Here is a 71,676-nt window from a genome sequence, read left to right as displayed (position 1 = left end):
AGAGACTTTTTTGTAGGTCCTGATACACTACATTAGTGTGCCAAATTTTGTGATCCTCAGTCAAAGCATGGCTTGGGGCTGACTGTTTTAATGGTCCTAGGGGGCGGTGTTTCAGAAAATAGGCCACGCCCACAAACTTCAGCTGTCCAATTCTATTAGGGGTCAGAGTAGGATCACTCATCAGAACTTGTGTGGTGATGTCACAATGACTGAAGAAATGAGACAAACGTATTTCCATGGCGTGATGGCAAATTTCGCCATGCTCCCAAAGCCCCGCCTTTATTTGAAACCTGCCAGTACTATAGACCAAGTGACCTCAACTTGTCTGCTGCTATTTGCCAGTGATTGCTGGTGATTGGTTAAAAGGAGTCCAATAGGGAGCTGTGAAAAAAAGAGTGGCGTGGCGACAGGTCAAAGTTTGAGGCTTAGCCACGCCCACATCTTTATACTTATTTAAAATCCGACGGTTGAATTTTTTCATCTATGTCTTAAGAGTGTATAGCAGATGTTTGAAGGTGATTGTTGAAAAGGGTGATGGAGAATCCTTATCCAAACAATGTGTGCGAAAACCACTAAAGCGAGTACTTGGACCAAAATGGCCGACTTCCTGTGCGACTTTGCTCTTGGCTCCAAGAGACTTTTTTGTAGGGCCTGAGACACCACATTAGTGTACCAATTTTCGTACTCCTCAGTCAAAGCATGGCTTGTGGCTGGCAGTTTTATTGGCCCTAGGGGGCGCTATTTCAGAAAATAGGCCACGCCCACAAATTACAGCTGTCCAGTTCTATTGGGGGTCAGACTAGGATCACTCACCAGACATTTTGTGGCAATGGCACGATAATTGAAGAAATGAGAGGCAAACTTATTGCCATGGCGTGATGGCGAATTTCGCCATGCTCCCAAAGCCCCGCCTTTATTCGAAACCTGCCAGGACTAAAGACCAAGTGACCTCAACTTGTCTGCTGCTATTTGCCAGTGATTGCTGGTGATTGGTTAAAAGGAGTCCAATAGGGAGCTGTGAAAAAAAGAGTGGCGTGGCGACAGGTCAAAGTTTGAGGCTTAGCCACGCCCACACCTTTATACTTATTTAAAATCCGACGGTTGAATTTTTTCCTTTATGTCTTAAGAGTGTATAGCAGAAGTTTGAAGGCGATTGGTGAAAAGGGCGATGGAGCATCACTCTCCAAACAACGTGTGCGAAAACCACTAAATCGAGTACTTGGACCAAAATGGCCGACTTCCTGTGCGACTTTGCACTTGGCTCCAAGAGACTTTTTTGTAGGTCCTGAGACACCACATTAGAAAACCAAATTTCGTACTCCTCAGTCAAAGCATGACTTGGGGCTGACAGTTTTAATGGTCCTAGGGGGCGCTATTTCAGAAAATAGGCCATGCCCACCGGATGTTCACATCACATTTTGTGGGGGGCCGAACTAGGATCACTCCCAAGAGGTTTTGTGGCGATATCTCTAGAAATGACGAAATGGGAGGCAAACGTAAGGCCACATCGGTACGCCTGACTTCGTCACACCGCCACAGCCCCGCCTTCTGCAGAAAACTCCCATAAAGTGACGCCAAGCAACCCCAACTTGTCTTCAGTTACCTGCTACAAATTTCGGGTGATTAGTTGAAAGGGCGAATTTTGGAAAATTTCCCAGTAAAACTTGACCTTTTAAGGCCTGAGGGGGCGGGGCTTTTGTGACATCATCAATCGACCATTCATTTGTCTTCGGGGGGCGATGCCGATTGTCCATAGATAATTACTTTAACTGTAATTCTTTCATTTATGAAATTAAAGCAATTTGAATTTTTTTGGCGAGTGCTTGAACTTTGAGGCCTGGCCACGCCCCTTCAGTATTTACGAAAAGTCAATTTTATTGTCTCATTCGAATCGTCCATCGCTTCTGTTCGATCTCGCACTATTTTTGAGACGATGGTGCGAAAAATGACCAAACTGTTCAACCAAATATAGACCCTAGAAATGGCCAAAACGGCTAAAAATCCTCATTTCAACCCAAAATGGCCGACTTCCTGTTTTATATTGACCATGGTTGCAAGAGGCTTTTCTGTACGGACTGTTGAGTATTACCAGTATACCAAATTTCATAACTGTACGATAAACTAAGCTTTATGGAGAGGGGTATTTTTCACTTTCTAGGGGGCACTGTCGAGCCACTTTTTTATGAACTTTCACATCGCCAGTGAAATACGTAAATTTCACGCACTTTCTATATTGAGCCAGAATTTGGTGACTTTTTGGATATGCTAAGACCCCCTAAAGGCCACCCAAAGACGCGGAAGAAAAAAAAATAATTAAAGCTGCAAGCAGCGTCGTTCGGCCCTCGCAGTGAAGCTGCTCGCCCTCTGTCCGCACCCCCTCCGCTCCATCCCCGACGCTCTCCGAACCCAGCTCCGCGCCGCTCCGTCCTGGCCGGCAGCCGGGGGCACCAGGACACGTCTGGCAGAACAGAAACATCAACCACCCCGACACCAGAAACCGTGAACGGCCTCCTCGTCCACACCTCACCCTGACTCAGCATCCCCTCTGAGCCCACCATTACACGTCTCACCAGTAGGAGATACTCTATCTTAACCACACTGGTGATGTGATGTTCAGTCTCGGGCAAATCGGAGGCTGTTTGTGGAAGTTACAGTAAAACGTAAGGTCACAGCGTCACGCCAGAATTCGCCATGGCATCAAAGCCCCTCCCTTTCTGAAAAGCTATCAGATCTGTATGGTCATTACAACATCATGAAGACAGTGCATGACCTTAGTGTCATGTTGACTAAATTAGAGGGGACAAATATGGGCATTTCACCTTAAAACAGTAGACTTCCTGTAGTCAGGAGGCGGGGCTTAGGTGATGTCAGCTGTCCACTTTGTCACTGTCTTCAGATGTGGTCAGTGATCACACAGACAAAGTTTGAAATTGATCTGATCATGCACATGGGAGTTATTAAGTCAAGTAACGTAATGGCGACTTGTCAAAGTTTGAGGCTTAGCCACGCCCACACCTTTATACTTATTTAAAATCCGACGGTTGAATTTTTTCATCTATGTCTTAAGAGTGTATAAAAGATGTTTGAAGGTGATTGGTGAAAAGGGTGTTGGTGCAACACTCTCCAAACAACGTGTGCGAAAACCACTAAATCGAGTACTTGGACCAAAATGGCCGACTTCCTGTGCGACTTTGCACTTGGCTCCAAGAGACTTTTTTGTAGGTCCTGAGACACCACATTAGTGTACCAAATTTCGTACTCCTCAGTCAAAGCATGGCTTGGGGCTGACAGTTTTAATGGTCCTAGGGGGCGCTATTTCAGAAAATAGGCCACGCCCACCAGATGTTGACATCTGATTCTTTTGGGGGCCGGACTAGGATCACTCCCAAGAGGTGTCGTGGCGATATCTCTAGAAATGACGAAATGGGAGGCAAACGTATGTCCACGTCGGTACACCTGACTTTGCCGCACCGCCATAGCCCCGCCTTCTGCAGAAAACTCTCATAAAGTGACGCCAAGCAACCCCAACTTGTCTTCAGTTACCTGCTACAAATCTGAGATGATTATTTGAAAGGGCGAATTTTGGAAAATTTCCCAGTAAAACTTGACCTTTTAAGTCCTGAGGGGGCGGGGCTTATGTGACATCACCAATCGACCATTCATTTGTCTTCGGGGGGCGATGACGATTGTCCTTAGAAATTGTTTTAATTGTAATTCTTTCATTTTTGAAATTATAGCAATTTGAATTTTTTTGGCGAGTGCTCGAACTTTGAGGCCTGGCCCCGCCCCTTCAGTATTTACGAAAAGTCAATTTTATTGTCTCATTCGAATCGTCCATCGCTTCTGTTCGATCTCGCACTATTTTTGAGACGATGGTGCGAAAAATGACCAAACTGTTCAACCAAATATAGACCCTAGAAATGGCCAAAACGGCTAAAAATCCTCATTTCAACCCAAAATGGCCGACTTCCTGTTTTATATTGACCATGGTTGCAAGAGGCTTTTCTGTGCGGACTGTTGAGTATTACCAGTATACCAAATTTCATAACTGTACGATAAACTAAATTTTATGGAGAGGTGTATTTTTCACTTTCTAGGGGGCACTGTCGAGCCACTTTTTTATGAACTTTCACATCGCCAGTGAAATACGTAAATTTCACGCACTTTCTATATTGAGCCAGAATTTGGTGACTTTTTGGATATGCTAAGACCCCCTAAAGGCCACCCAAAGACGCGGAAGAAAAAAAAAATAATTAAAGCTGCAAGCAGCGTCGTTCGGCCCTCGCAGCGAAGCTGCTCGTCCTCCGTCCGCGCCCCCTCTGCTCCATCCCAGATGCTCTCCAAACCCAGCTCCGCCTTTCTCCATCCTGGCCGGCAGCCGGGAGCACCAGGGCACGTCTGGCGGAACAGAAAGTCAACCACCCCGACACCAGAAACCGTGACCGGCCTCTGTCCACACCTCACCCTGACTCAGCATCCCCTCTGAGCCCACCATTACACGTCTCACCACTAGGAGATACTCTATCTTTACCACACTGGTGATGTGATGTTCAGTCTCGGGCAAATCGCAGGCTGTTTGTGGTAGTTACAGTCAAACGTAAGGTCACAGCGTCACGCCAGAAATCGCCATGGCATCAAAGCCCCCCTTTCTGAAAAGCTATCAGATCTGAATGGTCATTACAACATCATGAAGACAGTGCATGACCTTAGTGTCATGTTGACTAAATTAGAGGGGACAAATATGGGCATTTCACCATAAAACAGTAGACTTCCTGTAGTCAGGGGGCGGGGCTTAGGTGATGTCCACATTGTCACTGTCTTCAGCTGTGGTCAGTGATCACACAGACAAAGTTTGAAATTGATCTGATCATGCACGTGGGAGTTATTAAGTCAAGTAACATAATGGTGACTGGTCAAAGTTTGAGGCTTAGCCACACCCACACCTTTATACTTATTTAAAATCCGACGGTTGAATTTTTTCCTCTATGTCTTAAGAGTATATAGCAGGAGTTTGAAGGTGATCGGTGGAAAGGACGACGAGACATCATTCTCCTAATAACGTGTGCGAAAACCACTAAATCGAGTAATTGGTCCAAAATGGCCGACCTCCAGTGCGACATTGCGCTTGGCTCCAAGAGACTTTTTTGTAGGTCCTGAGACACTACATTAGTGTGCCAAATTTCATGATCCTCAGTCAAAGCAAGGCTTGGGGCTGACAGTTTTAATGGTACTAGGGGGCGCTATTTCAGAAAATAGGCCACGCCCACAAACTTCAGCTGTCCATTTCTATTAGGGGTCAGAGTCAGATCACTCATCAGAAATTGTGTGGTGATGTCACAATGATTGAAGAAATGAGAGACAAACGTATTTCCATGGCGTGATGGCGAATTTCGCCATGCTCCCAAAGCCCCGCCTTTATTCGAAACCTGCCAGTACTACAGACCAAGTGACCTCAACTTGTCTGCTGCTATTTGACAGTGATTGCTGGTGATTGGGTAAAAGGAGTCCAATAGGGAGCTGTGAAAAAAAGAGTGGCATGGCGACAGGTCAAAGTTTGAGGCTTAGCCACGCCCACACCTTTATACTTATTTAAAATCAGACGGTTGAATTTTTTCTTCTATGTCTTAAGAGTGTATAGCAGATGTTTGAAGGTGATTGGTGAAAAGGGTGATGGAGCATCCTTCTCCAAACAACGTGTGTGAAAACCACTAAATCGAGTACTTGGACCAAAATGGCCGACTTCCTGTGCGACTTTGCACTTGGCTCCAAGAGACTTTTTTGTAGGTCCTGAGACACCACATTAGTGTACCAAATTTCGTACTCCTCACTCAAAGCATGGCTTGGGGCTGACAGTTTTAATGGTCCTAGGGGGCGCTATTTCAGAAAATAGGCCACGCCCACTGGATGTTCACATCAGATTCTCTTGGGGGCCGGACTATGATCACTCCCAAGAAGTGTCGTGGCGATATCTCTAGAAATGGCTAAATGGAAGGCAAACGTAAGGCCACGTCGGTACGCCTGACTTCGCCGCGCCGCCACAGCCCCGCCTTCTGCAGAAAACTCCCATAAAGTGACGCCAAGCAACCCCAACGTGTCTTCAGTTACCTGCTACAAATTTGGGTTGATTTTTTGAAAGGGCGAATTTTGGAAAATTTCCCAGTAAAACTTAACCTTTTAAGTCCTGAGGGGGCGGGGCTTATGTAACATCATCAATCGACCATTCATTTGTCTTCGGGGGGCGATGACGATTGTCCATAGAAAGTTACTTTAACTGTAATTCTTTCATTTATGAAATTATAGCAATTTGAATTTTTTTGGCGAGTGCTCGAACTTTGAGGCCTGGTCCCGCCCCTTCAGTATTCACGAAAAGTCAATTTTATTGTCTCATTTGAATCGTCTATCGCTTCTGTTCGATCTCGCACTATTTTTGAGATGATCGTGCGAAAAATGACCAAACTGTTCAACCAAATATAGACCCTAGAAATGGCCAAAACGGGGTCAAAATGGCCACTTTACTCCAAAATGGCCGACTTCCTGTTTGATATTGACCATGGATGCAGGAGGCTTTTCTGTGCGTATTGTTGAGTTCTACAAGTGTACCAAATTTCAGCACTCTACTATGAAAAAAGGTCAAAGCGGAGGGGTATTTTAAATTTTCCAGGGGGCACTGTCGAAACATTTTTTTACCAACCGCGCCCCCTCTGCTCCATCCCAGATGCTCTCCAAACCCAGCTCCGCCTTTCTCCATCCTGGCCGGCAGCCGGGAGCACCAGGGCACGTCTGGCGGAACAGAAAGTCAACCACCCCGACACCAGAAACCGTGACCGGCCTCCTGTCCACACCTCACCCTGACTCAGCATCCCCTCTGAGCCCACCATTACACGTCTCACCACTATGAGATACTCTATCTTTACCACACTGGTGATGTGATGTTCAGTCTCGGGCAAATCGCAGGCTGTTTGTGGTAGTTACAGTCAAACGTAAGGTCACAGCGTCACGCCAGAAATCGCCATGGCATCAAAGCCCCCCTTTCTGAAAAGCTATCAGATCTGAATGGTCATTACAACATCATGAAGACAGTGCATGACCTTAGTGTCATGTTGACTAAATTAGAGGGGACAAATATGGGCATTTCACCATAAAACAGTAGACTTCCTGTAGTCAGGGGGCGGGGCTTAGGTGATGTCCACATTGTCACTGTCTTCAGCTGTGGTCAGTGATCACACAGACAAAGTTTGAAATTGATCTGATCATGCACGTGGGAGTTATTAAGTCAAGTAACATAATGGTGACTGGTCAAAGTTTGAGGCTTAGCCACACCCACACCTTTATACTTATTTAAAATCCGACGGTTGAATTTTTTCCTCTATGTCTTAAGAGTATATAGCAGGAGTTTGAAGGTGATCGGTGGAAAGGACGACGAGACATCATTCTCCTAATAACGTGTGCGAAAACCACTAAATCGAGTAATTGGTCCAAAATGGCCGACCTCCAGTGCGACATTGCGCTTGGCTCCAAGAGACTTTTTTGTAGGTCCTGAGACACTACATTAGTGTGCCAAATTTCATGATCCTCAGTCAAAGCAAGGCTTGGGGCTGACAGTTTTAATGGTACTAGGGGGCGCTATTTCAGAAAATAGGCCACGCCCACAAACTTCAGCTGTCCATTTCTATTAGGGGTCAGAGTCAGATCACTCATCAGAAATTGTGTGGTGATGTCACAATGATTGAAGAAATGAGAGACAAACGTATTTCCATGGCGTGATGGCGAATTTCGCCATGCTCCCAAAGCCCCGCCTTTATTCGAAACCTGCCAGTACTACAGACCAAGTGACCTCAACTTGTCTGCTGCTATTTGACAGTGATTGCTGGTGATTGGGTAAAAGGAGTCCAATAGGGAGCTGTGAAAAAAAGAGTGGCATGGCGACAGGTCAAAGTTTGAGGCTTAGCCACGCCCACACCTTTATACTTATTTAAAATCAGACGGTTGAATTTTTTCTTCTATGTCTTAAGAGTGTATAGCAGATGTTTGAAGGTGATTGGTGAAAAGGGTGATGGAGCATCCTTCTCCAAACAACGTGTGTGAAAACCACTAAATCGAGTACTTGGACCAAAATGGCCGACTTCCTGTGCGACTTTGCACTTGGCTCCAAGAGACTTTTTTGTAGGTCCTGAGACACCACATTAGTGTACCAAATTTCGTACTCCTCACTCAAAGCATGGCTTGGGGCTGACAGTTTTAATGGTCCTAGGGGGCGCTATTTCAGAAAATAGGCCACGCCCACTGGATGTTCACATCAGATTCTCTTGGGGGCCGGACTATGATCACTCCCAAGAAGTGTCGTGGCGATATCTCTAGAAATGGCGAAATGGAAGGCAAACGTAAGGCCACGTCGGTACGCCTGACTTCGCCGCGCCGCCACAGCCCCGCCTTCTGCAGAAAACTCCCATAAAGTGACGCCAAGCAACCCCAACGTGTCTTCAGTTACCTGCTACAAATTTGGGTTGATTTTTTGAAAGGGCGAATTTTGGAAAATTTCCCAGTAAAACTTAACCTTTTAAGTCCTGAGGGGGCGGGGCTTATGTAACATCATCAATCGACCATTCATTTGTCTTCGGGGGGCGATGACGATTGTCCATAGAAAGTTACTTTAACTGTAATTCTTTCATTTATGAAATTATAGCAATTTGAATTTTTTTGGCGAGTGCTCGAACTTTGAGGCCTGGTCCCGCCCCTTCAGTATTCACGAAAAGTCAATTTTATTGTCTCATTTGAATCGTCTATCGCTTCTGTTCGATCTCGCACTATTTTTGAGATGATCGTGCGAAAAATGACCAAACTGTTCAACCAAATATAGACCCTAGAAATGGCCAAAACGGGGTCAAAATGGCCACTTTACTCCAAAATGGCCGACTTCCTGTTTGATATTGACCATGGATGCAGGAGGCTTTTCTGTGCGTATTGTTGAGTTCTACAAGTGTACCAAATTTCAGCACTCTACTATGAAAAAAGGTCAAAGCGGAGGGGTATTTTAAATTTTCCAGGGGGCACTGTCGAAACATTTTTTTACCAACCGCGCCCCCTCTGCTCCATCCCAGATGCTCTCCAAACCCAGCTCCGCCTTTCTCCATCCTGGCCGGCAGCCGGGAGCACCAGGGCACGTCTGGCGGAACAGAAAGTCAACCACCCTGACACCAGAAACCGTGACCGGCCTCCTGTCCACACCTCACCCTGACTCAGCATCCCCTCTGAGCCCACCATTACACGTCTCACCACTAGGAGATTCTCTATCTTTACCACACTGGTGATGTGATGTTCAGTCTCGGGCAAATCGCAGGCTGTTTGTGGTAGTTACAGTCAAACGTAAGGTCACAGCGTCACGCCAGAAATCGCCATGGCATCAAAGCCCCCCTTTCTGAAAAGCTATCAGATCTGAATGGTCATTACAACATCATGAAGACAGTGCATGACCTTAGTGTCATGTTGACTAAATTAGAGGGGACAAATATGGGCATTTCACCATAAAACAGTAGACTTCCTGTAGTCAGGGGGCGGGGCTTAGGTGATGTCCACATTGTCACTGTCTTCAGCTGTGGTCAGTGATCACACAGACAAAGTTTGAAATTGATCTGATCATGCACGTGGGAGTTATTAAGTCAAGTAACATAATGGTGACTGGTCAAAGTTTGAGGCTTAGCCACACCCACACCTTTATACTTATTTAAAATCCGACGGTTGAATTTTTTCCTCTATGTCTTAAGAGTATATAGCAGGAGTTTGAAGGTGATCGGTGGAAAGGACGACGAGACATTATTCTCCTAATAACGTGTGCGAAAACCACTAAATCGAGTAATTGGTCCAAAATGGCCGACCTCCAGTGCGACATTGCGCTTGGCTCCAAGAGACTTTTTTGTAGGTCCTGAGACACTACATTAGTGTGCCAAATTTCATGATCCTCAGTCAAAGCAAGGCTTGGGGCTGACAGTTTTAATGGTACTAGGGGGCGCTATTTCAGAAAATAGGCCACGCCCACAAACTTCAGCTGTCCATTTCTATTAGGGGTCAGAGTCAGATCACTCATCAGAAATTGTGTGGTGATGTCACAATGATTGAAGAAATGAGAGACAAACGTATTTCCATGGCGTGATGGCGAATTTCGCCATGCTCCCAAAGCCCCGCCTTTATTCGAAACCTGCCAGTACTACAGACCAAGTGACCTCAACTTGTCTGCTGCTATTTGACAGTGATTGCTGGTGATTGGGTAAAAGGAGTCCAATAGGGAGCTGTGAAAAAAAGAGTGGCATGGCGACAGGTCAAAGTTTGAGGCTTAGCCACGCCCACACCTTTATACTTATTTAAAATCAGACGGTTGAATTTTTTCTTCTATGTCTTAAGAGTGTATAGCAGATGTTTGAAGGTGATTGGTGAAAAGGGTGATGGAGCATCCTTCTCCAAACAACGTGTGTGAAAACCACTAAATCGAGTACTTGGACCAAAATGGCCGACTTCCTGTGCGACTTTGCACTTGGCTCCAAGAGACTTTTTTGTAGGTCCTGAGACACCACATTAGTGTACCAAATTTCGTACTCCTCACTCAAAGCATGGCTTGGGGCTGACAGTTTTAATGGTCCTAGGGGGCGCTATTTCAGAAAATAGGCCACGCCCACTGGATGTTCACATCAGATTCTCTTGGGGGCCGGACTATGATCACTCCCAAGAAGTGTCGTGGCGATATCTCTAGAAATGGCGAAATGGAAGGCAAACGTAAGGCCACGTCGGTACGCCTGACTTCGCCGCGCCGCCACAGCCCCGCCTTCTGCAGAAAACTCCCATAAAGTGACGCCAAGCAACCCCAACGTGTCTTCAGTTACCTGCTACAAATTTGGGTTGATTTTTTGAAAGGGCGAATTTTGGAAAATTTCCCAGTAAAACTTAACCTTTTAAGTCCTGAGGGGGCGGGGCTTATGTAACATCATCAATCGACCATTCATTTGTCTTCGGGGGGCGATGACGATTGTCCATAGAAAGTTACTTTAACTGTAATTCTTTCATTTATGAAATTATAGCAATTTGAATTTTTTTGGCGAGTGCTCGAACTTTGAGGCCTGGTCCCGCCCCTTCAGTATTCACGAAAAGTCAATTTTATTGTCTCATTTGAATCGTCTATCGCTTCTGTTCGATCTCGCACTATTTTTGAGATGATCGTGCGAAAAATGACCAAACTGTTCAACCAAATATAGACCCTAGAAATGGCCAAAACGGGGTCAAAATGGCCACTTTACTCCAAAATGGCCGACTTCCTGTTTGATATTGACCATGGATGCAAGAGGCTTTTCTGTGCGTATTGTTGAGTTCTACAAGTGTACCAAATTTCAGCACTCTACTATGAAAAAAGGTCAAAGCGGAGGGGTATTTTAAATTTTCCAGGGGGCACTGTCGAAACATTTTTTTACCAACCGCGCCCCCTCTGCTCCATCCCAGATGCTCTCCAAACCCAGCTCCGCCTTTCTCCATCCTGGCCGGCAGCCGGGAGCACCAGGGCACGTCTGGCGGAACAGAAAGTCAACCACCCTGACACCAGAAACCGTGACCGGCCTCCTGTCCACACCTCACCCTGACTCAGCATCCCCTCTGAGCCCACCATTACACGTCTCACCACTAGGAGATTCTCTATCTTTACCACACTGGTGATGTGATGTTCAGTCTCGGGCAAATCGCAGGCTGTTTGTGGTAGTTACAGTCAAACGTAAGGTCACAGCGTCACGCCAGAAATCGCCATGGCATCAAAGCCCCCCTTTCTGAAAAGCTATCAGATCTGAATGGTCATTACAACATCATGAAGACAGTGCATGACCTTAGTGTCATGTTGACTAAATTAGAGGGGACAAATATGGGCATTTCACCATAAAACAGTAGACTTCCTGTAGTCAGGGGGCGGGGCTTAGGTGATGTCCACATTGTCACTGTCTTCAGCTGTGGTCAGTGATCACACAGACAAAGTTTGAAATTGATCTGATCATGCACGTGGGAGTTATTAAGTCAAGTAACATAATGGTGACTGGTCAAAGTTTGAGGCTTAGCCACACCCACACCTTTATACTTATTTAAAATCCGACGGTTGAATTTTTTCCTCTATGTCTTAAGAGTATATAGCAGGAGTTTGAAGGTGATCGGTGGAAAGGACGACGAGACATTATTCTCCTAATAACGTGTGCGAAAACCACTAAATCGAGTAATTGGTCCAAAATGGCCGACCTCCAGTGCGACATTGCGCTTGGCTCCAAGAGACTTTTTTGTAGGTCCTGAGACACTACATTAGTGTGCCAAATTTCATGATCCTCAGTCAAAGCAAGGCTTGGGGCTGACAGTTTTAATGGTACTAGGGGGCGCTATTTCAGAAAATAGGCCACGCCCACAAACTTCAGCTGTCCATTTCTATTAGGGGTCAGAGTCAGATCACTCATCAGAAATTGTGTGGTGATGTCACAATGATTGAAGAAATGAGAGACAAACGTATTTCCATGGCGTGATGGCGAATTTCGCCATGCTCCCAAAGCCCCGCCTTTATTCGAAACCTGCCAGTACTACAGACCAAGTGACCTCAACTTGTCTGCTGCTATTTGACAGTGATTGCTGGTGATTGGGTAAAAGGAGTCCAATAGGGAGCTGTGAAAAAAAGAGTGGCATGGCGACAGGTCAAAGTTTGAGGCTTAGCCACGCCCACACCTTTATACTTATTTAAAATCAGACGGTTGAATTTTTTCTTCTATGTCTTAAGAGTGTATAGCAGATGTTTGAAGGTGATTGGTGAAAAGGGTGATGGAGCATCCTTCTCCAAACAACGTGTGTGAAAACCACTAAATCGAGTACTTGGACCAAAATGGCCGACTTCCTGTGCGACTTTGCACTTGGCTCCAAGAGACTTTTTTGTAGGTCCTGAGACACCACATTAGTGTACCAAATTTCGTACTCCTCACTCAAAGCATGGCTTGGGGCTGACAGTTTTAATTGTCCTAGGGGGCGCTATTTCAGAAAATAGGCCACGCCCACTGGATGTTCACATCAGATTCTCTTGGGGGCCGGACTATGATCACTCCCAAGAAGTGTCGTGGCGATATCTCTAGAAATGGCGAAATGGAAGGCAAACGTAAGGCCACGTCGGTACGCCTGACTTCGCCGCGCCGCCACAGCCCCGCCTTCTGCAGAAAACTCCCATAAAGTGACGCCAAGCAACCCCAACGTGTCTTCAGTTACCTGCTACAAATTTGGGTTGATTTTTTGAAAGGGCGAATTTTGGAAAATTTCCCAGTAAAACTTAACCTTTTAAGTCCTGAGGGGGCGGGGCTTATGTAACATCATCAATCGACCATTCATTTGTCTTCGGGGGGCGATGACGATTGTCCATAGAAAGTTACTTTAACTGTAATTCTTTCATTTATGAAATTATAGCAATTTGAATTTTTTTGGCGAGTGCTCGAACTTTGAGGCCTGGTCCCGCCCCTTCAGTATTCACGAAAAGTCAATTTTATTGTCTCATTTGAATCGTCCATCGCTTCTGTTCGATCTCGCACTATTTTTGAGATGATCGTGCGAAAAATGACCAAACTGTTCAACCAAATATAGACCCTAGAAATGGCCAAAACGGGGTCAAAATGGCCACTTTACTCCAAAATGACCGACTTCCTGTTTGATATTGACCATGGATGCAAGAGGCTTTTCTGTGCGTATTGTTGAGTTCTACAAGTGTACCAAATTTCAGCACTCTACTATGAAAAAAGGTCAAAGCGGAGGGGTATTTTAAATTTTCCAGGGGGCACTGTCGAAACATTTTTTTACCAACTTTCACGTTGCCAGTGAAATACGTAAATTTCACGCACTTTCTATATTGGGCCAGAATTTGGTGACTTTTTAGATATGCTAAGACCCCCTAAAGGCCATCCAAAGACGCGGAAGAAAAAAAAAGAAAAAAAAAGAAAGAAAAAAAAAAAAGAATCGGAGCAGATACAATAGGCCTTCGCAGCGCTTCGCTGCTCGGGCCTAATTAAAGCTGCAAGCAGCGTCGTTCGGCCCTCGCAGCTCCGCGCCGCTCCGGCCTGGCCGGCAGCCCGGGGCACCAGGCTACATTTGCGAAACAGAAACGTCGACCACCCCGACACCAGAAACTGCTAACGGCCACCTTGTCCGCACCTCACACTGACTCAGCATCCCCTTTGAGCCCACCATTATATTTTACGTCTCACCACTAGGGAATCCTCTATCTTTACCATACTGGTGGTGTGATGACAGTGACCACCTTTAATGCTATTCTGACCATGTCTTTTAAAGTTATCGAAGGATAACGTTATCTAAGGGGCGCTGTGACCAACTACAGAAAAGTCCCATTGAGGTCAGCTTTGGTAACATTATATAACATTCACCAACAGTTTGTGCCTCATTGGCTAAAGGGCATGATTGTTCATTGCCATGTTCAGTCCCGGGCAAATCGGAGGCCGTTTCTAGAAGTTACAGACAAATGTAAGGTCATGGCGTCACACCAGCATTCACCATGGCATCAAAGCCCCTCCCTTTCTGGAAAGCTATCAGATCTGAATGGTCACTACAACATCATGAAGACAGTGTATGACCTTAGTGTCATGTTCACTAAATTAGAGGGGACAAATATGGGCATTTCATCATAAAACAATAGACTTCCTGTTGTCAGGGGGCGGGGCTTAGGTGATGTCAGCTGTCCACATTGTCGTTGTCTTGAGATGTGGTCAGTGATCAAACAGACAAAGTTTGAAATAGATCTGATCATGCACTTGGGAGTTATTAAGTCATGTAATGTAATGGCGAAAGGTTAAAGTTTGATGCTTAGCCACGCCCACACCTTTCAACTTTTGAAAAATCCGACGGTTGAATTTTTCCCTCTATGTCTTAAGAGTATATAGCAGAAGTTTGAAGGAGATTGGTGCAAAGGACGATGGAGCATCGCTGTCCAAACAATGTGTGCGAAAACCACTAAATCGAGTATTTGGACCAAAATGCCCGACTTCCTGTGCAACTTTGCACTTGGCTCCCAGAGACTTTTTTGTAGTTCCTGAGACACCACATTAGTGTACCAAATTTCGTAATCCTCAGTCAAAGCATGGCTTGGGGCTGACAGTTTTAATGGCTCTAGGGGGCGCTATTTAAGAAAATAGGCCACGCCCACAAATTTGAGCTGTCTATTTCTCTTGGGGGTCAGACTAGGATAACTCACCAGAAGTTCCGTAGCGATATCACGATAACTGAAGAAATGAGAGGCAAACGTATTTCCATGGCGTGATGGCGATTTTCGCCATGCTCCCAAAGCCCCGCCTTTTTTTGAAACCTGCCAGTACTGGACGCCAAGTAACCTCAACTTGTCTACTGCTATTTAACAGAGATTCCTGCTGATTGGGTAAAAGGAGTCCAGTAGGGAGCTGTGAAAAAAAGAGTGGCGTGGCGCCAGGTCAAAGTTTGAGGCTTAGCCACGCCCACACCTTTCAACTTTTGAAAAATCCGACGGTTGAATTTTTTCCCCTATGTCTTAAGAGTATATAGCAGAAGTTTGAAGGGGATTGGTGAAAAGGGCGACGGAGCATCACTCTCCAAACAACGTGTACGAAAACCACTAAATCGCGTGCTTGGACCAAAATGGCCGACTTCCTGTGCGACTTTGCGCCTTGCTCCAAGAGACTTTTTTGTAGGTCCTGAAACACCACATTAGTGTACCAAATTTCGTAGTCCTCGGTGAAAGCATGGCTTGGGGCTATTAGTTTAAATGGTCCTAGGGGGCGCTATTTCAGAAAATAAGCCACGCCCACATATTTCAGCTGTCAATGTCTCTTGGGGGTCAGACTAGGATCACTCACCAGAAGTTCCGTAGCGATATCACGATAACTGAAGAAATGAGAGGCAAACGTATTTCCATGGCGTGATGGCGATTTTCGCCATGCTCCCAAAGCCCCGCCTTTTTTCGAAACCTGCCAGTACTGGAGACCAAGTGACCTCAAGTTAACTACTGCTATTTGCCAGAGATTCCTGGTGATTGGGTAAAAGGAGTCCAGTAGGGAGCTGTGAAAAAAAGAGTGGTGTGGCGACAGGTTAAAGTTTGAGGCTTAGCCACGCCCACACCTTTCAACTTTTGAAAAATCCGACGGTTGAATTTTTTACCCTATGTCTTTAGAGTATATAGCAGAAGTTTGAAGGCGATTGGTGAAAAGGGCGACGGAGCATCACTCTCCAAACAACGTGTGCGAAAACCACTAAATCGCGTACTTGGACCAAAATGGCCGACTTCCTGTGCGACTTTGCACTTGGGTCCAAGAGACTTTTTTGTAGATCCTGAGACACTACATTAGTGTACCAAATTTCGTAATCCTCAGTCAAAGCATGGCTTGGGGCTGACAGTTTTAATTGTCCTAGGGGGCGCTATTTCAGACAATAGGCCACGCCCACCGGATGTTCCCATCAGATCCTTTTGGGGGTCGGACTAGGATCATTCACAAGAAGTTTCGTGATGATATCTTTAGAAATGACGAAATGGGAGGCAAACGTAAGGCCACGGCGGTACGCCTGACTTTGCCGCGCCGCCGCAGCCCCGCCTTCTGCCGAAAACTCCCATAAAGTGACGCCAAGCATCCCCCACTTGTCTTAAACTACCAGCTACAAAGTTGTGGTGATTAAGTTAAATGGGGCAATTTGGGACCTTTCACAGTAAAACTTGACCTTTTTGGTCCTGAGGGGGCGGGGCTTGTGTGATGTCATCAATCGACCATTTAAATTACTTTGTGGGTGGATGACGAATGACCACAGAAAGTGTGGTAACTCTATTTTATACAATTATGAAGTTATAGCAATTAAAAAATTTTTGGCGAGTAGTCAAACTTCGAGGCCTGGCCCTGCCCCTTCAACATATACGAAAACTCAGAATCCTTGTCTCATTTTGTTCGCCCATCTCTTCTGAGCAAATTTACACCAGTTTTGAGACGATCGTGCGAAAAATGATCGAGCAATCCAATCAGAAACGGACCCTAAAAACGGCAAAAAAATCGCCATTTCAACCCAAAATGGCCGACTTCCTGTTTGATATTGACCATGCTTGCAAGAGACTTTTCTGTGCGGACTGTTGAGTACTACAAGTGTACCAAATTTCATAACTGTACGATAAACTAAGCTTTATGGAGAGGGTTTTTTTTCACTTTGTAGGGGGCGCTGTTCAGCCATTTTCTTTGCGATTTTTTTGGGACCTTTAAAATATCAAATTTTTCACCAGGCCTGACATGTCTGCAAAATATTGTGAGTTTTGGGGTATGTTAAGGTCCCCAAAAAGCCGTTCAAAGCGGGCTAAGAATAATAAATAAAAAAGAATAAACAGAGCAAAAATACAAGAGGCCTTCGCAGCGCTTTCGCTGCTCGGGCCTAATAAACGGAGCAGATACAATAGGCCTTCGCAGCTTCACTGCTCGGGCCTAATTAAAGCTGCAAGCAGCGTCGTTCGGCCCTCGCAGCTCCGCGCCGCTCCGGCCTGCCCGGCAGCCCGGGACACCAGGGCACGTCCGCGGAACAGAAACGTCGACCACCCCGACACCAGAAACCGCTAACGGTCACCACGTCCGCACCTCACCCTGACTCAGCATCCCCTCTGAGCCCACCATTGTCTCACCACTAAGGCATACCATCTATCTTTACCTCACTGGTGGTGTGATGACAGTGACCCAATTTTATGCTATTCTGACCACGTTTGTTAAAGTTATCGAAGGTTAAAGTTCACTAGGGGGCGCTGTGAGCAACTACAGAAAAGTCCCATTGAGGTCAGCTTTGGTTGACATAGATGGTTTTCTGTTTACTTGCCATAAATCAGACGTTGTGTGTGTTATCTAAAGCCAGTGAGCTGAAAGGGGCGGAGCTACAGGGGTTTGAACCAACAACCACATCAATGTGTTTGGTGCAGTCACGTGATATCACAAGCCAAGTATAATGCCATTCTGACTTTGTCTTTAGAAGTTAATAAAGTTTGAACCCATCTAGGGGAGGCTGTGACCATTTACAACTAAATGCCATAGAGGTCATCTTTGGTCATCAATGATGGTTTTCTGTCAATTTGGCATCAATCAAACGTTGCATGGGTCATCTAGAGACAAAAAGCTGTAAGTGGGCGGTGTTAAAGTGAATTGAACAAGTGAGCACATACAATGTGTTGATTGCAGTTGTGTGATGACTCTCACCAAGTTTGATATAGGTTGGAGCTTTTTTGCAGAAGTTACAAAGGTTTTTTTGAATCTAGGGGGCATCGTCCAAAATTTAGGAAATATTCCATGAAGAAGTTTGTAGGTTGATAACAGTCATTTGTGTGCAGTTTGGTGTGAATTGCATCATGTGAATTGCATCATGCATGTGTTATTCAGGGCCTAATATCTGTCAGGGGCGGAGCTAAAGTGATATGAACCAATTACTACAGGATTGTGTTGGGTGCCTTTGTGTGATGACAATTAGGACGTTTGGTGCAGTTAGGACCTCGTCTGTAGGAGTTATTACTGTTTTAAAGGTATGTAGGGGGCGCTGTGGTGATATCATACAACATTCACCAACCGTTTTTGCTTCGTTGGCTAAAGGGCATGATTGTTCATTGCCATGTTCAGTCTCGGACAGATCGGAGGCTGTTTGTGGAAGTTGCAGTCAAACGTACGGTCACGGCGTCACGCTAGAATTCGCCATGGCATCAAAGCCCCTCCCTATCTGAAAAGCTATCAGATCTGAATGGTCATTACAGCATCATGAAGACAGTGCATGACCTTAGTGTCATGTTGACTAAATTGGAGGTGACAAATATGGGCATTTCAGCATAAAACAATAGACTTCCTGTATTCAGGGGGCGGGGCTTAGGTGATGTCAGCTTTCCACATTGTCATTGTCTTGAGATGTGGTCAGTGATCACACAGACAAAGTTTGATATAGATCTGATCATGCACATGGGAGTTATTAAGTCAAGTAATGTAATGGCGAAAGGTCAAACTTTGAGGCTTAGCCACGCCCACACCTTTATACTTATTTAAAATCCGACGGTTGAATTTTTTCCTCTATGTCTTAAGAGTATATAGCAGAAGTTTGAAGGCGATTGGTGAAAAGGGCGACGGAGCATCACTCTCCAAACAACGTGTGCGAAAACCACTAAATCGAGTACTCGGACCAAAATGGCCGACTTCCTGTGCGACTTTGCACTTGGCTCCAAGAGACTTTTTTGTAGATCCTGAGACACCACATTAGTGTACCAAATTTCGTAATCCTCATTCAAAGCATGGCTTGGGGCTGAAAGTTTTAGTGGTCCTAGGGGGCGCTATTTAAAAAAATAGGCCACGCCCACAAAAGTCAGCTGTCTATTTCTATCGGGGGTCCGACTACGATCATTCACAACAATTTTCGAGGTGATATAACGATAAATGGAGAAATGAGAGACAAACGTATTTCCATGGCGTGATGGCGAATTTCACCATGCTACCAAAGCCCCGCCTTCTTTCAAAACCTGCCAGTACTGGAGACCAAGTGACCTCAACTAGTCTGCTGCTATTTGCCAGAGATTCCTTGTGATTGAGTAAAAGGAGTCCCATAGGGAGCTGTGAAAAAAAGAGTGGCGTGGCGACAGTTCAAAGTTTGAGGCTTAGCCACGCCCACACCTTTACACTTATTTAAAATCCGACGGTTGAATTTTTTCCTCTATGTCGTAAGAGTATATCGCCGAAGTTTGAAGGCGATTGATGAAAAGGGCGATGGAGCATCACTCTCCAAACAACGTGTGTGAAAACCACTAAATCACGCACTTGGACCAAAATGGCCGACTTCCTGTGCGACTTTGCACTTGGCTCCAAGAGACTTTTTTGTAGGTCCTGTGACACCACATTAGTGTACCAAATTTCGTAATCCTCAGTCAAAGCATGGCTTGGGGCTGACAGTTTTAATGGTCCTAGGGGGCGCTATATCAGACAATAGGCCACGCCCACCGGATGTTCTCGTCAGATTTTTTGGGGGGCTGGGCTAGGATCACTCACAAGAAGTTTCGTGGCGATATCTTTAGAATTGACCAAATGAGAAGCAAACGTAAGGCCACGGCGGTACGCCTGACTTCGCCGCGCCACCGCAGCCCCGCCCTCTGCCGAAAACTCCCATAAAGTGACGCCAAGCAACCTCCACTTGTCGTGAGTTACCAGCTACAGTTTTGTGGTGATTAAGTGAAATGGGACACTTTGGGACCTTTCACAGTAAAACTTGACCTTTTGGCCCTGAGGGGGCGGGGCTTGTGTGATGTCATAATCCGACCATTCAAATTACTTTGTGGGTGGATGATGAATGACCACAGAACGTTTGGTAACTATATTCCAATCAGTTATTAAGTTATAGCAATTTAAATTTTTTTGGCGAGTAGTCAAACTTCGAGGCCTGGCCCCGCCCCTTCAACATATACGAAAACTCAGAATCCTCGTCTCATTTTGTTCGCCCATCCCTTCTGAGCAATTTTACACAATTTTTGAGATGATCGTGCGAAAAATGATCGAGCAATCCAATCAGAAACAGACCCTAAAAACGGCAAAAATGGCTAAAAATCGCCATTTCAACCCAAAATGGCCGACTTCCTGTTTGATATTGACCATGGTTGCAAGAGACTTTTCTGTGCGGTCTGTTGAGTACTACAAGTGTACCAAATTTCATAACTGTACGATAAACTAAGCTTTATGGAGAGGGGTATTTTTCACCTTGTAGGGGGCGCTGTTCAGCCATTTTCTTTGCGATTTTTTGGGACCTTTAAAATATCAAATTTTTCACCAGGCTTGACAAGTTTGCAAAATATTGTGAGTTTTGGGGTATGTTAAGGTCCCCAAAAAGCCGTTCAAAGGGGCACGAGAATAATAAAAAAGAAAGAAAGAATTAAAGCTGCAAGCAGCGTCGTTCGGCCCTCGCAGCTCCGCGCCGCTCCGGCCTGGCCGGCAGCCCGGGGCACCAGGCTACGTCTGCGAAACAGAAACGTCAACCACCCCGACACCAGAAACTGCTAACGGTCACCTCATCCGCACCTCACCCTGACACAGCATCCCCTTTGAGCCCACCATTATATTACACGTCTCACCACTAGGGCATACTCTATCTTTACCACACTGGTGGTGTGATGACAGAGACAAACTTTAATGCTTTTCTGACCAGGTTTTTTAAGTTATTGTAGGTTAAATTTATCTAGAGGGTGTTGTGACCAACCACAGAAAAATCCCGTTGAGGTCAGCTTTGGTTGACAAAGATGGTTTTCTGTTATTTTGACATCAATCAGACACTGTGTGTTCTTTATAGAACCAGTGAGCTGAAAGGGGCAGAGCTACAGGGATTAAAACCAACAACCACATCAATGTGTTTGGTGCAGTCACGTGATATCACAAGCCAAGTATATTGCCATTCTGACTTTGTCTTTAGAAGTTAATAAAGTTTGAACCTATCTTGGGGTGCTGTGACCATTTACAACTAAATCCCATAGAGGTATCTTTGCTCATCAAAGATGGTTTGGCATCAATCAATTGTTGCATGTGTCATCTAGAGACAAAAGGCTGTAAGTGGGCAGAGTTAAAGTGATTTGAACAAGTGAGCACATACATGTGTTCATTGCAGTTGTGTGATGACTCCCATCAAGTTTAATATAGTTTGGAGCTTTTTTACAGAAGTAACAAAGGTTTTATCGTATCTAGGGGGTGCTGTTCCAAATTTAGGAAATATTCCATGAAGAAGTTTGTAGGTTGATAACAGTCATTTGTGTGCCGTTTGGTGTGAATTGCATCATGCATGTGTTATTAAGGGCCTAATATCTGTCAAGGGGCGGAGCTAAAGCTATATCCACCAATTACCACATGATTGTGTTGGGTTCCTTTGTGTGATGACATATGGCAAGTTTGATGCAATTACGACCTCTTCTGTAGGAGTTGTTACAGTTTTAAAGGTATGTAGGTTTCGCTGTGGTGATATTACACAACATTCTCCAACTGTTTGTGCCTCGTTGGCTAAAGGGCATGATTGTTCATTGCCATGTTCAGTCTCGGGCAGATCGGAGGCTGTTTGTGGAAGTTACAGTCAAACGTAAGGTCATGGCGTCACGCCAGAATTCGCCATGGCATCAAAGTCCCTCCCTATCTAGAAAGCTATCAGATCTGAATGGTCATTACAACATCATGAAGACAGTGCATGACCTTAGTGTCATGTTGACTAAATTAAAGGGGACAAATATGGGCATTTCACCATAAAACAATAGACTTCCAATAGTCAGGGGGCGGGGCTTAGGTGATGTCAGCTGTCCACATTATCATTGTCTTCAGATGTGGTCAGTGATCACACAGACAACGTTTGATATACGATCTGATCATGCACATGGGAGTTAAGTCAGGTAATGTAATGGCGAAAGGTCAAAGTTTGAGGCTTAGCCACGCCCACACCTTGATACTTATTTAAAATCCGACGGTTGAATTTTTTCCCCTTTGTCTTAAGAGTACATAGCAGATGTTTGAAGGTGATCGGTGAAAAGGGCGACGGGGCATCAAGGTCCAAACAACATGTGCGAAAACCAACTAAATCAAGTACTTGGACCAAAATGGCCGACCTCCTGAACGACTTTGCACTTGGCTCCAAGAGACTTTTTTGTAGGTCCTAAGACACTACATTAGTGTACCAAATTTCGTGATCCTCAGTTAAAGCTTGGCTTGGGGCTGACAGTTTTAATGGTCCCAGGGGGCGCTATTTCAGAAAATAGGCCACGCCCACAAACTTCAACTGTCCAGTTCTATTGGGGGTCAGACTCGGATCACTCACCAGACATTTTGTGGCGATGTCACGATAATTGAAGAAATGAGAGGCAAACGTATAGCCATGGCGTTATGGCGAATTTTGCCATGCACCCAAAGCCCCGCCTTTTCTCAAAACCTTCCAGTACTGGAGACCAAGTGACCTCAACTTGTCTGCTGCTATTTACCAGAGATTCCTGGTGATTGGGTAAAATGGGTCCAATAGGGAGCTGTGAAAAAAAGAGTGGCGTGGCGAAAGGTCAAAATTTGAGGCTTAGCCACGCCCACACCTTTATACTTATTTAAAATCCGACGGTTGAATTTTTTCCTCTATGTCTTAAGAGTATATAGCAGACATCTGAAGGCGATTGGTGAAAAGGGCGACGGAGCATCACTCTCCAAACAACGTGTGTGAAAACAACTAAATCGCGCACTTGGACCAAAATGGCCGACTTCCTGTGCGACCTTGCACTTGGCTCCAAGAGACTTTTTTGTAGGTCCTAAGACACCACATTAGTGTACCAAATTTCGTAGTCCTCAGTCAAAGCATGGCTTGGGGCTGACAGTTTTAATGGTCCTAGGGGGCGCTAATTCAGACAATAGGCCACGCCCACAAACTTAAGCTGACCATTTCTATTGGGGGTCAGACTAGGATCACTCACAACAAATTTCGAGGTGATATCACGATAAATGAAGAAATGAGAGGCAAACGTATTTTCATGGTGTGATGGCGAATTTCGCCATGCTCCCAAAGCCCCGCCTTTTTTCAAAACCTTCCAGTACTGGAGACCAAGTGACCTCAACTTGCCTGCTGCTATTTACCAGAGATTCCTGGTGATTGGGTAAAAGGAGTCCAATAGGGAGCTGTGAAAAAAAGGGAGGCGTGGCGAAAGGTCAAAGTTTGAGGCTTAGCCACGCCCACACCTTTATACTTATTTAAAATCCGACGGTTGAATTTTTTCCTGTATGACTTAAGAGTATTTAGCAGGAGTTTGAAGGTGATTGGTGAAAAGGGCGATGGAGCATCACTCTCCAAACAAGGTGTGCGAAAACCACTAAATCGAGTACTTGGACCAAAATGGCCGACTTCCTGTACGACTTTGCACTTGGCTCCAAGAGACTTTTTTGTAGGTCCTGAGAAACCACATTAGTGTACCAGATTTCGTAATCCTCAGTCAAAGCATGGCTTGGGGCTGACAGTTTTAATGGTCCTAGGGGGCGCTAATTCAGAAGATAGGCCACGCCCACAAACTTAAGCTGACCATTTCTATTGGGGGTCAGACTAAGATCACTCACAACAAATTTCGAGGTGATATCACGATAAATGAAGAAATGAGAGGCAAACGTATTTCCATGGCGTGATGGCGAATTTCGCCATGCTCCCAAAGCCCCGCCTTTTTTCAAAACCTTCCAGTACTGGAGACCAAGTGACCTCAACTTGCCTGCTGCTATTTCCCAGAGATTCCTGGTGATTGGGTAAAAGGAGTCCAATAGGGAGCTGTGAAAAAAAGGGTGGCGTGGCGAAAGGTCAAAGTTTGAGGCTTAGCCACGCCCACACCTTTATACTTATTTAAAATCCGACGGTTGAATTTTTTCCTCTATGTCTTAAGAGTATATAGCAGAAGTTTGAAGGCGATTGGTGAAAAGGGCGACGGAGCATCACTCTCCAAACAACGTGTGTGAAAACCACTAAATTGCGCACTTGGACCAAAATGGCCGACTTCCTGTGCGACTTTGCACTTGGCTCCAAGAGACTTTTTTGTAGGTCCTGAGACACCACATTAGTGTACCAGATTTCGTAATCCTCAGTCAAAGCATGGCTTGGGGCTGACAGTTTTAATGGTCCTAGGGGGCGCTATTTCAGAAAATAGGCCACGCCCACCGGATGTTCACATCACATCTTTTGGGGGGCCAGACTAGGATCACTCACAAGAAGTTTCGTGACGATATCTTTAGAAATGACGAAATGGGAGGCAAACGTAAGGCCACGGCGGTACGCCTGAATTCGCTGCGCCGCCAAAGCCCCGCCCTCTGCCGAAAACTCCCATAAAGTGACGCCAAGCAACTCCCACTTGTCTTGAGTTACCAGCTACAAATTCGTGGTGATTAAGTGAAATGGGGCAATTTGGGACCTTTCACAGTAAAACTTGATCTTTTTGGTCCTGAGGGGGCGGGGCTTGTGTGATGTCATCATCCGACCATTCAATTTACTTTGTGGGTGGATGACGAATGACCACAGAAAGTTTGGTAACTCTATTCCTTTCAGTTTTGAAGTTATAGCAATTTAAATATTTTTGGCGAGTAGTCAAACTTTGAGGCCTGGCCCCGCCCCTTCAACATATACGAAAACTCAGAATCCTCGTCTCATTTTGTTTGCCCATCCCTTCTGAGCAATTTTACACAATTTTTGAGACGATTGTCCGAAAAATGATCGAGCAATCCAATCAGAAACGGACCCTAAAAACGGCAAAAACGGCTAAAAATCGCCATTTCAACCCAAAATGGCCGACTTCCTGTTTGATATTGACCATGCTTGCAAGAGACTTTTCTGTGCGGACTGTTGAGTACTACAAGTGTACCAAATTTCATAACTGTACGATAAACTAAGCTTTATGGAGAGGGGTATTTTTCACCTTGTAGGGGGCGCTGTTCAGCCATTTTCTTTGCGATTTTTTTGGGGCCTTTAAAATATCAAATTTTTCCCAAGGCCTGACAAGTTTTCAAAATATTGTGAGTTTTGGGGTATGTTAAGGTCCCCAAAAAGCCATTCAAAGCGGGCTAAGAATAATAAAAAAAGAATAATTAAAGCTGCAAGCAGCGTCGTTCGGCCCTCGCAGCTCCGCGCCGCTCCGGCCTGGCCGGCAGCCCGGGGCACCAGGGCACGTCCGCAGAACACAAACGTCGACCACCCCAACACCAGAAACTGCTAACGGCCACCTTGTCCGCAACTCACCCTGACTCAGCATCCCCTTTGAGCCCACCATTATATTTTATGTCTCACCACTAGGGAATCCTCTATCTTTACCACACTGGTGGTGTGATGACAGTGACCAACTTTAATGCTATTCTGACCATGTTTTTTAAAGTTATCGAAGGATAACGTTATCTAGGTGGCGCTGTGACCAACTACAGAAAAGTCCCATTGAGGTCAGCTTTGGTGACATTATATAACATTCACCAACCGTTTGTGCCTCATTGGCTAAAGGGCATGATTGTTCATTGCCATATTCAGTTTCGGGCAAATCGGAGGCCGTTTGTGGAAGTTACAGTCAAATGTAAGGTCATGGCGTCACGCCAGCATTCACCATGACATCAAAGCCCCTCCCTTTCTGGAAAGCTATCAGATCTGAATGGTCTTTAAAACATCATGAAGACACTGTATGACCTGAGTGTCATTTTCATTAAATTAGAGGGGACAAATATGGGCATTTCACCATAAAACAATAGACTTCCTGTTGTCAGGGGGCGGGGCTTAGGTGATGTCAGCTGTCCACATTGTCTTTGTCTTGAGATGTGGTCAGTGATCACACAGACAAAGTTTGAATTAGATCTGATCATGCACATGGGAGTTATTAAGTCAAGTAATGTCATGGCGAAAGGTCAAAGTTTGAGGCTTAGCCACGCCCACACCTTTATACTTATTTAAAATCCGACGGTTGAATTTTTTCCCCTTTGACTTAAAAGTACATAGCATAAGTTTGAAGGTGATCGGTGTAAAGGGCAACGGGCCATCAATGTCCAAACAACGTGTGCGAAAACCACTAAATCGAGTACTTGGACCAAAATGGCCGACCTCCTGTGCGAAATTGCGCTTGGCTCCAAGAGACTTTTTTGTAGGGCCAGAGACCCTACATGAGTGTACCAATTTTCGTAATCCTCAGTCAAACCTTGTCTTGGGGCTGACAGTTTTAATGGTCCTAGGGGGCGCTATTTCAGAATATAGGCCACGCCCACAAATCTCAGATGCCCATTTCTATTGGGGGTCAGACTAGGATCACTCACCAGACATTTTGTGGCGATGTCACGATAATTGAAGAAATGAGAGGCAAACGTATTGCCATGGCGTGATGGCGAATTTCGCCATGCTCCCAAAGCCCCGCCTTTTTTCAAAACCTGCCAGTACTGTAGACCAAGTGACCTCAACTTGTCAGCTGCTATTTACCAGAGATTCCAGGTGATTGGGTAAAAGGAGTCCAATAGGGAGCTGTGAAAAAAAGAGTGGCGTGGCGAAAGGTCAAAGTTTGAGGCTTAGCCACGCCCACACCTTTATACTTATTTAAAATCCGACGGTTGAATTTTTTCCTCTATGTCTTAAGAGTATATAGCAGAAGCTCGAAGGCGATTGGTGAAAAGGGCGACGGAGCATCACTCTCCAAACAACGTGTGTGAAAACCACTAAATCGAGTACTTGGACCAAAATGGCTGACTTCCTGTGCGACTTTGCACTTGGCTCCAAGAGACTTTTTTGTAGGTCCTGAGACACCACATTAGTGTACCAAATTTCGTAATCCTCAGTCAAAGCATGGCTTGGGGCTGACAGTTTTAATGGTCCTAGGGGGCGCTAATACAGAAAATAGGCCACGCCCACAAACTTAAGCTGACCTTTTCTATTGGGGGTCAGACTAGGATCACTCACAACAATGGTCGAGGTGATATCACGATAAATGAAGAAATGAGAGGCAAACGTATTTCCATGGCGTGATGGCGAATTTCGCCATGCTCCCAAAGCCCCGCCTTTTTTCAAAACCTTCCAGTACTGGAGACCAAGTGACCTCAACTTGCCTGCTGCTATTTACCAGAGACTCCTGGTGATTGGGTAAAAGGAGTCCAATAAGGAGCTGTGAAAAAAAGAGTGGCGTGGCGAAAGGTCAAAGTTTGAGGCTTAGCCACGCCCACACCTTTATACTTATTTAAAATCCGACGGTTGAATTTTTTCCTCTATGTCTTAAGACTATATAGCAGAAGTTTGAAAGTGATTGGTGAAAAGGGCGACGGAGTATCACTCTCCAAACAACGTGTGTGAAAACCACTAAATCGCGCACTTGGACCAAAATGGCCGACTTCCTGTGCGACTTTGCACTTGGCTCCAAGAGACTTTTTTGTAGGTCCTGAGACACCACATTAGTGGACCAAATTTCGTAATCCTCAGTCAAAGCATGGCTTGGGGCTGACAGTTTTAATGGTCCTAGGGGGCGCTAATTCAGAAAATAGGCCACGCCCACAAACTTAAACTGACCATTTCTATTGGGGGTCAGACTAGGATCACTCACAACAAATTTTGAGGTGATATCACGATAAATGAAGAAATGAGAGGCAAACGTATTTCCATGGCGTGATGGCGAATTTCGCCATGCTCCCAAATCCCCGCCTTTTTTCAAAACCTTCCAGTACTGGAGACCAAGTGACCTCAACTTGTCTGCTGCTATTTACCAGAGATTACTGGTGATTGGGTAAAAGGAGTCCAATAGGGAGCTGTGAAAAAAAGAGTGGCGTGGCGAAAGGTCAAAGTTTGAGGCTTAGCCACGCCCACACCTTTAAACTTATTTAAAATCCGACGGTTGAATCTTTTCCTCTTTGTCTTAAGAGTATATAGCAGAAGATTGAAGGCGATTGGTGAAAAGGGAGACGGAGCATCACTCTCCAAACAACGTGTGTGAAAACCACTAAATCGCGCACTTGGACCAAAATGGCCGACTTCCTGTGCACCTTTGCACTTGGCTCCAAGAGACTTTTTTGTAGGTCCTGAGACACCACATTAGTGTACCAAATTTCGTAATCCTCAGTCAAAGCATGGCTTGGGGCTGACAGTTTTAATGGTCCTAGGGGGCGCTATTTCAGAAAATAGGCCACGCCCACAAACTTCAGCCATCCATTTCTATTGGGGGTCAGACTAGGATCACTTACAACAAATTTCGAGGTGATATCACGATAAATGAAGAAATGAGAGGCAAACGTATTTCCATGACGTGATGGCGAATTTCGCCATGCTCCCAAAGCCCCGCCTTTTCTCAAAACCTTCCAGTACTGGACACCAAGTGACCTCAACTTGTCTGCTGCTATTTACCAGAGATTCCTGGTGATTGGGTAAAATAGGTCCATTAGGGAGCTGTGAAAATAAGAGTGGCGTGGCGAAAGGTTAAAGTTTGAGGCTTAGCCACGCCCACACCTTTATACTTATTTAAAATCCGACGGTTGAATTTTTTCCTCTATGTCTTAAGAGTATATAGCAGAAGTTTGAAGGCGATTGGTGAAAAGGGCGACGGAGCATCACTCTCCAAACAACGTGTGTGAAAACCACTAAATCGCGCACTTGGACCAAAATGGCTGACTTCCTGTGCGACTTTGCACTTGGCTCCAAGAGACTTTTTTGTAGGTTCTGAGACACCACATTAGTGTACCAAATTTCGTAATCCTCAGTCAAAGCATGGCTTGAGGCTGACAGTTTTAATGGTCCTAGGGGGCGCTATTTCAGAAAATAGGCCACGCCCACCGGATGTTCACATCAGATCTTTTGGGGGGCCGGACTAGGATTACTCACAAGAAGTTTCATGACGATATCTTTAGAAATGACGAAATGGGAGGCAAACGTAAGGCCACGGCGGTACGCCTGACTTCGCCGCGCCGCCACAGCCCCGCCCTCTGCCGAAAACTCCCATAAAGTGATGCTAAGCAACCCCTACATGTCTTGAGTTACCAGCTACAAATTTGTGGTGATTGAGTGAAATGGGGCCATTTGGGACCTTTCACAGTAAAACTTGACCTTTTTGGTCCTGAGGGGGTGGGGCTTGTGTGATGTCATCATCCGACCATTCAATTTACTTTGTGGGTGGATGACGAATGACCACAGAAAGTTTGGTAACTCTATTCCATTCAATTATGAAGTTATAGCAGTTTAAAATTTTTTGGCGAGTAGTCAAACTTCGAGGCCTGGCCCCGCCCCTTCAGCATATACGAAAAGTCAGAATCCTTGTCTCATTTTGTTCGCCCATCCCTTCTGAGCAATTTTACACAATTTTTTAGATGATTGTGCGAAAAATGATCGAGCAATCCAATCAGAAACTGACCCTAAAAACGGCAAAAACGGCAAAAAATCGCCATTTCAACCCAAAATGGCCGACTTCCTGTTTGATATTGATCATGCTTGCAAGAGACTTTTCTGTGCGGACTGTTGAGTACTACAAGTGTACCAAATTTCATAACTGTACGATAAACTAAGCTTTATGGAGAGGGTTTTTTTTCACCTTCTAGGGGGCGCTGTTCAGCCATTTTCTTTGCGATTTTTTTGGGACCTTTAAAATATCAAATTTTTCACCAGGCCTGACAAGTTTGCAAAATATTGTGAGTTTTGGGGTATATTAAGGTCCCAAAAAAGCCATTCGTTTCGCGCACGGAATAATAAATAATAATTAAAGCTGCAAGCAGCGTCGTTCGGCCCTCGCAGCTCCGCGCCGCTCCGGCCTGGCCGGCAGCCCGGGGCACCAGGCTACGTCTGCGAAACAGAAACATCGACCACCCCGACACCCGAAACTGCTAACGGCCACCTCGTCCGCACCTCACCCTGACTCAGCATCCCCTTTGAGCCCACCATTATATTTTATGTCTCACCACTAGGGAATCCTCTATCTTAACCACACTGGTGATGTGATGACAGTGACCAACTTTAATGCTATTCTGACCATGTTTTTTAAAGTTTTTGAAGGATAACGTTATCTAGGGGGCGCTGTGACCAACTACAGAAAAGTCCCATTGAGGTCAGCTTTGGTGACATTATATAACATTCACCAACCGTTTGTGCCTCATTGGCTAAAGGGCATGATTGTTCATTGCCATGTTCAGTCTCGGGCAAATCGGAGGCCGTTTGTGGAAGTTACAGTCAAATATACGGTCATGGCGTCATGCCAGCATTCACCATGGCATCAAATCCCCTCCCTTTCTGGAAAGCTATCAGATCTGAATGGTCATTACAACATCATGAAGACAGTGTATGACCTTAGTGTCATGTTCACTAAATTAGATGGGACAAATATGGGTATTTCACCATAAAACAATATACTTCCTGTTGTCAGGGGGCGTGGCTTAGGTGATGTCAGCTGTCCACATTGTCGTTGTCTTGAGATGTGGTCAGTGATCACACAGACAAAGTTTGAAATAGATCTGTTCATGCACTTGGGAGTTATTAAGTCATGTAATGTAATGGCGAAAGGTTAAAGTTTGAGGCTTAGCCACGCCCACACCTTTCAACTTTTGAAAAATCCGACGGTTGAATTTTTTCCTCTATGTCTTAAGAGTATATAGCAGAAATTTGAAGGAGATTGGTGAAAAGGACGATGGAGCATCACTGTCCATACAATGTGTGAGAAAACCACTAAATCGAGTATTTGGACCAAAATGGCCGACTTCCTGTGCGACTTTGCGCTTGGCTCCAGGAGACTTTTTTGTAGGTCCTGAGACACCACATTAGTGTACCAAATTTCGTAAACCTCAGTCAAAGCTTGGCTTGGGGCTGACAGTTTTAATGGCTCTAGTGGGCGCTATTTGAGAAAATAGGCCACGCCCACAAACACAGCTGTGAATTTCTCTTGGGGGTCAGAATAGGATCACTCACCAGAAGTTTAGTAGCAATATCACGATAACTGAAGAAATGAGAGGCAAACGTATTGCCATGGCGTGATGGCGATTTTCGCCATGCTCCCAAAGCCCCGCCTTTTTTCGAAACCTGCCAGTACTGCATACCAAGTGATCTCAAGTGGTCTACTGCTATTTGCCTGAGATTCCTGGTGATTGGGTAAAAGGAGTCCAATAGGGAGCTGTGAAAATAAGAGTGGCATGGCGAAAGGTCAAAGTTTGAGGCTTAGCCACGCCCACACCTTTCAACTTTTGAAAAATCCGACGGTTGAATTTTTTCCCCTACGTCTTAAGAGTATATAGCAGAAGTTTGAAGGAGATTGGTGAAAAGGGCGACGGAGCATCACTCTCCAAACAACGTGTGCGAAAACCACTAAATCGCGCACTTGGACCAAAATGGCCGACTTCCTGTGCGTTTTTGCCCTTGGCTCCAAGAGACTTTTTTGTAGGTCCTGAGACACCACATTAGTGTACCAAATTTCGTAATCCTCAGTCAAAGCATGGCTTGGGGCTGACAGTTTTAATGGTCCTAGGGGGCGCTATTTCAGACAATTGGCCACGCCCACACATTTTAGCTGTCCATTTCTATTGGGGGTCAGACTAGGATCACTCACAACAAATTTTGAGGTGATATCTCGATAACTTAAGAAATGAGAGGCAAACGTATTTCCATGGCGTGATGGCGATTTTCGCCATGCTCCCAAAGCCCCGCCTTTTTTCGAAACCTGCCAGTACTGGAGACAAAGTAACCTCAACTTGTCTACTGCTGTTTGCCACAGAATCCTGGTGTTTGGGTAAAAGGAGTCCAGTAGGGAGCTGTGAAAAAAGAGTGGCGTGGCGACAGGTCAAAGTTTGAGGCTTAGCCACGCCCACATCTTTCAACTTTTGAAAAATCCGACGGTTGAATTTTTTCCCCTATGTCTTAAGAGTATATAGCAGAAGTTTGAAGGAGATTGGTGAAAAGGGCGACGGAGCATCACTCTCCAAACAACGTGTGCGAAAACCACTAAATCGCGCACTTGGACCAAAATGGCCGACTTCCTGTGCGTTTTTGCCCTTGGCTCCAAGAGACTTTTTTGTAGGTCCTGAGACACCACATTAGTGTACCAAATTTCGTAATCCTCAGTCAAAGCATGGCTTGGGGCTGACAGTTTTAATGGTCCTAGGGGGCGCTATTTCAGAAAATTGGCCACGCCCACAAATTTTAGCTGTCCATTTCTATTGGGGGTCAGACTAGGATCACTCACAACAAATTTCGAGGTGATATCTCGATAACTTAAGAAATGAGAGGCAAACGTATTTCCATGGCGTGATGGCGATTTTCGCCATGCTCCCAAAGCCCCACCTTTTTTCGAAACCTGCCAGTACTGGAGACAATGTAACCTCAACTTGTCTACTGCTGTTTGCCACAGAATCCTGGTGTTTGGGTAAAAGGAGTCCAGTAGGGAGCTGTGAAAAAAAGAGTGGCGTGGCGACAGGTCAAAGTTTGAGGCTTAGCCACGCCCACATCTTTCAACTTTTGAAAAATCCGACGGTTGAATTTTTTCCCCTATGTCTTAAGAGTATATAGCAGAAGTTTGAAGGAGATTGGTGAAAAGGGCGACGGAGCATCACTCTCCAAACAACGTGTGCGAAATCCACTAAATCGCGCACTTGGACCAAAATGGCCGACTTCCTGTGCGACTTTGCACTTGGCTCCAAGAGACTTTTTTGTAGGTCCTGAGACACCGCATTAGTGTACCAAATTTCGTAATCCTCAGTCAAAGCATGGCTTGGGGCTGACAGTTTTAATGGTCCTAGGGGGCGCTATTTCAGAAAATAGGCCACGCCCACCGGATGTTCACATCAGATATTTTGTGGGGGAGGACTAGGATCACTCACAAGAAGTTTCGTGGCGATATCTTTAGAAGTGACGAAATGGGAGGCAAACGTAAGGCCACGGCAGTACGCCTGACTTCGCCGCGCCGCCACAGCCCCGCCCTCTGCCGAAAACTCCCATGAAGTGACACAAAGCAACCCCCACTTGTCTTGAGTTACCAGCTACAAATTTGTGGTGATTGAGTGAAATGGGGCCATTTGGGACCTTTCACAGTAAAACTTGACCTTTTTGGTCCTGAGGGGGCGGGGCTTGTGTGATGTCATCATCCGACTATTCAACTTACTTTGTGGGTGGATGACAAATGACCACAGAAAGTTTGGTAACTCTACTCCATTCAGTTATGAAGTTATAGCAATTTAAATTTTTTTGGCGAGTAGTCAAACTTCGAGGCCTTGCCCCGCCCCTTCAACATATACGAAAAGTCAGAATCCTTGTCTCATTTTGTTCGCCCATCCCTTCTGAGCAATTTTACACAATTTTTGAGTTGATCGTGCGAAAAATGATCGAGCAATCCAATCAGAAACGGACCCTAAAAACGGCAAAAACGGCTAAAAATCGCCATTTCAACCCAAAATGGCCGACTTCCTGTTTGATATTGACCATGCTTGCAAGAGACTTTTCTGTGCGGACTGTTGAGTACTACAAGTGTACCAAATTTCATAACTGTACGATAAACTAAGCTTTATAGAGAGGGGTTTTTTTCACTTTCTAGGGGGCGCTGTTCAGCCATTTTCTTTGCGATTTTTTTGGGACCTTTAAAATATCAAATTTTTCACCAGGCCTGACAAGTTTGCAAAATATTGTGAGTTTTGGGGTATGTTAAGGTCCCCAAAAAGCTGTTCAAAGGGGGCACGGAATAACAAAAAATAATTAAAGCTGCAAGCAGCGTCGTTCGGCCCTCGCAGCGAAGCTGCTCGCCCTCCGTCCGCATCCCCTCCGCTTCATCACGACTCTCTCCAAACCCAGCTCCGCACCGCTCCGTCCTGGCCGGTAGCCAAGGGCATGTCTGTGGAACAGAAACGTTGACCACCTCGACACCAGAAACCGCCAACGGTCACCTCGTCCGCACCTCACCCTGACTCAGCATCCCCTCTGAGGCCACCATTATATTACACGTCTCACCACTAGGGCATACTCAAAGTATCCCTTATCACAGGTGTGGATGTACATGCAACATGTGTGACAAAGGCGCAGCAATCAATTTCTAACTCTTTTACAGAAGATCATTTTGCTGTTCACATGACGTTTCTTCTTAAATTGAAGGCAGACCTACAAGCTTTTCTTCAAGGCTGGAACAACTATCCTCTTAGAACAGAAGGAAACCAAACTCCTGAGCAGCTATGGTACACAGGAATGATGTGTCACCCGACCCAGCAGCCAGAGTAAGTTGAGGTGCATTTCTTTTTAATTCATTCAAAATAAAAAGGAATGAGTCCTAAGTGAACAGCATCAAATGTGAAACAAATTAAAGTATTTGGAATTAATGTTAAAGTTCATTTGCTTAAATGGATCAGCTGGTAAAATAGCTTGAAAAGTTTGGTTATCCACATGAGGTTTAAACAAGTCAATATTGGCTAATAACTGATGCAATAAGGGAATGATAATAATTGTGGTGTTTAAATTTGTTTGGTCCAATTATCAGGATATTCAAGAGCCGGACAATGACTGGGATGTGGCAGCTGAATATGGAGTAGTTGCGGACGTTGTGATTGTGATTCCAGAATTTGACAGTCCACTGAAAGAACAGCAGGTAGCAGCGCTTCAGTTGCTGATTGATGAAAATATTGGACATACGAACACTACAAACTTGGGGTTGTATGAACTAGTCGATTTCACTGCTCTGTAGTGACTTTTCATGTTTGTCATCGAGTAGTCTCTTCCTAAAGACAGCAGGTGACAAGCCCCTGCTCACCGGGAGGTACCGCGCTGTGCCAGAGTGTCGGTATTGACACCCGCGGTAAAACGGACATTGAACCAACATAAACTCCTCAAAACTTTTAAATAAAATGCCTGTGAGACCCTTTGATGTGGACATCATTTTTACAGTACAGAAGCTCTTCCTTTTGTATTTTTTGTGTCCTTGAGTCACCTGTCCACAGATCATGCACACAGGGTTGTTTTGCACCCTGGATTTATTTCCCTCCCCAAAGAAGGAAAGCTCCTGTTTACACTTGTAAAGCGTGTCCCTGGACCATGATGGGGATGGAGACGAGGTAGCAGTGGCCTCAGGAAACACCAGACTGGCAGAAGGCTGGAGCGACGCAGGGCTGGAGCTGGACTGAACAGAGACCGCTTAGGCACAATGGGCCTGACTGTGTGCCAAGGGGTTTCAGATAGCGTAGAGGTGGAAGAGGCTACAACTGTTTCACAACTCACAGGAGTCTGTTTTCTAGGCTGTAGCAGAGACTGAGGTTGAAATTGAGGCTTCACCTGGGGCTGAAGCTGTGGCTGAGTAGCAGCAGGCCGAGAGACTGGCATCGCAAGGTCCGTCCTGTTCCTTAAAACCTTGTCCAGGACAGCAGCAGAAAAGCCAGCAGAGGGACCAGGAGGAGTAGTGGAGCCAGAAGAAGCAGCTATCGGACCAGCAGGGGATGCAGAAGCAGAGGGATCAGCAGGAGCAGGAGAACCAACAGCCGCTGTAGAGCAGGAGCCTTTGGCGACGCCCTGGTCGCTGCAGCTCCTATTGTTGGTTGCTTTGAGATGAGGGAGTCTAAAAAGACCACAAAAATTTGTAGTGTGCGTTGTTTAAGCTTGGAAGGTGCAAATTAGATTTGTTCTGCCCCATACCTTCCACAGATTTACAAGCAGCCACCATCTCTGCATCATCATCCAGCCACGACAGAGGGTGTCTCTGGGAGGGGCGTGATTCTTCCTGCTGAGCAAACAGGAAAAGCATCAATTAAACACTTAGTTAACTTGAAAATTTTACTAATTATGTTTAAGGCTAGAAATAATTTACTGCCAACTAATCTACAAAGGTTCTTTGTTTTGATCCCAAAAAATGATAAGAGTAGAAAGAAACCAGAGTTTAAAAGGATATTTGTTCGTACTACATTAAAGCAAATGTGTATGTTAACATATGGTGTGAAATTATGGAATAACCTGGATGATGAATTAAAAAAATGTACAAGTACTGGTCAATTAAAAAAAATGTATAAAGATAAAAGGCTAAAATCGTATGATTTGGTAAGTTTAGGATGGAGGATTAATGTTTTAGTAGTGATATTATTTGTGGAAGTAAGAGAGCGGTTTATTTTTTGTGTATAAGGCTATTTTGTACTTTTTGTTATTTATCTTGTCTTAGTTAAAGGGGGTAGGTCATATAAGATTTTTTCTTCTTCCTCCCCCTATTTCACTCAAATGCTTATATTCTAATTTGAAGTTTGTATATTTAAACTTTGAGTGAAATAAATTATTGAATTGAATAAACAGGGAGCCCAGTGTGCGCCCCCCAGTGGAGGGTTAAGGTATTTATATTGTGCCGTATCACACACCATGGTTGGCGGAAGAAGAAGTAGTTCTTGCTGAAAACGCTGAAAAGTAGCGGGGGCGTTCCTCAAACCGAACGGCAACACGGTGTACTGGAGCAGGTTATCTGGAGTGACGAAAGCAGACACTTTAGATGCAAACGGAGTTAGCGGCACCTGCCAATAGGCTTTTAGAAGATCTAGTTTAGTAACAAATGTAGCTGAACCCACACTATCCACACAATTCTCTACACGAGGCAAAGGAAACGAATCTGGGACGGTTTTTGCATTTAACTTGCGGTAGTCAGTAACAAACCTATATGAGCCATCAGGTTTATTTTCCAGTAAACATGGTGAGCTCCAGGAACTGGTGCTGGGCTTTGCTAGGCCATGTTCTAATAGATAAGTTACTTCCTTTCTCATAAGTTCCCTCTTCATCGGACTAGCCCTGTAAGGGTGCATATGAACGGGGACGGAATCAGTAAGGCTGATGTCATGAGTTATTAGGTGGGTCTGACTGGACACGTCTGAAAATAGTTCTGGAAAAGAGTGAATTAGATGAGAAAGCTCCTCCTGTTGCGAAGAGGTGAGGTGACCCAAACTGGACGACAGGTTGGAGAGAGCTTCGGAGTTGCAGAGACGTGGGGTGACAGGGGGCAGCAAACTCCACGCCACAGCATCATCTTGCACAGTATCAGGCAGTGGGGGAGAAACCTCTGCAGAGACTAAACAAGGCTGAGTCACAGCGGTAGCACGTTCATGAAATAGCTTCAAACGATTCACATGGCAAGTCATGGTTTTCTTTCTCATTAGAGGAGTTCTGATCACATAATTGGATTCACTGAACTTGGAGAGAACCTCAAAAAGCTGCAGCCAGGGAGAGAGAGGTGTCGGCGCGCTAGGATGATGTCGACGCCAAAACAACCAAAACAAAGTGGAGACTCACCTCTCACATCAGGAAGAATCTGCGTGTTTCGAGCGTTATCCGTTCTTTCATAATCCGTTGTTGAATTGTGATCGGCAGAAGCTTTTCTGGTTCGCGCCTCACTTTTTACAGCAGCGGCCCACGTCAAGACGTCGTTTCTGTTACTGATAAGGAAATGCATGCGTTAAGCAGCGCGGTCTGTAGAAGCTGTCATCAGCTGATCAGGAGCTGCTAGAGGTAGATGTTTTCATCCAAGAGCATCACGGCCCATGAAGAACGAGGAAGACGTGATGAATATCTACGGCTGCAGACCCGCCGCAGATTTGCTGCTGTAGGTGGGAATCTGCAGCAGTGAATCTGCGGGTCTGCAGCCGTGCCCTTCTTGGCGTGACAGCGGGACGTCCCGAAGGTCCGCTCACCTGTTCACCACTCAGACGTCCTGATCTTTTGCCTTCCTAGATCATCCAGCTGTAACCTGTTCCTGATCATGTCTTTAGCCCCGCTGTAACACTGATGCATCAGTCTCAAACGACATGGAGCTCAGGTGTTATTAGAACCTGTGTGTGTTCACCACCCAGCTTCAGCTCTTCTGTGGTTGGGTCTGACCCATGTTAGTACATTTAAGTCCTCCATCAGGCTTGTGCCTCTTCTAGTGTCATTTTAAAGGATTTTATTAATTTATTTAACCGATACTAGATTACCAGCAACAGAAATGCTGCTAAAAACACACAATTATGTGAAGCTGGAAAAATTAGAATACTGTGCAAAATTACATTTATTTCTGTAATTTAACTAGACCGAGATACCATTTAAAGGTTCGGGAACCTTTACAGGTGTTTCTATTTGCAATTTTAAATTTCAGCTGATTAGGGTCTTGTTAAATATCACACAGTGACCTTTTAATAGTCTAGATAAGTGTAATGTTCCTGTTAGTAGGTCCTCCTGTTAAGTGCTTATTTATTTAAATTATTCAGGTTTATAAAAAACATTTGGACATACATTTTATTATGTTCCAGTCAACAGTCATTTATATTTCACTATTGTAGTAATTCTTGCATTCTTTAATGAAAAAAGTAACTAAGTAGTTATTTTTGTTGGTAATCAGTTACTTTTATGATCTTGTAACTGAGTTACTTTTTTGACAAAGTAATCAGTAACTATAACTAATTACTTTTTTAAAGTAACGTTCCCAACACTGATTAACGCACAGGCCAGAGTTTCATCTGCCCGTGCTAGGAGAACGGGACCTGCTCTAGCTGTGAGAATGCCGTGTGTGTGCGCTCACCATGATGACCAGTAGAATATTCTGGAAGTCATTTCTGAATCCCAGTGTGGAGCTGCAGAACAGAGCAAAGTTTCCTTCCAGAAGTTGCAGGGTAAAAAATAGGCTTGCTCAGTCAAACTGCACACGCACGCACAAAAATCATTTTTGTTCCGTGAGGATTTATTCCACACTCACCATGAAACCCAGTGAGGTAAAGAGGAAGACTACGACCAGTTTGGCGTATGGTCCGTGTCCCATCACGAGCCTGATTCCTTGAAAAAAGGCATGGGCTGTGACCAGACCTGGGAATGCTCTAAAAACAGAAAATAAACCAGAAACAGTCAGAACACCACCTGATACCTGTACAAGTCTCTAGAAGCATGTTGCTTTGATTCCTTGCAACATCTTTCACCTAGTCAGCTGACTTTCATGCTTTTCCTTATTGCCTTTAGATTTGACCAAAGCTTTGGCTTGATCACACGGCCCGTATTGCTCAGCTACAACTGTCTCGTTATTGGTCACAGTCAAGCCCCTTCATCACATCACATCACTGTTTTTCATGGAACTTGAAATCAGATTTACAAAATAATGGATCATGCAAAATCATAAGATCTGGTGTAATTCGATATGAATGACTGACCTAAAAAATGAACAGATTTCAGATGAATATGTAAAACCAACAGAGTTGGTGCCATTTTTGTGTTTGCTGATGAAACTTATCTGTGGTAGCCATATTTTGCCAAGTTAGAGCTAAAAGCTAGTCTGAGCTAACCGCTAGTTTGAAACAAAAAGTAGTCTTAGTCTGAGCCAAACGCTAGTCTGAGCAAACCGCTAGTCTGAGCCAAAAGCTAGTCTTAGTCTGAGCCAAACGCTAGTCTGGGCTAAGTGCTAGTCTGAGTTAACAGTTAGTCTGAGCCAAAAGCTAGTCTGAGCTAACAGCTATGCATCCTCGAACAATTCTCCGGACATCGTTTACTGCAAATCGTGATAATTTCAACAAACATTAGTCAGCTAGCAAGTAGCTAGTTTTTGCTAGCTTTAGCTTTAACATCGATTGACTAACCTTATACCGGCTTCTTCTCCTGGACTGTCTGGACGTGAGGGGGCGGCCTCTGTAAAACACGGGAATCAGAGACGAACGTGACGTTGCTGTGTCGTTAAAGAAACTTATTGGTTTATTTTGAATTTTCCGATTTTCCTTACTGATTGGAGGATTAGCGCATTGTGTTTTCTAAAGACTTCAACCTTATTGGGAGATATTTTTCCACGTGATGTATTCTATCCCGCTGATTGGCTCAAATTCGGCTATATATTTTTCAATCCAACCGCCACTCACGTCTTTGAACAAGACTCGTTTCAGTGCGCACTACGTAGGCTTGCTTGGGGTTTTGCCTTCTTTTTAGCGTTGTAAAGCAGCATTTTGGAGAATATTTCATTTGTGCTTATTGTTATCTGTCGTTTGTTTGTTTGTTTGTATGTTTGTTTTAAGCAATATTAGCTGTATTCAGCTGGCGTGTTCACTTCTTATTATGGTAAGTAATACTTGCATATTTGCTGTGTCGATTTTTACGCAAGCAGCTTCATTATTCTTGTGATATAATTTGGAAAAGAGTAAAGTAGTTTTGTTGAATCTGCAGCGTGAGTGAGTGTCCATGTGGCACGTGATGTAACATTTAACGGTAAGACACGAAGGGGCGGTGGACTCGCGCTGCTGCGAACCGGTTCCGCCGTTACATTCCCGCAGAAACTGGTTGATCACACCGGGACCAGACTCGAGTCTCAGACATTGGGGTTTTACAACCACAATGTCCTAGGAAGCGAAAACGCTTTAAAAAGGGAGGGAGGAGTCCTAACTGTTGCTGCAGGCTGTAACGGGGTGACTCGAGCTGGGCGAGAGTTTGGATGTGGCGTGGCTTTTAACCCAAGCGCGGAGTGACTGACGCCGGGTTGAATGGACACGCTGTTCTGGGAGCCGAGTGCGCAGCTGTATGGTGACCTGGTGACACAGCTGAACACGGCGAGTCCTGGTCTGAGGCTGGTCTCTAAGAACAGGCAGGATTCTTAGATCTGGCTGGTCTGATCTGAACAGGCTTCGTGATCTGAGACAATCTGGTTTGGACTCTGGGTTAGGTTCGGTTCGAACAATGACTTTGGTTTTATGCTTGACGCATTCACTTTCCGCGCGGTGATGCGGCTCGCGGATGGAACGCGCTTCACAACTCGCAGTGTTTATGGTTTGTGCGGCTTGTCTCTGCGGTGAGCCAATATTCTCCCAAACTGAACGGGGCAGCATGGAGCTCTACAGCATGCATTCAACACTACACCATAGTAGAAGTAGAACTTACTGTTTACAACATGGCATTTCAGCATTTTTAACAGCGTTCTCGTCTTTTCCGACAGTGCGAGCTATTTCTCTCCAAGAACTATTAACAACATGTTGATCACGGTGACCTCTGAGAGCTGAATCATACAAATGTCTATTTACGAACCTCTGCCATAGTAGTTCTTGCTGGTCCGCCATGTTTTTCCGCGTGGTTAGAAATTTTCCGAGGTGTGCGTTGCGGAAATTCTGGGCCGTGCGGAGGCGCGGTGGAGGGGCGTGGTTGTTAAAATGACGCAACTTTTCCGCGCGGAGCCGTGCGGACCTCGCACCTGGTTGGTTAATGCTTGATGGTTGATGCCGACGTGAGTCGGTGTTGTGCGGCACTTCCTTAAATAGATTTGGCGGGTGACGTGAACCGGAAGCTTGGCGCTGGGGATGTTGGGTAATGGAGTCTGAGCGGCTCTGCGGTGCCTCCCTAGAGGAGGTTGAGTGAGTGACACAGGCGTGTTGTGTGAGAGTGCAGTTATTTACTGGTTAATAGGGCTGCTCGATTATGGCAAAAATAATAATCACGATTATGGTGACTGAAATTGAGATCACGATTATTTAGGACGATTTTTCAATTTATGTTGATTTTATTTGTTTTTATTAAGTCATAAAATTGCTCAGGGCACAATCAGGACAAAAATAATAAACTAGATGATCACTAAAATAACTCCTGATTCCCAGTATAAAAAGACCAATATACTTATAGCTCACAGTCTATGACCCAAGGGCTATAGACCTTGGTTTAACTCATGTAAGTCTAACCAGTACAGACCCAAATACCAATACCTTGCAAATACTGACAGCAAGAATTATACAGTGACATTTATAACAAATAAATGCAAAGAAATTGATGTTCACAAAATGTTGCATAACATTGAGTCGTGTCAAGGTGCTGTAGGAGAGTGCACAAGCACCGTGTCCTCAGAGAGATTAGTTATTAGTTATCAGCGTGAGGAACTTATTTCTACCTTATTTATAAACTATTTATTTACAGGTCCATCAGTTAATGTAATAATTGTCCCAACCACAGCTACACCCCCAACCCGGTCTCACAGCAATCGGGGCAAGCTGCACGTGTGTTTAGCGCGCCGCACACGCACATTTAGTCATTTTTTGTGGCTCAGGAGTCCGCAGGTGCGGTGTGTGTGTCACTCACTCTGGTTAATCCAACAGGGAGCCAGCTCCGAGAGCTGTTAAGCTAACCTGCAGGAAATGTTGACGACAGTTATCCAGAAAATAGCTAAGGGTTCCCAGAGATGTTTCTGAGGTGTTTGCTAGGTACTTTTAAGTTTGAAAAGTCAAGAAGGGGGTCTGAAAAGCTGCTAGAAATAGCGTCAAAGTCGCTAAGTTGGCAACACTGTGGAGGAACGCTTCATTTGCAACTCAGGGCAGCGCAAGCGGGAGGAGCAAATAATCGGCTTGTTTTGTTTTTTTATAATCGTTCAAAACTCAGATTGTAATCGTGATTAAAATTCGATTAATTGAGCAGCCCTACTGGTTAATATATTTTTGGGTTCAGTTGCTTTCATGTGGTCTAATGTGAGTCTATTTGGGATCATTGGAATGATCAGCAGCATTTTTTGATGTGACTTATGGCAGTTGCCCAGGGCATCATCACAAGGGGGATGGCATTCATTTACTTTTGGTTTATTTGGTATTTTTTCAGTCATTTGTGGAAATGGTGATTAATTTTGATTAATTCACAGCCTATGTTTAATTACATTTAAAAATTAGTTGTTTGACATCCTCAATTATAATAAATGTCTACAGATGAGATTAAACAAAACAGATGAGAATTGCCCTTAAAGAGCAAGTCACCCCCAAATCAACTTTTTTTTGCTGATAAAACGTGGAAGTAACGTGCATATTTGAGTCACTTCTGTTTTATGTTTCTAACAGAAACTTGTAGTTTTTCACATTTGAATGTAATATTGTCAAAAGTTTATTTTTGGCTCCCTGGAGGGCTAAGCCCAACCAGCCATTCCTCCCCATCCCCGCATATTTCTCTCCTCCTGCTCCCTCACATCATCACACAAACATACACATAGGACCTTGGGGGGTGGGCATATCAGGGAGTGCGGGTATGGACCCATTTCCGCATTCCTGTGACAACCTGCCCCCCAATTTATTTGCACCTTATACACTTCCACTGACGACATTCCACACAAACACACACTTAGGGCCTTGGGAGTGAGCACATTCAGCGGCATTTGGCAGGGGGATATCTCAGCCTCCTCCAGGGTGCCGGTGGCCACTTCCAATTTTAAAGTGCACTTAGACACCGAGGGCTGTGGGTGCAAGTGGGGTGGTGTGGTGGCATCAACTGGCATGGGCAGACAATGCCCGCACTGCCCGCTCACCACAGCCATGGAATACACCTCATCAACGAACACTAACTATATTGGAGCAGGCGGAGGGAGACTAGGGGTCTTAGCACACCTCTGTTGTTGCTTGGCTTCCTGGGGCTGGAGGCTAAGAGGGAGATCTGGCTGTCTGGTTGGGGTCTGGGGTGGTGGGTTGCTGGGCTCAGCGTTGGGCGGGGAGTCTGTTCATCAGCACCCCAGCAGAAAGGGTCAAACTCTAGTAATGGTTGTACCCAATGTGCAGCAGTACCGGGACTAGGGTGTGTATAGGGAGCATAAGTGGGTGTCTGGCGTGCATTTTTAGAAGTCTTTGGTTTCATGTGTATGTGTGAGCATGAGAGGGAGTGTATTACTGTGTTTGTGTATGACTGTATATGTCAGGTGGGGCCTTTGACTCCTCCCTTCTCCTGGGACTTGTTTTGATGATGTAGATCTTCGTCTCCCCTCTCCCTGCCACACCTGGTGTGGAGTGCGGTACCTTGGTCTGCCTGAATGTTCGTGGCTCCCGGGTCAGGGGGTTTAAGATTTTTGGCATCTGTCTGATCAATCCCGGTGGCTGCCTGGTGGGGTCTGGGTCCCTGGGCTCTGCTGGGTCCCAGGCGGGGGGTGGGAGGCTGCAGGTGGGCTTGCCGCTGATATCTCCCGGGTCTCTGCCAGCTGCTGGTTGTGGTCCCCCCAGGGCGATCCTCTGCACCTCTCAAGGGGGCGGGGGCCTTTCTGGTTGCAGTCTCCTTGGGGTTTTTGTGTTCTGGGGCAGCGGCTGGATCTCTGGGACTTGGAGCTCTCTTAGTCTCCTACACATCTTTGGGGGCAGGTCTGTGGCCCCTCACACTATCTATTGGACGCTCCTATAGAGAAACCTTACATAAACAAGCGTGTGTACACACACACAGGTGCTCATATAAGTATGGACTTGGGCACGTTCAACACATGTCTTAAGGCTGTCGTTGCCACTAAATGCACTATGATTTATTATTATTGTGTGATTGTATTTCTTCAAGTTGACACAGTCATAGCTTGCTCCTGTTGTGTTGTGTGTCCCATTTTTTTCTCTTCTTTCTCTTTCTGCAGGCCTAGAAGCAGACTCTTGTTCATTATTGTTTATTTTTGTGGACCCCCCCCCCTTTTCTGCCCCCACCTTTTGTCTTTGTCTTTATCTTTCGCCTCTGATTCCGTGTCTGGTCGGAATTACAAAGTATTCAAAAACAATAACGTTTAAAGTATCAGACGTGACATTAGCTTTGATGCTCCACTTGAGAGTAAATCTGTAAGGCTTTTCACCAACATTCAGACATCAATTCTGTTTGCTTCACAGCCAGACAGGACACGGGGAAAAAATAATGATAAAAATAATGTAATATTGTGAGTTTATTTTTAGTCATGCAAAGTTTAATGTAGAAATAAGTAAAACGTTATTAAAAGTTACAGTACTTAAAGCTAAACTGAGATTAAGTAAAATAATGTAAATACCATAAGACTATTCAAAAGTTTGACTGATAACAATGGGGTGTTTAAACTATTAAAGTTGCATTGTTTAAGACTAAATTAAAGAATATGTTGTGACTGAATATTTCATACAATGCAGTTATAAATAAATGTTTTTTAGTATATGTATTGCTGACTATTTGAATTAGTCTAAGCATTATATATAGAATACAGCAGGTGTATGTGCACTTTCATAAGTGCAAGTAAGTTCTAATAAAACTTGACATTTAATAACTTTTGATATTTTTAAACAATAGTTTGAAATTTAGCATGATTTAAAACTACATTCTTGGGGTTTGATTAGAAATTTTCATTTTTATATTATGATTCCTTGTTCAGGGGTTATCAGTAAAGTAGTAATAATTATGTTAATGTATTTTGTCATAGATGTCACACACAAGTTATTAATTTTTATCCTTTAAATTAGATTATACTGTGATTAACTCATTTAAAGAGCAAGTCGCCCCCAAATCAACTTTTTTTTCTGATAAACTATATAAATGTGTGTCTAATCGTGCTACAGAAATGCATAGTCAATAGTTTTGCACTTTAGTGCATTTTAGTTAAGATTTTAATTTTCTGCCTAAAACTGTCAGTGTTGTGCCGTTGTCAGATAAAAACTCTGCACTACATTTGAATTTAAATCTGTCATAGCTATTGACTAAGAGGTACACAGTGATGTTAGATGGTACATTATTATGTCACAATGTTGTGAGTGTGTGTATTTGTTTGTGGCTCTACCCTCTCGGTCTGCTAGACAACAGCATTTGTTGCATTTTTCAAACAGGAAGTGGGAGTTGAGTAAGAATCTGGTCATGGGTGACTTGCTCTTTAAAATTTAGGATTGTTTTTACAATTATATAAGTTTAGCAAATTGATGGTTGTATAAGATTCTAAAAGGTGTGAGTGAGTGAGTCTAATTCTGTCTTTACCGAGTACAGACACATGATAACATAGAAATCCATAGTGTTTGTGTTGCTTTTCTAATAGTGCTGTCATGTATTTTATGTTTCAAACAGCATTCACTATGCCTGGCAAAGAGTCCAAACGCAAGGCGGATGCTGCTAAGCGCAGCAATCGTCCAGCTCCGCCTATTCGTATCGGGATTCCAACGCACATCAATGATGATGTTAATTGTATGTATTGCAGTATTATTTCGCAGAACAAATTATTGTAGTGTTTTGCAATCGATTTAATCTATACTGTATTTATGTAAGATGAAAAATTATTAGCCAAAAAGATTGTTAATTTTTGTGTGTGTGTTTTTGTTTTGTAAGTTTCTGGAACTGGCTTTCGTCATCGAGTTCGTCGTTGGCCGACCAGTGTGATTTCTAACAAAGCTCACAAGTTGGTCCTTCCAGATGAGATTCCTGACAAGAAAGTGAGAATAATGTCCACAAATATTTAAAATATAAATATAGATTTTCTTCCAATACTATCTAGCAGTACTCTGGGATTCTAAGGAAACGGTCAGATGGTGTTGAAGCCGCTATCAGTTACAGTGCTGCAAACAGACTGAATCGGCTTCTTTTTGACATGTGCCTAAAGTCTACCAACTTTTGAATCTTAATAGAAAACCTAGTTGTGTTCATCTTCCTTTTTAGTCGGTGCTTCTCAATCTGTGATTTAGAACTTAAGCTGCGCAGTTATTTTTACATATCTTTATTTGTATTTATGTTGGTGTATTCTGTGATTAGTTTTACCATTTCATGTTTTATTGTTTGTAAACTTTGACTGTTTAATGTGATCTCTTTCTTCCTGAAAAGCATATTGCATTGCCGTTTGTATGAAATGTCATAGAAATACAGATTGTTTTATATTGAAATGTATTTATTAATTTTTCTAATTTAGTTCATCCTACTTGTTGGGGACTCCCACTTGAGGTCCGTGGCAGACGGCATAGTCCCTATGCCGGTTGGCGGCCTCGCTTTTGGTGTGATGTCCACTCCAGGAGCCTGTGCAGATCTTCTGCGCCTTGAGGTTTCACAGGCTGTGTTACCTCGGGAGCCTGATGCTGTTTGCGTCATGGCTCCTTCTAACAACCTTACGGCCAGCAGAACAGTTGAAGAGGCAGGGGATGCATTTGAGCGGTACCTTTTGGCTGTTCTCAGTCGCTGGCCTAAGGTGAGAGGCTGATTTGTGTAATTTTGAAGGTATGAGAGATGACAGTAAACGTACATCCTTAAAAATAATTGTATTCTTTCTTCTTCTTTTTTTTTTTTTTTTTTAGGTTTTCTGTACCTCCATGATTCCCCGTTTAGTTGGATCCTGGGAGCGTCAAGACCTGTTTCAGCAGGAGTACCACCGCAGATCGGCTAAGCTAGGTAAGTTGCAACATAATTAGATGAAAAGGTAGTATTAACGACAAGCGTTATTGCTATTTACTCTTAGGTATCAAACAATCACAATTTATAAGTTTACATGAATTTTTTCCTTCTGCTTCGAAGGTGTAAGTTATGTGCCGATCCACGATCACCTACCCAGGTATCGTCTTAAACTGTGGTGCCGTGATGGTGTAAGTATATTGCTTGGAAGAAAACAAGGTAAAGGTTCTTAAGTTTGAGATGATAAATTTGTATTCTTTTGTTCGTGTTTGTGGTTGCAGATCCACCTCAGTGATAATCACGGGATGCCTATACTCACGCAACTGATGTGGAATGCCTCCTATCAGTTCTTGGAGACACACGCACCAAAGCCACTGGTGCAGCACCAGGTGTCTCGTCCGCAGAAAGTGAGTATTGTGCCCCGTGTGGTTGTGAAGGGTGTGGAACGCATTCCACCTCCACGCCCTTCCGAATGGACGTTTGTGAGACCTAGCGGGAAGGTGAGAGACTTTATAAAGTATAAATATTGTAAAATGTTTATAATTTTAGGCAACTGGGCCAGTAATGCTTCTAAATGTGTTTTCTTTTATTTACCATTGCAGAGAAACCATTCAGGGGAATTTGAAAAGACTTCTAATTCCCCCAAGAAACGAGTGGTTGTTTCTAAGGTTTGTGAATGTTTTTGATTGATCTTTTTCAAAGAATTTTGATTAGATGATAATATGTGGTGAATTTTCTTCAATAGGCTGATGACACTTCAGTGGCCTTGAAGGAGTGTTTCATCCCCCTGAATCCCGTTAGGTTCTCACCTTCAATTCTGGCTGCCATGGACACGATTGCTCCAGCGGATGGTCCCACAGATATACAGGTAGCTTTAAAGCAAAAGTTTATTATCTTTTAATGTAAAGTGTGATGTTGTTCCTGGTGCTTGTAATATGGGCTGTCTGTATGGTATATTTGAAAGTATTGTACTTAATCGTATTATTTTCTGTTTGTAGACTACATCTGTGCGACATTTTAAGAAAGCAGCTAGGCGTGTCCAGCAGGAGGTTGATTCATTAAATTATCTGGCATACAAATACATTGTGGTGTTATTTTTCTTCACCGTTGTTGTTCTTTAATTATAGGTTGCATCCACACCTTGCATAAATCCTCTTGCAGACGTGGAGTCTGTTCGGTCTAGGAAGGAGGTAAGAAGCGTGTGTTTCAAACATAAAAACTAAACTAATCATTATTGACGATGTATTGACCTTTAATTTCTTCTGTATAGGTGTTGGACTGTGACCAGCTGCCTTCACCCCACCATCAGGAGGCATCTGGTTGTCCTGGGTCTGTCTCTGGGTCTGGTGCTGCCCATGCTGTGATGCTTCCTTCTGGCCATCATGCGCATGCATCACCCAGAGGTCAGTCTGCTAACACCCCTTCTTGCGTGCGTTCACAGGTTTTGCTGTCATCTCTAGTTCCAGAGACAACTGTTCAAAATCCTGTTGTAAATAATTTTGATAAAGATAAAACAATTTTACACAACGATGATACAATTTTAGACTCTGTCCTAGGATCATTTCATCAGGGCGATGGGCGTTTTAAATATGGGGGAGTTCAGTGTGCAGCTATTACTGTTGTTGCTTTAACAAAGCACAAACAGAAGAGTGTTTTCTCTTGGGATTTTGCCGTGTTGGATAACGTTGTTGAGTTAGGAGATGAGCTGTACACAGATTTGCGCGACAACAAGAAGATTAGAGGTGGACATGAGTTTCTCTCTGTTCCAGACTTGCCAAAGGAAATTGACATAGAAGAACAGCGTTTTAAGCTTGTTTACGGGGATTTCGTTTTAGGAGATGTAGATGTAGCTGAAGGCGAGTTAATAGATGCTGGTGTGTACACTCCTCTCCTGGATGGATTGAAGAAGATGTGCACACAGCATGAAACTTGCATTATGACATTAAGTGGCAATACTTGTGCTATCATTTGTGATAATGGACGTTATGCTGTAGTAGATTCCCATGCACGCTCCGCAGACGGCATGGTAGACCCGACAGGACAGAGTGTAGTTCTGTACTTTGCGAACCTTGATAATGTTTTTCAACATTTTCAGAGATTTGCTAGTGAACTGGTGGGATCTCAGAGGTTATTTGAGATCACTGGAGTGGATATTGTTCAGATGGACACATTTAAACATGTATCTGAACAAACAGATGACATTGACATAAACCCTGTTATTTTTGTTAGTGATGCTAGTACTAAAGATTTTCATTTCAGTCCCGTTTCTAGAGACGTGTCACAGGCGTTGAGTAAATGTCTGAATGTGAAGTCTGCGATGGTTGATGAATCATCTCCTGTTCCTTCATGTAGCACAAGTGTGGTTAACGTTGATGATGACAACAGTATTGTAAACAATTATACAATTTTAAGCTCACTTACAGGATCATTTAATCAGAGCGATGGGCGTTTTAAATATGGCGGCGTTCAGTGTGCAGCAATTAGTCTTGTTGCTTTAACTAAGCACAACATACAAAGTGTTTTTTCATGGGATGTTGCCATGTTAGACAATGTTGTTGTTTTGGGCGATGAGCTGTACACACATTTACGTGACAGTAATCTAATAAGTGCTGGGAATGTGTTTCTTTCTGTTCCAGAATTGCCAAAGGAAATCGTTATGGGCAAACAGACTTTTAAGTTGAATTATGGCGATTTTGTTTGTGGAAATGTAGATATCGTTGAAGGCGAACTTATAAATGCTGGAGTGTACACTAGTCTTTGGGATGGTTTGAATAAGATGTGTACACAATATGAAACATGTTTTATTACACTTGGAGACAATACTTGCGCTTTACTTAGTGAAGATGGACATTATGCTATTGTTGATTCACATGCTCGTTCTGCAGATGGAATGGTTGACCCAAACGGTAAAAGTGTAATTCTATACTTTAGTAGTCTTGACAATGTTTTTAGATATATTCTGAGGTTTGCCAGTAAATTAAATGGAACTCAGAAGTTGTTTGAGATCAGTGGAGTTAACATTGTTCAGATGGACACATTTAAAAATGTTTCTAAACAAACAAGGTTGGCTCCAACAACAGGAAAGGAGGTTAGGCGTGAAGAGTCATTTACACTCTCGGAACCAATAAAGTTACAGACAGATGACATTGACATAAACCCTGTTGTTTTTGTTAGTGATGTTAGCACTAAAGATTTTCATTTCAATCCCATTTCTAGAGACGTGTCACAGGTTTTAAGTAAACGTCTGAATGTGAAGTCGGCAATGGTTGATGAATCATCTCGTGTGATTGGTGAATTGGGTGTACCATGCATGAATAAATCAATAGTGGCAGATGGAAACTGTTTTTTTAGAGCACTTAGTCAAGCTGTTTATAGCACCCAGGAATATCATAGAAAAATCCGTCTTGCTTTGGTCAATCAGTTAAAAAAGAATCCTCAAACGTATAAAACCATTTTAAGAAGTGAGTATTCCTCAGTTTCGCAGTACCTCACCTCATCCAGGATGCAATACGTTGGCAGTTGGGCAACTGAAGTGGAAATTCAAGCTGCTTCTGATTATTTTGGCATTAACATATTTACTTACTGTAATGATAAATGGCTTAAATACACTTCCAACAGCAACTTTTCACAGCAGGCTGTTTATTTGGAGAATAGTAATGGTAACCATTATGAGACAGTGGTTTGTGTAAAACAACCTAACACAGGAACTTGTTATGGTTATTGTGGCCCTGTAAATAGTATTTCTGGTAGATACAATACTCGACATGCCCCTACAGAACATTTAAAATGTTCAGTAGAAACTGTGACACTTGAGCCGAGTTCCATAGATACAGATGGTGTTAGTGTTGTTCATTCAAATACTTTATTTACTCCTATGTCTGCAGATTTTTGTAAAACTCTGTGTAATCGGTTGAAAATAGATTTTGAGAAACACAATTCTCAAGAGTCCACATCAGGTGGGCCTTTAGGAAATGTGTGTAAGACAGAACATATTATTGAAGATGGTAACAGTTTTTTTAGAGCTGTAGCTCATGTAATTAGTGGGTCACAGAAGGGCCATCGTAAGATCAGACTCGCTGTTGTTTCTTATATGTCCAAAAATGCTGAAGAGTGTGAGAACTTTCTGGGAAAAGAACATGCTTCTGTGTCAGAATACATAAAAAAGTCACAGATGAATTATGTCGGTCACTGTGCTACAGAAGTAGAATTTAGAACTACAGCCAGTGTTGTAGGATTACCCATATTTATCAACAATGGCACAGAGTGGGTCAAATATAGTTCTCAAACTGGTAATTTTGTCACTGAGGGACTATATTTGTCAAACTGTAATAATCATTTTGAACCCGTTCTTTGCATAAGACTGGGTAATAAAGAAACATGCTTTGGGTTTTGTAAAGTTGATTCTTTGTCAGACAACGTAAACAAATGCAGAAGGTCAACTGTGATGCAGTTAAATGCTGACCCAAACATGGAAAAGATGAAAATGAGGAAGAGTTTTTCTAGATATTTAAAGCGAAATAAGGCTTCTGCAGAAGCCTCTAATTATAAAACGATAAGTGCAGTTAAAGACAAAATAAAAAGTCAGAAAAAAAATGCATACAAGCAAAATGCTGCTTACAGAATGAAAAAGATCAGCGTGACCAAATTTAAATACAAATGTCTTCTTTCACATAATGAGAAAGTGAAAAAGGTGGCTTTGTTTAACTACCATTACAACTTGTCTAAAAAAGAGGAAGTTAAACGGAGGGCCAAACATAGGTCCATTTTCAACTACCATCGTAATTTGGCTCACAAAGACAAAGTTAAACAGAGGGCCAAACATAGGTCCATTTTCAACTACCATCGTAATTTGGCTCACAAAGACAAAGTTAAACAGAGGGCCAAACATAGGTCCATTTCCAACTACCATCATAATTTGGCTCACAAAGACAAAGTTAAACAGAGGGCCAAACATAGGTCCATTTCCAACTACCATCGTAATTTGGCTCACAAAGACAAAGTTAAAGGGAGGGCCATTTTCAACTACCATCATAATTTGGCTCACAAAGATAAAGTTAAACAGAGGGCCATTTTCAACTACCATCATAATTTGGCTCACAAAGACAAAGTTAAACAGAGGGCCATTTTCAACTACCATCATAATTTGGCTTATCAAGAAAAGCTTAAACAGAAGAGTGTGTATAAGTACCATCATAATTTGGCTCATCGAGACAAAATGAAAGAATTGAGTGGAAAGAAATACCGTAATGTTAAACATAAGACATGTTTAATAGAAAGTATCCAGCATAAAAGAATGCTGATTAAAGTAAATTCACAAAACTTTGATTTTGTTGTAGATCAGTTTTTAGAGAAGGTGAAAGATGGACCTGATTTTGTGTGTTGTGTTTGCTCACGATTGTTGTTTAGACATCAGGTCTTAAATTGTAATCAAGAATACTATAGAAAAACCAAAGAAATGTCACTTATAGCAGATAAATGTATAAGTGACAATCATCTGCACAAATGCAATGATGCCTGTAGATTACCTTGCAAATTTAATTTATGTAGAAATAAACTGTACATCTGTTACTCGTGCCATTATAAAATGGGTAAATGTCAGATACCCCCAGAAAGTTCAATCAACAGGCTGACTGTTGATCCCATCCCACCTCAACTGGCATGTTTAAATACATTAGAGCAACATTTAATAGCGATGAATATACCATTTATGAAAATGTTGGCTCTGCCTAAAGGTGGTCAGAATGGGATTCATGGCCCGATAACTTGTATACCTGCAAATATAGTGGAAACGTGCAGTTTGTTACCACGTACCAACATGGAGGGGTCTTTATTACCTGTAAAGTTAAAGCGTAAATTGACATATAAAGGACACTATGATTATCAGTATGTTGACACACAGCATGTTCAGGAAGCTCTTCAGTATTTAAAACATCATAATTTGCATTACAAAGATGTAGAGTTCAATGAGTCTTGGATTAACACATTTACTCAGGAAGATGAGTCATCTGTTTTGGAAAAGGATAGTGGTTCTAGTAAAGATGAAGATACTTGCATAGATGGAGAAGATGAGTTATTGCATGACAGACAACAGCACTGTATGTTTCAGGACACCTGTCTCATGCCAGTAGATATAGGACAAGAAGCATTGGACCAGTATGTAGATAACATATTAAATGTAGCTCCAGGTGAAGGTAACAATCCAGTGAAATTGCTTTCAGATTTTACAAATGAAGCAAAATGTTTTCCCGTCTTGTTTCCTTCAGGATCAAATACTTACTATGAAAGCAGACAGTTTCGTTTGACTCTGAATCGGTATTTCAACAACAGGCTTCTTCATGTCGATGGTCGATTTGCTAACAATGTAGAATATATATTTTTTGCACAGTACATGTCTGAACTAGAGCAAGTTGTGTCCAAAGTTTCTATAGCTTTGCGTAAAGGTAAAAGCGGTGAATCTCAGAAGTTGGGTAATTTGATACAGGATCAGGATTCTTTAAATAAGCTGTTAGAGTTTGATGATGGCTACCGGTTTCTTAAACCAATTCGCGGCACACCTGCTTTTTGGCAATCTGCACAGCGAGACCTCCTGGCTTGTGTAAAAATGTTGGGCAAACCTACTTGGTTCGCATCATTTTCATCGGCAGATTTGAGGTGGACTAACCTTCTTTATAGTATTTTGAAACAGGAAGGCAGAACAGAGACAGTTGAACAGCTGGAGTGGGCTGATAAATGTGACCTCCTACGTAGGAATCCAGTTACTGCTGCCCGAATGTTTGATTTTAGATGGCATGTCTTCTTAAGGGAAGTGCTGATGTCTCCTGCCAATCCCATTGGTAAAATAGAAGATTATTATTATCGTGTTGAGTTCCAGCAGCGTGGTTCTCCTCACTGTCATTGCCTTTTCTGGGTTTCTGGTGCTCCCATTTTAGATAAGAACACAGATGAGGAGGTCATTGCATTTGTTGATGAATATGTCACATGTGAACTTCCTTCTGAAGACTATTCACTACATGAAGTCGTCTCATCTGTCCAGCAGCACTCCAAACGGCATTCAAAGACTTGTAGAAAGAAAAAAACTGTTTGTCGTTTTAATTTTCCACGACCCGCATCTGTTAGAACTTTTATTAGCCGCGGTGAAAAGTATCAAGATGCAGTGAAGACTTGCAAGTGTGATAAAACAGATAGCACTGTACAGTGTGCCTGTGCGTCTCAAGATAAAGCACGTAAACAGGAAATGGACAAAGAAGTAGCAAGTGCCATTTTAACTAAAGTGAAGACTGCTATTTCTAGTGAAGACTGTCCATATAACGGTGTAGAAGGTCTGTTTCAGGGCCTAGGTATCAGTCAGGAACTATTTGAAATGGCATATAAACGATTTAGTCGAAATACACATGTTGTTTTGAAAAGGGAAGTTAATGAAATCTGGATTAATCAGTATAGCAAGTTGCTGTTAAAAGCTTGGAATGCTAATCTTGATATCCAGTATTGCGTCGATGCTTATGCGTGCTGTGTATACATAATATCTTACATGTCTAAAAGTGAACGGGAAATTGGCCTTCTGCTTGCTAATTCTCAAAGAGAAGCAGCCAAAGATGGTAATCTTAGTGCTAAAGAGGCCTTGAAGACTCTTGGTAATGTTTATCTTCATAATCGGGATGTTTGTGCGCAGGAAGCAGTCTACAGGCTAACTAACATGCATCTTAAGGAGTGTTCTAGGAAAGTTGTGTTTGTTCCCACCGGTGATAATATAGTGAAAATGAGTTTGCCTATTTCTGTTTTGAGGCAAAAAGCAGCATCACAGGATCTTACTTCAGATGACATGTGGATGACCGGATTAGTTGATCGTTATAAGAAGAGGCCAAATGATGATGTGTTCAATGATATGTGCCTGGCTACGTTTGCATCAGAATATCGTGTTTTGAGTAAAAACGAAAAATGTAGAAATCCTATAAAGTTAAGTAATGATTTAGGATTTGTTACAAAAAGAACTCGGACTAAACCAGCGGTTGTTCGTTACGCGCGTTTCTCTGAAACCAAAGACCCAGAGAAATTTTTTCAAAGCATGTTGCAGTTGTTTTTACCGTACCGCCATGATAGTCAGCTTAAGCTTAACTGTGAAACTTTTGAGGAATTTTACAGAACTGGTTTAATTAGATTTTTTGATAGAACAAACCACTCGGTAAAGGCTGTTGTAGATTTAAATCGGAGTAAATTTGAGTTAGAATCTGATCATTTGGATGCTGTGAATAATCTAGTTGGTGATGTAATGTTAGAAGATGCATGGTGTGAGTTGTGTCCGGCAGTTGAAATGGAACGTTTGGAGTGTGTTGAAATACTGAAAGAATCAGAACCAACAGTAAGTGACGAGGCAGAAGTAATCCCAGATTTGGCTCCATGTTCAAACCAAACTGCACATTTAGAGAAGAGAAACACAATGAGTAGAGGTGAAGGTCTGGCATTGATTAGGTCTTTAAATGAAAAACAGTTTTCTGTTTTTAATCAAATCAGGCAGTGGTGTGTAGATAAAGTTAATGGTAATAACCCTGAACCACTGCATGTTTTTGTTACAGGCGGGGCGGGCGTTGGGAAAAGTCATTTAATTCGAGCAATAGAGTATGAAACACAGAGATTACTGTCACCAAGCTGTAGACATCCTGATAATGTATGTGTAGTATTGACAGCTCCTACTGGGATTGCAGCATATAATTTAGGTGCAACAACAATCCACACTACACTGTCTATAGGAAAGGATGTGCGCTTACCGTACACTCCTCTGGGTGAAGAAAAACTAAATTCTTTACGTACAAAATATTGTGATCTGCAGCTTCTTATTATTGATGAAATATCAATGGTCGATCATAACCTGTTGTCCTATGTTCATGGTAGATTACGTCAAATTAAACAAACGGGTGATTTTTCACCTTTTGGAAATGTCAGTGTAGTGGCCGTTGGAGATTTCTTCCAGCTACCTCCTGTTAAAGGGAAGCCACTCTATTCTGATGGTGTAGGTAGCAACTTATGGTCAAGCCTATTTAAAGTTGTACAGTTAACTGAAGTCGTTAGACAGAAAGATGCTGTGTTTTCTGGACTGCTAAATAGAATCAGAACTCATACAAAAGGTACACCATTGTTACCTGAGGATTTAAAGGTTTTAAAAACTTGTGAAACAGGTGAGGCGAGCTCAGCATTGCACATATTTGCAACAAATAATCAAGTAAATAATCACAACATCCATCAGTTATGTCACGTTTGTCCTGATTACATATCAATTACAGCCAAAGATTATGTTAATGATAAAAGAACAGGCAAACTGAAGTTGTTGGAAGGGAATCATGCCAGAGCTTCTAATACTAACTTGTCAGAAGTGTTACAGTTGGGTAAGGGTGCGCGTGTAATGTTGTGTAAAAATGTGGATGTCATTGACGGTTTAGTAAACGGAGTTTGTGGTACTTTGATGGAAATTAAAATGTTAGAAAATGACACCTTTCCTAAAAAAGTTTATGTTCAGTTTGATGACCATCGTGTAGGCTTGCAGAGGAGGAAAACCTCCCAGTCTCTGTCATCAAATTTAGCTGGATCTACACCTATTGAACCCGAGGAGGAAAGGGCCACTGTTAAAGGTGGATTACGTCGACAATTTCCTCTTAAATTAGCTTGGGCGGTTACGGTTCATAAAGTTCAGGGACTCACTCTTGAAAACGCCGTTGTTAGTTTTAGAAAAATATTTGCACCAGGTCAAGCATATGTAGCACTTAGCCGTGTAACAAGTCTTTCAGGACTCACAATTCAGGACTTTGATGAAAAACGAATCTATTGTAAAGAAGACATTACAGTTGCAGTTAGTAATATGACACCTTTTTTGACTCCAAACTCACAGTTCGACAGATTTAACTCTTCTGCATTCACTGTGTTTTTAATGAATGTCCAAAGTCTGAATCGACACGTTAAAGACTTGGCTTTCTGCACACAGCATTTGCAACCTAATTGCATTGCTGTCACAGAAACATGGGTATCTACAGACAGATCAGATGCAGTACAGATTGATGGCTATAGTTTTTACAACTGCCCACGAGTTTTAGCTTATTCTAGTACCCATGAGTCATTGGTTGCTTTTCAAGAACAACAACATGGTGGTGTTGGCTTTTATACTGCAGATGGTGTGCCATTTAAAATGTTGCAGGCTCCAGACGTCAACTTGGAGAGTTTAGTGTATAGCTTTGTTAACTTACACATAGTACTTGGACTCATTTATCGACCTCCTTTGTATCCCCTTTCTTTGTTTAAAGTAAATTTAACAAAGTTGCTTGATTGGCTGGAGCTACAAAGTGAGACATTAGTGCTAATGGGAGATTTTAATGATGACATTTTAAAATCATCAACAATATTAAAACTTTTGACTGACAGAGGCTATGCCCAAATAGTCAAACAGCCAACAACCAAAAAAGGCACTTTAATAGATCATGTCTATGTAAAATCCAACAAGTATATAACAGAAGCATCTGTTGTTCCAACATATTTTAGTGATCATCAGGGCATCATGTGTGATTTCACACGGCTTTAGTTCACCTCAAAAAACAGATTTGATTTGATCAACACCTAACTGCAGAATTTGTAATGTAAAGAGGTGTGTGTGTGTGTGTGGTGTGTGTGTGTGGTGTGTGTGTGTGTGTGTGTGTGTGTGTGTGTGTGTGTGTGTGTGTGTGTGTGTGTGTGTGTGTGTGTGTGTGTGTGTGTGTGTGTGTGTGTGATCAATTTTAGCTTTACTTTTACGAATATTTTACCTTTCCTTACATGAGCTATCTCTACTGAGAGCAAAATCAATTTCGTTGTACACCTATGCAATGACAATAGAACTTATATATATATATATCATACATATAGTCTGTCAGAACTTTTCTATATGAAATATATTGGATGTATTGTTTTTAAGCAGTGTACATGTTTCGATGCCGTTGAGGGGTTGTGCACACTCAGGACAACTTCGCTGCCGCGTTCCATGTGTGAGAGCAGGGGTTGCAGGACAATGTGCGCACAGGAGTGTAGCAAGATTTTTAAACTGTGGGTGTTGAAATTTCTCTGATGCATATAGGTGAGAAGTGTTACATTGGCAAACTATTTCGCTGTCATGAGAGCAACGAAGGGGGTAGTAACGCGCGGAACGTTTTGGTGTCGTGCATTTGTCATGGCACTAGAATTTCGGGTGTAGTGCAGCACCACGCCTATGTAGGAAAAACCACTAACTGCTGCTGTATGCTTCACCATTTCTGTGATTTCTTCAATTTTCATGTCCCCTACTGACCTAGTCAAAATAACATTTAGCCATTTCCCACCTTCTCTCAGCTCTAGAATGCTCTTTCCCCTTGTCCTCTGCATTAATCTCTCACCCACTTTTTAATCAAAACTAAAAACATCTGTCCTGATCAGCAATTAATACACTAATTTTATTGTTTTAATGTTTGTAAGTGTGTGTGATTGTGTGTGTGTGTGTGTGTGTATTTCATCTTCTTTGTTGCAAAATGTCTAGGATGTACTGGAAAGCTTTTAAACATGTCTTTTTTTACATCAAAATTAAATGTGTTTAAAAGCTTTCTAAAGGTTTCGTTTCCTGCATTAAGGTGGCATTTATTGAAATTAAACTGAAAACCTTTAGTACAATTGGCTTCTCATTCATCACTATTGAGTGATGTAACAATTAAACACCAAATTATGCATAATGTTAAAAATTAAAGTGGTGAATTCCATGCTGTTTTAATGCAGGGTTTGCTTTACCTGGTAAAATGCACAAAAAAGCAAAGGCAATGGTCTGGTCTCCCACTTGTGGGACAGGGTTCAAATCCCTGTGTTGCCCTGCTAATTGTGTTGATCAGTGAAAAAAACTATTATTCAAAAAGGCGAAAAACAATCAAATTTAAGTTTAAAATCTTACTTGCTGCAATTCACCCTAGAACTAAACACACATTTTGATTTCAAGGACAACTGATAAGATCACACTCATGGGCATTTCTAGCCTGCTTTTGTGAGTACTGAAGCACCCGTAAATTAATCTCTAGCACCCCTAAAGTTTAACATTTATTTATTTATTTTTACAATTTATGGTGATTTTTAAACACATTACTAATATCTAAAAACAATAGGACAAAACAATAATATAGCAAATCTCACCTGTCTCAAAAATGGTTTGATCGTGCTCACCTTTCCAGCTTCTACTCTGAGCCTTCCTGAGTGGCTGACATGCTGCCATTAGGAACCACGTTTCTTTCTGTGGGACAGACCTGAATTTACATTATTTTTCACAGGTCTTTGAATCTTGCATAAACTGATTGTGAGGCGAAAACAGTAGCTGTCAATCAAACTAGAAGGTGGAACTTTGACGCAGGTCTGGCCACTCACGAACCTTCATACCAAATGGTAACGTCAGAGTGATCCAGGACTCATGGGAGATGAGCGCAGTGGAGAAATGCTGTTACAAGAAAGGCTGAAGGGTTAAACTTGCTAAGGTTCTTCAGTAATCAGACAGGCTGGTGCTAAAGAAGCCCAATAATAAGCTTCTAACACAGACAAGGTACTTGTGTTGTTTCATAACCAAACCCTTTTGAATAGCATTTAACAGTTGAAAAAATCTAATTAAATCCTTGATTATTTCTTCAGACATGTCTGAGGGAAAAAAAATCAGAACATAAAGTTTAAATCTAACTTATGTCAGAGATCAAAGTCACTAATTGTTGTTTTCTCTCCTCTAAATTTCTACTGTAAGAGACTATTTGTCATTTTTGCTAAGCCACCATTCTGTTTCAGTTTTTTTAAATTCTGGGGGAAAAAAGACAATTTATCAAAAAAGTTTGGATTTATTATAATGGGATGTTGATATTGGTGGAAAATTGTAAAAACAATCAAATCATGCATATATCATACAAAGCAAACAATGTTTAAGGAAATGGTGCTAAAGTGATTTAATTTGCTGAGCTACTAAAAACATTTACCAGTGTTGTGTAATAAAATACAACAAGTTTGGAATGTTTGTGACTTTATTTGTTGATGTTGTTCAAGTTTTAATTCATCTAGATGTTGCTGTCTTTAATTCACGTAAAATCTCTTTGAACTGTTCTTGAGAGAATTAAAATCAATGTGGTGTAAATTGGTGTAAATCACACTGCATTATTTATCTAGAGCCAATTGTCTGTAGAAATTATTACACTTTTAAAAGTGTGTAGGTGGCACTGTAGAGAAAATGGATCACATGCTTTAACAATTTTCATAGTTCAGTTAGACGCTGCATTTATAGGCGCTTACCAACTGCATAAGTTCCTAGAACCATACTTCCAGTAAGAACATTTTCACATTGCATTCGCACAGCACTCAGAAACGTCTCACCACTAGGGCATACTCCATCTTTACCACACTGGTGGTGTGATGACGGAGACAAACTTTAATGCTTTTCTGACCACGTTTTTTGAAGTTATTGTAGGTTAAATTTATCTAGAGGGCGTTGTGACCAACCACAGAAAAATCCCATTGAGGTCAGCTTTGGTTGACAAAGATGGTTTTCTGTTATTTTGACATCAATCAGACATTGTGTGTTCTTTCTAGAACCAATGAGCTGAAAGGGGCGGAGCTACAGGGATTAAAACCAACAACCACATCAATGTGTTTGGTGCAATCACGTGATGTCACAAGCCAAGTATATTGCCATTCTGACTTTGTCTTCAGAAGTTAATAAAGTTTGAACCTATCTAGGGGTGCTGTGACCATTTACAACTACTGTAAATCCCATAGAGGTAATCTTTGCTAATCAAAGATGGTTTCCTGTTAATTTAGCATCAATCAAATGTTGCATGTGTCATCTAGAGACAAAAGGCTCTAAGTGGGCAGAGTTAAAGTGATTTGAACAAGTGAGCAACATACATGTGTTGATTGCAGTTGTGTGATGACTCCCACCAAGTTTAATATAGTTTAGACCTTTTTTGCAGAAGTTACAAAAGTTTTATTGTATCTAAGGGGCGCTGTCCCAAATTTAGGAAATATTCCATGAAGAAGTTTGTAGGTTGATATCAGTCATTTGTGTGCAGTTTGGTGTGAATTGCATCATGCATGTGTTATTCAGGGCCTAATAACTGTTAGGGGGCGGAGCTAAAGCTATATATACCAATTACCACATGATTGTGTTGGGTTCCTTTGTGACACATAGCAAGTTTGATGCAGTTACGACCTCTTCTGTAGGAGTTATTACAGTTTTAAAGGTATGTAGGGGGCGCTGTGGTGATATTATACAACGTTCTCCAACCCTTTGTGCCTCGTTGACTAAAGGGCATGATTGTTCATTGCCATGTTCAGTCTCAGGCAGATCGGAGGCTGTTTGTGGAAGTTACAGTCAAACATAAGGTCATGGCGTCATGCCAGAATTCGCCATGGCATCAAAGTCCCTCCCTATCTGGAAAGCTATCAGATCTGAATGGTCATTACAACATCATGAAGACAGTGCATGACCTTAGTGTCATGTTGACTAAATTAGAGGGGACAAATATGGGCATTTCACCATAAAAATATAGACTTCCTGTAGTCAGGGGGCGGGGCTTAGGTGATGTCAGCTGTCCACATTGTCACTGTCTTCAGATGTGGTCAGTGATCACACAGACAAAGTATGAAATTGATCTGATCATGCACATGGGAGTTGTTAAGTCAAATAAGGTAATGGCGACTGGTCAAAGTTTGAGGCTTAGCCACGCCCACACCTTTATACTTATTTAAAATCTGACGGTTGAATTTTTTCCTCTATGTCTTAAGAGTATATAGCAGAAGTTTGAAGGTGATCGGTGGAAAGGGCGAGGAGATATCATTCTCCTAATAACGTGTGCGAAAACCACTAAATTGAGTACTTGGACCAAAATGGCCGACCTCCTGTGCGACATTGCGCTTGGCTCCAAGAGACTTTTTTGTAGGTCCTGATACACTACATTAGTGTGCCAAATTTTGTGAACCTCAGTCAAAGCATGGCTTGGGGCTGACTGTTTTAATGGTCCTAGGAGGCGCTGTTTCAGAAAATAGGCCACGCCCACAAACTTCAGCTGTCCAATTCTATTAGGGGTCAGAGTAGGATCACTCATCAGAACTTGTGTGGCGATGTCACAATGACTGAAGAAATGAGAGACAAACGTATTTCCATGTCGTGATGGCGAATTTTGCCATGCTCCCAAAGCCCCGCCTTTATTCGAAACCTGCCAGTACTATAGACCAAGTGACCTCAACTTGTCTGCTGCTATTTGCCACTGTTTGGTGGTGATTGGTTAAAAGTAGTCCAATAGGGAGCTGTGAAAAAAAGAGTGGCGTGGCGACAGGTCAAAGTTTGAGGCTTAGCCACGCCCACACCTTTATACTTATTTAAAATCCGACGGTTGAATTTTTTCATCTATGTCTTAAGAGTATATAGCAGAAGTGTGAAGGCGATTGGTGAAAAGGGCGACGGAGCATCACTCTCCAAACAACGTGTGCGAAAACAACTAAATCGCGCACTTGGACCAAAATGGCCGACTTCCTGTGCGACATTGCACTTGGCTCCAAGAGACTATTTTGTAGGTCCTGAGACACCACATTAGTGTACCAAATTTCGTAATCCTCAGTCAAAGCATGGCTTGGGGCTGTCAGTTTTAATGGTCCTAGAGGGCGCTATTTCAGAAAATAGACCACGCCCACCAGAATTTCACATCAGATCTTTTGGGGGGCCAGACTAGGATCACTCACAAGAAGTTTCGTGGCGATATCTCTAGAAATGACGAAATGGGAGGCAAACGTAAGGCCTAAGCGGTACGCCTGACTTCGCCGCGCCGCCACAGCCCCGCCTTCTGGAGAAAACTCCCATAAAGTGACGCCAAGCAACCCCAACTTGTCTTCAGTTACCCGCTACAAATTTGGGGTGATTATTGGAAAGGGCGAATTTTGGAAAATTTCCCAGTAAAACTTGACCTTTTAAGTCCTGAGGGGGCGGGGCTTATGTGACATCATCAATCGACCATTCATTTGTCTTCGGAGGGCGACGACGATTGTCCATAGACCATTTCTTTAACTGTAATTCTTTCATTTATGAATCTATAGCAATTTGAATTATTTTGGCGAGTGCTCGAACTTTGAGGCCTGGTCCCGCCCCTTCAGTATTTACGAAAAGTCAATTTTATTGTCTCATTTTAATCGTCCATCGCTTCTGTTCGATCGCACACTATTTTTGAGACGATCGTGCGAAAAATGACCAAACTGTTCAACCAAATATAGACCCTAGAAATGGCCAAAACGGGGTCAAAATGGCCACTTTAGTCCAAAATGGCCGACTTCCTGTTTGATATTGACCATGGGTGCAAGAGGCTTTTCTGTGCGTATTGTTGAGTTCTACAAGTGTACCAAATTTCATCACTCTACTATGAAAAAAGGTCAAAGCGGAGGGGTATTTTTAATTTTCCAGGGGGCGCTGTTGAAACATTTTTTTACCAACTTTCACGTTGCCAGTGAAATACGTAAATTTCACGCACTTTCTATATTGGGCCAGAATTTGGTGACTTTTTGGATATGCTAAGACCCCCTAAAGGCCATCCAAAGACGCGGAAGAAAAAAAAAGAAAGAAAGAAAGAAAAAAAAAAAAATAAACGGAGCAGATACAATAGGCCTTCGCAGCTTCACTGCTCGGGCCTAATTAAAGCTGCAAGCAGCGTCGTTCGGCCCTCGCAGCTCCGCGCCGCTCCGGCCTGGCCGGCAGCCCGGGGCACCAGGGCATGTGTGGCAGAACAGAAACGTCAATCATCCCGTCACCGGAAACAGCAAATGGCCTCCTAGTCCGCACCTCACCCTGACTAAGCATCCCCTCTGAGCTCACCATTAAATTGAATTGTAAGGTTACGGCGTTACGCCAGAATTCGCCATGGCATCAAAGCCCCTCCCTTTCTGGAAAGCTATCAGATTTGAATGGCCATTACAGCATCATGAAGACAGTGCATGACCTAGGTGTCATGTTGACTAAATTAGAGGGGACAAATATGGGCATTTCAGCATAAAATAATAACTTCCTTTAGTCAGGGGGCGGGGCTTAGATGATGTCAGCTGTCCACATTGTCATTGTTTACAGATATGGTCAATGATCACACAGACAAAGTTCGAAAAAGATCTGATCATGCACATGGGAGTTATTAAGTCAAGTAATGGCGAAAGGTCAAAGTTTGAGGCTTAGCCACGCCCACACCTTTCAACTTTACAAAAATCCGACGGTTGACTTTTTTCCCCTATGCCTTAAGAGTATATAGCAGAAGTTTGAAGGCGATTGATGAAAAGGGCGAAGGAGCATCACTCTTCAAACAACGTGTGCGAAAACCACTAAATCGCGTACTTGGACCAAAATGGCCGACTTCCTGTGCAATTTTGTGCTTGGCTCCAAGAGACTTTTTTGTAGGTCCTGGGACACCACATTAGTGTACCAAATTTCGTAATCCTCAGTGAAAGCATGGCTTGGGGCTAATAGTTTAAATGGTCCTAGGGGGCGCTATTTCAGAAATTAGGCCACGCCCACATATTTCAGCTGTCTATGTCTCTTTGGGGTCAGACTAGGATCACTCACCAGAAGTTTCGTAACAATATCACGATAAATGAAGAAATGAGAGGCAAACGTATTTCCATGGCGTGCTGGCGATTTTCGCCATGCTCCCAAAGCCCCGCCTTTTTTTGAAACCTTCCAGTACTGGATACCAAGTGACCTCAAGTTGTCTACTGCTATTTGCCAGAGACTCCTGCTGATTGGGTAAAAGGAGTCCAGTAGGGAGCTGTGAAAAAAAGAGTGGTGCGGCGACAGGTCAAAGTTTGAGGCTTAGCCACGCCCACACCTTTCAACTTTTGAAAAATCCGACGGTTGAATTTTTTCCCCTATGCCTTAAGAGTATATAGCAGAAGTTTGAAGGCGATTGGTGAAAAGGGCGACGGAGCATCACTCTCCAAACAACGTGTGCGAAAACCACTAAATCGCGTACTTGGACCAAAATGGCCGACTTCCTGTGCAATTTTGTGATTGGCTCCAAGAGACTTTTTTGTAGGTCCTGGGACACCACATTAGTGTACCAAATTTCGTAATCCTCAGTCAAAGCATGGCTTGGGGCTATTAGTTTAAATGGTCCTAGGGGGCGCTATTTCAGAAATTAGGCCACGCCCACATATTTCAGCTGTCTATGTCTCTTTGTGGTCAGACTAGGATCACTCACCAGAAGTTTCGTAACGATATCACGATAAATGAAGAAATGAGAGGCAAACGTATTTCCATGGCGTGATGGCGATTTTCGCCATGCTCCCAAAGCCCTGCCTTTTTTTGAAACCTTCCAGTACTGGATACCAAGTGACCTCAAGTTGTCTACTGCTATTTGCCAGAGACTCCTGCTGATTGGGTAAAAGGAGTCCAGTAGGGAGCTGTGAAAAAAAGAGTGGTGCGGCGACAGGTCAAAGTTTGAGGCTTAGCCACGCCCACACCTTTCAACTTTTGAAAAATCCGACGGTTGAATTTTTTCCTCTATGTCTTAAGAGCAGATGGCAGAAGTTTGAAGGAGATTGTTGAAAATGGCGACGGAGCATCACTCTCCAAACAACGTGTGCGAAAACCACTAAATTGCGTACTTGGACCAAAATGGCCGACTTCCTGTGCAACTTTGCACTTGGCTCCAAGAGACTTTTTTGTAGGTCCTGAGACACCACATTAGTGTACCAAATTTCGTACTCCTCAGTCAAAGCATGGCTTGGGGCTGACAGTTTTAATGGTCCTAGGGGGCGCTATTTCAGAAAATAGGCCACGCCCACCGGATGTTCACATCAGATCTTTTGAGGGGCCGGACTAGGATCACTCACAACAAGTTTCATGACGATATCTTTAGAAATGACGAAATGGAAGGCAAACGTAAGGCCATGGCGGTACGCCTGACTTCGCCGCGCCGCCACAGCCCCGCCTTCTGCCGAAAACTCCCATAAAGTGACGCCAAGCAACCTCCACTTGTCTTGAGTTACCAGCTACAAGTTTGTGGTGATTAAGTGAAATGGGGCAATTTGGGACCTTTCACAGTAAAACTTGACCTTTTTGGTCCTGAGGGGGCGGGGCTTGTGTGATGTCATCATCCGACCATTCAATTTACTTTGTGGCTGGATGACGAATGACCACAGAAAGTTTGGTAATTCTATTCCTTTCAGTTATTAAGTTATAGCAATTTAAAAGTTTTTGGCGAGTAGTCAAACTTCGAGGCCTGGCCCCGCCCCTTCAGTAATTACGAAAAGTCAATTTTATTGTCTCAATTTGTTCCTCCATCTCTTCTGAGCAATTTTACACAATTTTTGAGACGATCGTGCGAAAAATGATCGAGCAATCCAATCAGAAACGGACCCTAAAAACGGCCAAAACGGAAAAAAATCGCCATTTCAACCCAAAATGGCCGACTTCCTGTTTGATATTGACCATGCTTGCAAGAGACTTTTCTGTGCGGACTGTTGAGTACTACAAGTGTACCAAATTTCATAACTGTACGATAAACTAAGCTTTATGGAGAGGTTTTTTTTTTACTTTCTAGGGGGCGCTGTTCAGCCATTTTCTTTGCGATTTTTTTGGGACCTTTAAAATATCAAATTTTTCACCAGGCCTGACATGTGTGCAAAATATTGTGAGTTTTGGGGTATGTTAAGGTCCCCAAAAAGCCGTTCAAAGCGGGCTAAGAATAATAAATAAAAAAGAATAAACAGAGCAAAAACAAGAGGCCTTCGCAGCGCTTTCGCTGCTCGGGCCTAATTAAAGCTGCAAGCAGCGTCGTTCGGCCCTCGCAGCTCCGCGCCGCTCCGGCCTGGCCGGCAGCCCGGGGCACCAGGGCACGTCTGGCAGAACAGAAACGTCAACCACCCCGACACCAGAAACCGCAAATGGCCTCCTCGTCCGCACCTCACCCTGACTCAGCATCCCCTCTGAGCTCACCATTAAATTGAATTGTAAGGTTACGGCGTTACGCCAGAATTCGCCATGGCATCAAAGCCCCTCCCTATCTGGAAAGCTATCAGATCTGAATGGTCATTACAGCATCATGAAGACCGTGCATGACCTTAGTGTCATGTTGACTAAATTAGAGGGGACAAATATGGGCATTTCAGCATAAAACAATAGACTTCCTGTATTCAGGGGGCGGGGCTTAGGTGATGTCAGCTGTCCACATTGTCATTGTTTAAAGATATGGTCAATGATCACACAGACAAAGTTCGAAAAAGATCTGATCATGCACATGGGAGTTATTAAGTCAAGTAAAGTAATGGCGAAAGGTCAAAGTTTGAGACTTAGCCACGCCCACACCTTTCAACTTTTGAAAAATCCGACGGTTGAATTTTTTCTCCTATGTCTTAAGAGTAAATAGCAGAAGTTTGAAGGCGATTGGTGAAAAGGGCAACGGAGCATCACTCTCCAAACAACGTGTGCCAAAACAACTAAATCGCGTACTTGGACCAAAATGCCCGACTTCCTGTGCGACTTTGCACTTGGCTCCAAGAGACTTTTTTGTAGGTCCGGAGACACCTCATTAGTGTACCAAATTTCGTAATCCTCAGTCAAAGAATGGCTAGGGGCTGACAGTTTTAATGGTCCTAGGGGGCGCTATTTCAGAAAAATGGCCACGCCCACAAATTTTAGCTGTCCATTTCTATTGGGGGTCAGACTAGGATCACTCACAACAAATTTCGAGGTGATATCTCGATAACTTAAGAAATGAGAGGCAAACGTATTTCCATGGCGTGATGGCGATTTTCGCCATGCTCCCAAAGCCCCGCCTTTTTTCAAAACCTGCCAGTACTGGAGACAAAGTAACCTCAACTTGTCTACTGCTGTTTGCCACAGAATCCTGGTGTTTGGGTAAAAGGAGTCCAGTAGGGAGCTGTGAAAAAAAGAGTGGCGTGGCGACAGGTCAAAGTTTGAGGCTTAGCCACGCCCACATCTTTCAACTTTTGAAAAATCCGACGGTTGAATTTTTTCCCCTATGTCTTAAGAGTATATAGCAGAAGTTTGAAGGAGATTGGTGAAAAGGGCGACGGAGCATCACTCTCCAAACAACGTGTGCGAAAACCACTAAATCGCGCACTTGGACCAAAATGGCCGACTTCCTGTGCGACTTTGCGCTTGGCTCCAAGAGACTTTTTTGTAGGTCCTGAGACACCACATTAGTGTACCAAATTTCGTAATCCTCAGTCAAAGCATAGCTTGGGGCTATTAGTTTAAATGGTCCTAGGGGGCGCTATTTAAGAAAATAGGCCACGCCCACTAAATTCAGATATCTATGTCGCTTGGGGGTCAGACTAGGATCACGCACCAGAAGTTTCGTAGCAATATCACGATAACTGAAGAAATGAGAGGCAAACATACTTCCATGGCGTGATGGCGATTTTCGCCATGCTCCTGAAGCCCCGCCTTTTTTTGAAACCTGCCAGTACTGGATACCAAGTGACCTCAAGTTGTCTACTGCTGTTTGCCAGAGATTCCTGCTGATTGGGTAAAAGGAGTCCAGTAGGGAGCTGTGAAAAAATGAGTGGCGTGGCGACAGGTCAAAGTTTGAGGCTTAGCCACGCCCACACCGTTAAACTTTTGAAAAATCCGACGGTTGAATTTTTTCCTCTTTGTCTTAAGAGTATATAGCAGACGTTTCAAGGAGATTGGTGAAAAGGGCGACGGAGCATCACTCTCCAAACAAGGTGTGCGAAAACCAGTAAATCGCGTACTTGGACCAAAATGGCCGACTTCCTGTGCGACTTTGCACTTGGGTCCAAGAGACTTTTTTGTAGGTCCTGAGACACCACATTAGTGTACCAAATTTCGTAATCCTCAGTCAAAGCATGGCTTGGGGCTGACAGTTTTAATGGTCCTAGGGGGCGCTATTTCAGAAAATAGGCCACGCCCACCGGATGTTCACATCAGATCTTTTGGGGGGCCAGACTAGGATCACTCACAAGAAGTTTCGTGATGATATCTTTAGAAATGACGAAATGGGAGGCAAACGTAAGGCCACGGCGGTACGCCTGACTTCGCCGCGCCGCCACAGCCCCGCCCTCTGCCGAAAACTCACATAATGTGACACCAAGCACCCCCCACTTGTCTTGAGTTACCAGCTACAAATTTGTGGTGATTTAGTGAAATGGGGCAATTTGGGACCTTTCACAGTAAAACTTAACCTTTTTGGTCCTGAGGGGGCGGGGCTTGTGTGATGTCATCATGCGACCATTCAATTTACTTTGTGAGGTGATGACGAATGACCACAGAAAGTTTGGTAACTCTATTCCATTCAGTTATGAAGTTATAGCAATTTAAAAATTTTTGGCGAGTAGTCAAACTTCGAGGCCTGGCCCCGCCCCTTCAGTATTTACGAAAAGTCAATTTTATTGTCTCATTTTGTTCGCCCATCTCTTCTGAGCAATTTTACAGAATTTTTGAGATGATCGTGCAAAAAATGATCGAGCAATCCAATCAGAAACGGACCCTAAAAACGGCCAAAACGGCAAAAAATCGCCATTTCAACCCAAAATGGCCGACTTCCTGTTTGATATTGACCATGCTTGCAAGAGACTTTTCTGTGCGGACTATTGAGTACTATAAGTGTACCAAATTTCATAACGGTACGATAAACTAAGCTTTATGGAGAGGGTTTTTTTTCATTTTCTAGGGGGCGCTGTTCAGCCAATTTCTTTGCGATTTTTTTGGGACCTTTAAAATATCAAATTTTTCACCAGGCCTGACAAGTATGCAAAATATTGTGAGTTTTGGGGTATGTTAAGGTCCCCAAAAAGCCATTCAAAGCGGCACCGGAATAATAAATAAAAAAAATAATAATAAACAGAGCAAAAACAAGAGGCCTTCGCAGCGCTTTCGCTGCTCGGGCCTAATTAAAGCTGCAAGCAGCGTCGTTCGGCCCTCGCAGCTCCGCGCCGCTCCGGCCTGGCCGGCAGCCCGGGGCACCAGGGCATGTCTGGCAGAACAGAAACGTCAATCATCCCGTCACCGGAAACAGCAAATGGCCTCCTAGTCCGCACCTCACCCTGACTAAGCATCCCCTCTGAGCTCACCATTAAATTGAATTGTAAGGTTACGGCATACGCAAGAATTCGCCATGGCATCAAAGCCCCTCCCTTTCTGGAAAGCTATCAGATTTGAATGGCCATTACAGCATCATGAAGACAGTGCATGACCTAGGTGTCATGTTGACTAAATTAGAGGGGACAAATATGGGCATTTCAGCATAAAATAATAACTTCCTTTAGTCAGGGGGCGGGGCTTAGATGATGTCAGCTGTCCACATTGTCATTGTTTACAGATATGGTCAATGATCACACAGACAAAGTTCGAAAAAGATCTGATCATGCACATGGGAGTTATTAAGTCAAGTAATGGCGAAAGGTCAAAGTTTGAGGCTTAGCCACGCCCACACCTTTCAACTTTTGAAAAATCCGACGGTTGAATTTTTTCCCCTATGCCTTAAGAGTATATAGCAGAAGTTTGAAGGCGATTGGTGAAAAGGGCGACGGAGCATCACTCTCCAAACAACGTGTGCGAAAACCACTAAATCGCGTACTTGGACCAAAATGGCCGACTTCCTGTGCAATTTTGTGCTTGGCTCCAAGAGACTTTTTTGTAGGTCCTGGGACACCACATTAGTGTACCAAATTTCGTAATCCTCAGTGAAAGCATGGCTTGGGGCTATTAGTTTAAATGGTCCTAGGGGGCGCTATTTCAGAAATTAGGCCACGCCCACATATTTCAGCTGTCTATGTCTCTTTGGGGTCAGACTAGGATCACTCACCAGAAGTTTCGTAACGATATCACGATAAATGAAGAAATGAGAGGCAAACGTATTTCCATGGCGTGATGGCGATTTTCGCCATGCTCCCAAAGCCCCGCCTTTTTTTGAAACCTTCCAGTACTGGATACCAAGTGACCTCAAGTTGTCTACTGCTATTTGCCAGAGACTCCTGCTGATTGGGTAAAAGGAGTCCAGTAGGGAGCTGTGAAAAAAAGAGTGGCGCGGCGACAGGTCAAAGTTTGAGGCTTAGCCACGCCCACACCTTTCAACTTTTGAAAAATCCGACGGTTGAATTTTTTCCCCTATGCCTTAAGAGTATATAGCAGAAGTTTGAAGGCGATTGGTGAAA

At 43.4% G+C, this 71,676-nt stretch overlaps 2 protein-coding genes across 7 annotated transcripts; one reads left to right on the top strand and one right to left on the bottom strand.

Annotated features, from left to right (window-relative positions):
* Positions 1-35,653: 35,653 nt before the first annotated feature.
* Positions 35,654-41,607, bottom strand: LOC139072329 (uncharacterized). 2 transcript variants are annotated; one of them, XM_070555993.1, is made up of 8 exons: positions 41,314-41,607; positions 40,032-40,080; positions 39,164-39,281; positions 38,990-39,041; positions 37,726-37,868; positions 36,807-36,907; positions 36,100-36,184; positions 35,654-36,022 (listed from the first exon to the last, which is right to left on the bottom strand). In XM_070555993.1, the coding sequence occupies exons 1-8, from the start codon at positions 41,487-41,489 to the stop codon at positions 35,886-35,888; spliced, it is 861 nt and encodes a 286-aa protein (XP_070412094.1). In that variant the 5' UTR covers positions 41,490-41,607; the 3' UTR covers positions 35,654-35,885. The 2 variants fall into 2 exon arrangements, with proteins under 2 accessions (XP_070412094.1, XP_070412093.1); XM_070555992.1 differs by having other exon boundaries at positions 36,100-36,187; positions 41,314-41,606.
* On the top strand, positions 40,332-58,178 carry LOC129156326 (uncharacterized). 5 transcript variants are annotated; one of them, XM_070555988.1, is made up of 11 exons: positions 40,332-40,500; positions 46,207-46,323; positions 46,465-46,568; positions 47,039-47,311; positions 47,418-47,511; positions 47,635-47,702; positions 47,793-48,179; positions 48,257-48,379; positions 48,510-48,560; positions 48,639-48,701; positions 48,782-58,178. In XM_070555988.1, the coding sequence occupies exons 2-11, from the start codon at positions 46,215-46,217 to the stop codon at positions 58,070-58,072; spliced, it is 10,563 nt and encodes a 3,520-aa protein (XP_070412089.1). In that variant the 5' UTR covers positions 40,332-40,500; positions 46,207-46,214; the 3' UTR covers positions 58,073-58,178. The 5 variants fall into 5 exon arrangements, with proteins under 5 accessions (XP_070412089.1, XP_070412090.1, XP_070412091.1 ...); XM_070555989.1 differs by lacking the exon at positions 40,332-40,500 and adding an exon at positions 40,847-40,985; XM_070555990.1 differs by lacking the exon at positions 40,332-40,500 and adding an exon at positions 41,010-41,098.
* Positions 58,179-71,676: the final 13,498 nt, after the last annotated feature.

This window comes from Nothobranchius furzeri, chromosome 10 (assembly GCF_043380555.1).
Source record: "Nothobranchius furzeri strain GRZ-AD chromosome 10, NfurGRZ-RIMD1, whole genome shotgun sequence".
NCBI classification, from domain to species: domain Eukaryota; kingdom Metazoa; phylum Chordata; class Actinopteri; order Cyprinodontiformes; family Nothobranchiidae; genus Nothobranchius; species Nothobranchius furzeri.
Note: the sequence above shows the minus strand (reverse complement) of the source record. Positions and strands in the feature narration are given on the sequence as shown.

Coding starts and splice junctions, on each gene's coding strand:
- LOC139072329 (XM_070555992.1), bottom strand. CDS start 41,489: ATGGCGGACCAGCAAGAACTACTATGGCAGAGGTTCGTAAATAGACAT. Junction 36,188..36,806: donor TTCTTCTTCCGCCAACCATG/GTGTGTGATACG, acceptor CTGTTTGCTCAG/CAGGAAGAATCACGCCCCTC. Junction 36,023..36,099: donor TGCTTGTAAATCTGTGGAAG/GTATGGGGCAGA, acceptor TGGTCTTTTTAG/ACTCCCTCATCTCAAAGCAA.
- LOC129156326 (XM_070555987.1), top strand. CDS start 46,185: ATGTATTTTATGTTTCAAACAGCATTCACTATGCCTGGCAAAGAGTCC. Junction 46,324..46,464: donor CATCAATGATGATGTTAATT/GTATGTATTGCA, acceptor TTGTTTTGTAAG/TTTCTGGAACTGGCTTTCGT. Junction 48,180..48,256: donor AACGAGTGGTTGTTTCTAAG/GTTTGTGAATGT, acceptor TTTCTTCAATAG/GCTGATGACACTTCAGTGGC.